The sequence below is a fragment of the Halichoeres trimaculatus genome, unplaced genomic scaffold (assembly GCF_033239565.1).
Source record: "Halichoeres trimaculatus isolate MK-OKI-2021-1 unplaced genomic scaffold, fHalTri1.1 fHalTri1_scaffold_22, whole genome shotgun sequence".
NCBI lineage: Eukaryota > Metazoa > Chordata > Actinopteri > Labriformes > Labridae > Halichoeres > Halichoeres trimaculatus.
Genome location: NW_027437200.1, coordinates 4,578,124 through 4,635,000, shown reverse-complemented (window position 1 = coordinate 4,635,000; position 56,877 = coordinate 4,578,124). Strand labels below are relative to the sequence as shown.

The window sequence follows — 56,877 nt, the reverse complement described above, 5'->3', positions numbered from 1 at the left end:
AGCCCAGAGTCTCTGCACACATTACTTTTAGCAAGGTGTATGAGGTTTTTTTTTTGGAATTAAATGAAGATTGGATCAAAACAAATTTTATTGTTCAAGACAACTTTTTACTGGATACAACGCTGAGGTAAGGTATTTATCAGTACAGTTACATAGAGCTACGGTTTGAAACGTGACAAGTTGTTCCATGTTGTAGAAGCTGGCAATATGTAGTGCTATCGGTGCTCTGCCTTATCTGTAGGCTAATGTGACAACAAGTAAAGTTATGTTTAGCGCAGCTGGCAGCCCGGTGCTGACATGTCTGTAATGTGTAACGTTAGTGAATCCTGGTTATGTCCTGCCAGTCATCTACCAATCAGAGCTAACAAAACCTCACTCTTCATTTTATTGATAGACTCTCAAGTTTGAACAGACCACTGCAGAATAACTGCTGACTGTTTTAACCTTTAGCTCAGGCTGTATCACTCTCCTGTTTATCTTTCTTCTGCTCTTCTGTCATTTTTCTGTCTGACAGTTAGGCTCCAGTGTCCACCACCACTACAAAATTAATCACAGAAATTGTTTTCAGCAGAGAAAAACACAGATCTCTCTTCTCTCTACTAAACTTTATCGGATGGCGTGGTGTTTTATAGAGACTTAGACGTGCAGTAAATCAATCCAGTCCTGCTGGACCCGATCGGGAAGCCACAAAGTGGCATTCTGAAATAATCTGTAACTTTTAAGGATAATCTCATTTTAAAGTGTGGATTATAAACAGGCATATGTAGAGGGAGACTTTTTTCTTGGAAACTCTTCACAGTACCTTTAAAACTAACTAATTAAACAACTAAAAATCTAAATAATAATACCTTGTGTGGTCTGTGACCTGTTCTTCTGGATGTCCTGCAGAGTGGCTGAACTCAGAGCCAACAGGACCAACAGCAACCATACGGAGAGCTTCATCTCAGACTCTGAGCCTCTGTTTCTCACAGCCCGTAGACATCAGAGGACACACAGCTGTCACTGGTACAGTGCTTGAGGATGATCCTGGAAATCTGGACACAAAGTAAGAACAATAATGGTCCAAATATTAAAACTGTCAAACAGTTTATCAAGCATGTTAGTTTTATTTGGAAGGTCTAACACCTCAAACATTTCTAATATATAAGTATTTACATTCATAATAAGTTATATCAAAGCAGCACTGGCAGTGCACAGCAGCAGCTTCACAGTGATCTCTAAACAGCTCACAGCATAGCAGAGGTTAAAACAACGTGGATCAAACACTCACCTTTGCAGTCTTAATGCTTTGCTTCAGCTGTCTTCTCCTCCAGCTTCTTTAAATACTGCTCCTACTTTATGGCTGAGCCATATCAAACAGATCTGACCTGAATTAATTTAACCACCTGTTAGATTATAAAGCATGAGACAGGGTGTTCTTCTAATTGTTGCTGTGAGTTTCCTCAAACTTTTCCCAGCAATGAAATGCTGTAGTGTTTGGTCATAAACCTGCAGCACCAAACCACCAACAACATCAGCCTGTATGTTTGTACAGGCAGCTGCTGTTCTTCTGGTAGCCCAGCTATAGACTAAAATAACAAGTTTATCTTCGGAAATGTACAACTTTGTTTTAGTAAATTTACTTTTTTGTAGTTTTCCTACTTCCTTCAACACAGCCCTATTCCTCAGTTTTAAACACCAACAGGAGACACATTAAAAATAAAATGAGGTAAAAACCAAAGAAGCTCTGCTGGAGGTTACTTCAGTTCATGTCATTACTTTAAAGTGTATAGGTGAAGACAGACGGACAGAAATACAGACAGACAGACAGACAGACGGAAAGAAGGGCAGACAGGAAGACAGTGTGTCTGTCACTGTCTTTCTGTCACTCTGTCTTTTTGTCTTTGTGTCTGCCTGTCTGTCTCATTGTTCCCTGCCTGTATGTCTGTCTGCCTGTTTGTCTGTGGCTCTGTCTGGCTGCAATTCTCTCTGTCTATGTGCCTGTCTGTGTGGCCTTCTATTATATAGCATATCTGTCTATGTGTCTGTCAGTCTCCCCGTATGTCTTTCTGTCAGTTAGCCTGTCTTTTTCTCTGCCTGTCTGTCTGTCTTCACCTGTACACCTTGAAGTCATACACTAAAAAAATAAAAAATCTGTAAAAAAAAAAAACAGTAAAAGCACTGGCAGCAAAGTTTCCAGACAAAAACTGTAAAATTACAGTCAAATCAATCTACAGTAATTTCCTGTGAAAAAACCATTTTTCCCATGAACAATAAAAAATTGCAATGTATAAAAACAAACTCCGTACGTTATACTTAAGATAAATGCCTGCAGATTCGCAGTATTAATATGTAATTTTACAGAAAAATACCTATTTAACAGATTTTTCCTAAATCATTACGGTCAAACACCTTCAACATAGTGACAATGCAAAGAGCTCTGCAGAAAAATACTGTTACTTTACAGGAAAATACTATTTGTTGTGATGGTGTTTTGTAACCGTGAGTGAGGAGGGCACACAGAGGATATAAGACTACTGAACATTAAAGTTTTGCATTGTGGGAACATGCTGCCTGTGCAACACTGCATGGACCAGCTGTGTAATTCAAATAACATTGTTAATAAAAATTGACCAACATAGCATTGACCATCAACACGACATAAAAATGACTGGGTACAAGGTCTGCAAATAGAGCACAGACAGCCAGTCCACTCCATGGGGCACAGACAGCCGATATGCCCAGTGGAGCGCAGACAGCTGGTCCTCTAACCCGATAGCCAGTTCACGCCGTGGACCACAAACATGCTGTGCCCCCTGTATGGCAGGGTCTCATATCCATAGTGTGTCCTCCCTCACTCATGGTTACAAGCACTGTCACACTAAAAATGGCTTTGTTGTGAAATAAAAGGAAAATAGTAAAATTTTGGAAACAAACTGATGGAGGATAAAATGACCAGTGATGTATGAGAGGACAGTGTTTTTAGGAGAGGGGCAGTGGGTTCTGTTTGGAGGTTTTTTTTTATTTTTTATTTTTATTTTTTTAATTTGTCTCTGATCAAAAAACAACTCGTTCCTGTATTTTAGCAGTTTTTTTTTATTAATTTTTTCTACGTTGTTCTATGTTACAGCATTTGACTGTAATTTTACGGTATTTGTTTGGAAACTTTGCTGCCAGTGCTTTAACCGTCTTTTTTTTCTTTTTTTTTTTTTTAGAGATTTTTTTTCTACAGTGTAGATCTGTATTTAACAGTAATTTTACGTTGTTTTGCATTTTTTTTTTACAGTGTTTGAATGTAATTTACGGTATCTGTCTGGAAGCTTTGCTGCCAGTGCTTTTACTGTTTTTTTTTTTTTTTACTGTTTATTTATTTATTTATTTATTTATTTTTATCAGTGAATTGCAACCACGGGTGAGGAGGGTACAGGGTTCAGTTGGCATAATATCCCCCCCTAAAAAAACATCCAGGATGTCATTTTACAGATAATTACTGTAATTTTTACAATTTTGTAAAATGTTTTGGAAGAACAGGAAAAATATTCTAAAAATTAAGGATTGATAACCGTAAAATTCTGTTTTCTTTTTTTTTGACTGTAAAATTACTGAAAATAACTATAAATCTACAAGCATTTTGTTGTTTTATAAGAAAACAGAACAAAACTGTTAAAAATTACAGACCATTTCCTGTAAAATTACTTTTTTTTTTTAACAGTGTAGCCCAATCTGGAGTAGCCTCCATCAGAGGTTTTATTGTTCTTATCCTGTTTTATTTTTTCAATGTGCCTCATATTAATATTTAAAACTGAGGAATATGGCCACATTAAAGAAAATAGTAAAAGAGAAACAAAAAGTTATTTTGATCTCACATTGTTCCTCTGGGATTATTAGTGCCAACATATTTTTTGGTTTGCAGGTGTCTGACCTCAGATTGATATCTTTGAATTTAATCAGTCTCTGTTATCAGAAGCTGTCATGTTTCCTCCTTATTTCAAAGAAGGCTGTTAACCTTACTCTGACCTAAATACAAAAAAAGCCCCGCTAGTGTCATAAACGGCAGTGTTTCATATTAAAGTGAAAGTATCTAGTGTTTTAAATGATCATACATCTGGTTCACCCACATCTTCAGGAAAAGCAGCTCACCCTCTCTGAGTCCTTGAATCTTTCTTTTTGAATCCTTCTTTTGAATTTCTCATTTTTTAATCCTTTTTGTGAATCCTGTTATTTTTATATACCTGTTTTTGAACCCCTTTTTTTGTTTTCTGCTCTGTTCAGAATTTCCACCTTTGATTCAATGGTCAAAGTCAAACTTACTGGGGACAATCTAACAATGGCTCCTGACCAAACACAGTCAGGCTTAACATCAGAGCAGGTGTCATTGTGTTTGAAATCAAAAGAGGAATTTCTGAAAACCTTTGAAGTGAATACAGAAGTTACAGAGAGCTGGGTTTCAGAGACATGGAGAGTAGCACAAAAACTCATAAAAGAACAAACACAAACAAACTGAATGCACAGCTTTTTAAGCCTATTCTGTGGATAGCTTTTTAACTTTGTGAAGTTCTTAACAAAGCCACAGCTTCTTGCATGACTTTCCAGGGCCCAATACTTGATAAAAAAGTTATACTGATGGGCCAAAAGATAAAATAATTCCTTTTTGTGAAATTGTTGGTGAATCAGATTTAGAAACTTTTATGTAACACTAGATACTTTCACTTTTAAATGAAACACTGCCAGTTATGACACTAATAGACTTTTCTGTATTTAGGTCAGAGTAAGTTTAACAGCCTTGATTGCTTCTGATAACAGTGACTGATTCAATTCAAAGATATCAAACTGAGTTCAGATGGCTGCAGACCTAAGAGTGATGGCTCTAATAATCCCAGAGGAATAATGTGAGAACATAACACATCCACACATAAACATCAGCTCAGTTCAATCCATCACTATCAGCTTATTCATTCATTTTAATACAATAACAACATCAACATGAGGCACATTAAAATATGGAACCAGAGGAAAAGAACCAAACCAAGCTCTGCTGGTCGGCACTGACCCGATCGGAGACGTGCAGCTGGAGATCAGAAAGGAAGCAGGGGAGATCAGCTGGAAGGTAAAGGTGGGAGGAAGAAACTTATCTAGTTTTATTAATGGATGAAGATGTAAATATGGAGAGAATCTGAATTGAATTGAATTGAATTGTTTTTTTGTTTTTTTTTCGGTCATGTCAGCACACTTATACAACATCACACATTGTCAATAGATGATCACAATCTAATAATAATCTGACCGTTAAAAGTTCCTGGTTCTGTTTCTGCAGGTTAACACTACACTGCAAATCTGAGAGGGTAAATTCAATTCCCTTATTGTAAAATTTAACACTGCTCTGGTGTTTATATGGTAACCTCTGAAAAAGTGTAACTTTTAACACTTTTCAAAGTGTTAAAAGTTTAACACTATGACGATTCCCTGCATAATATTAACAATTAGAAAATTAGAGTGCACCAGTGTTCAGTCAACACTTGTTGGTGTCTTTTAAGTTTAGCCGAAATTTTGTTAAAGAGTTAACAAAAGTTTTAGTGTGCAATCTCTGAGTGTTAACACATTCATGTGTGATAAACACCCCAAAACAGACTGAAGTTATAACGAGAACATTTTTTTTTCTCTCTTAAACAATTCCATAAGATGAAATGACAAGAAACAGATCTCTTCATCAAGACACTCCCGAAACACAAGGAAGGCCATTGATGCTGCCCTGCCTGGTGCATGCTGAGGCACAGCAGAAACCCATCTCGTGTTAAGCACAGGCACTACATGGCATAAAGCACACAAACAGCCTATCCATGCCATGCAGCACATAGACAGCCGGTCCATGCCATACACACAGACAGTGCGCGCCATGTGGCACACAGACAGCCCGTCTGCGCCATGTGGCACACAGACAGCCAGTTCACAATGCAAAGACAGCCTGTGCCATGGAGCGCAGACAAGCAGGATGATGCATTGGGCACAAGTAGTCTGTGCTCTCATGTTTAGCAGGGACTCATATCCACTGTGTTCCCTCCTCACTCACGGTTACAAAACAACAAAAATGACTCAACTGAAACTGTTGTATTAAAATGTAAAGGAGCAGTTTTTTAAGTTTGGTTACAGAGAATATTTAATTGAAATGTCTGAAAATTAAGCTTAGCTTTTTTTGAGTTGGATTTTTGAGTTGGACAAGGTGATGATTTGAAACAAATCAAATTACTAAGCACATGAGACTTAAAGCAATGATGTTAGCCCAACATAAAACTGTTATTTCAAAAAAACCCATAAAACTGTTACCTTTTGAGACAGTTTTATTAAGTTGGACCAACAGTTTGTTTTTACAGTGCAGTGTACTTTAAGTAAATTATTTCAGCATTGAAGTTGAACCTACTTAAACATTTTATTTAGCTCATCATGACTCAGATCATTTGAGTGAAATCACTTCCTTAAATTTTAAAACAGTGCAGTTCTTGCTAAAAACTTCACTTTCATTTTGATTGAATCAAAAGTTATAAATGGCCCACTCATAATTTTCAATGATACTCTACTGAGAAGTTTTGCTTTCAAACAACATCTGGGTCAACAGTGCAGATCAGTGCAGACAAGTTATTGTCAAACACATGATTATTGCCACCATGAGTGAGGAGTTTTTAAAGTAACGCTGTGTGGTGTTATTTTTCATCAACACTGCAAAGTAACTCCCACAGTAGTATGGTTCAACACCAGCATAGAGTTAGATATCTCAAAACAACACCAAGAATTTAATACTTTACTCTTAACTGGATTAACACTGGAAGTTTAACACTAGGGGATTTGCTGTGTAACCTCACAGAAACTCTGCAGTCATGTGGTTTAGGTTTTGTAAGTTTTATTGTGATGTTTTACCGTCAGGTTAATTCACCTTGGAAAAACACAAAGAGTTAAACTCAGAGACGTAAAAATGAGATTAGGTTTCTGTTAGTCCAACAAAAGAATGATCAGGAGGGAAATGCTCACCACGATAAATCAGGAAATATGTAAACACATCTGAGTTTGTTCATGATAAAAATCAGAAACTTGTGCCAAGACTAAAAAAATATAAAACAATCAGAGAATATCTTCCCTTTACATCCACGGACAGTATCAGACAGAGAGCTCTGGACCAGAGGAATAAAACTCAGACGTTTTGTCCTGTAAACAAACTATAGGCATAAGAACATACTGCAGTCTGCAGGTGGCGCTGATCCCTTTTTTAGAGAAGCTTTAAAACAGACTCAGTTTTTTATATAAACAGTTTGACTTAAAAAAAAAAAAACTAAACAAAGTTTCAGCAGAACAATCCCTCCATCAGCTCAGACTATGATCTGCCTGATCTGAATCAGTGCAGCGAATAAAACATCACGTGACAGGAAGTCCCCTCCAAAATAAGACCCTGACTAATGGTCCCTGTCAGCCTCGGCGTGTCTCATAAGGAGCAGCTGGAGCCCGTCAGCTGATCAGATTATCATCCTGCGTGCAGAGAGGATGGTGTTTCCAACTCATCATCTATCCTGATCATCTGTCAGACGCCGTCTTTAATGTGAGAGTTCAGATAATCCAGAGTTTAATGAGCCTCGGGCTGGGGCTGGGGTTGGGGTTTCGTGCACACAGTATGAGCGCCCCCTGCTGGGAGGGCTGAGGATGCTGAGTTTGAGCTACAGATACAAGAGCTCATTCATCTGGTTTCTCTGTTCGATCTAATACAGTCAGACTCTGATGAATCAGATTAATGTGGTGGAGGAGGAATGTTTTCATCTCAGTTAGATCATAATCTCATCTCTAATCTCCACAGTTCTCTGGGTTATTTCATCCCTCTATTGGAGGCATCTTTACAGACTTTATTTTACCTTTGTTAGATTTAAAGTGACAGAGCGCTCTGTCAGAGTCTCTCCTCCAGAACAGACCCCCAGATTAGATTATTCCAGAGTTAACTGAACGTCTCCTGAACGACACAGAGAGCGGACACGGATTATATAATCTGATATGGATGTTCAAACTGCTTCAGGTCAGAGACAAACCAAAGCTCAGTAATCCAGTCTGAAGGTCCTGGTCCTCTCTCATGTAGCGTCGGCATGTTTTCCTTTTGGTCCGTGAGCTCAGGACTCACAGTGAAGAGAGAGGAGTCCTGCTTAGGGGGGCAGCTTAAAGTCCACTTTAACTTTCAGCTGCTGTGGACTCTAATCTGAGTCCAACAAAAACCACTCATCACGTATCCCACAGAGTCCAGTTTGTCCCTTTTTGAAGTGGGCAAATAAACCCCCTTTGTGGTGAACTCTCCTCCTGATGACAGCAGGAGTCTCTCTGAAGTTCACTTTGACAGCGCCAGAGTCAGGATTCTGGTCTCAGTCTGTGTCTCAATGTTTGTGTGTCACAGACGGACTCCTCCTCACAGTGAGGTCAGGTCCTGGACCTCCAGCAGCATGGCGTCCTGCTCTGTCCTCAGCTGGTCTCGGACCTGCAGGAGACCCACCAGCTCTGAGCTGAGCTCTGACAAACACAAAGAGGAAACTGAGGTCAGACAAGGAACAGGATTCTGATGATAGACTAGAACCAGGACGCTGAGGTAAGATTAGGGACCAGGACTCTGAGGTTGGACTAGGGACCAGCACTCTGAGGTTAGACTTAGGACCAGGACTCTGAGGTAAGACAAGGGACCAGGACACTGAGGTTAGACTAAGAACCAGAACTCTGAGGTTAGACTAGGGACAAGGGCTCTGAGGTTAGACTAAGGACCAGGACTCTAAAGTTAGACTAAGGACCAGGACACTGAGGTTAGACTAAGGACCAGGACTCTAAAGTTAGACTAAGGACCAGGACACTGAGGTTAGACTAAGAACTAGAATTCTGAGGTTAGACAAAGGACAAGGGCTCTGAGATTAGACTAAGGACCAGGACTCTGAGGTTAGACTAAGGACAAGGACTCTGAGGTTAGACTAAGGACAAGGGCTCTGAGGTTAGACTAAGGACAAGGACTCTGAGGTTAGACTAAGGACAAGGGCTCTGAGGTTGGTCTTAGGACCAGGACTCTTTAGTTAGACTAAGAACCAGAACTCTGAGGCTAGATAAAGAACCAGAACTCTGAGGTTAGACTAAGGGCAAAGGCTCTGAGGTTTGACTAAGGACCAGGTGAGGTTAGTCCAAGGGTAGGATTAGTTAGTTCTCCGAGTCTGGATATTTCTGGGCATAATTATACAGAAACAGGTAAAAATAGCACACAATGTGACGTTGATGTAATGTGTTGTTATATATTAATAATTCAAGTAGGCCATCTAGTGTCTCAAAGTGGTTATAGCAATAGTTTAAGTTGTTTGGAAGCTTCCTGTAGTAATGAAGTCAGCCATGAGCCTTTCATTAGCTTGTTAGCTTTGACATTTGAAATTCTCACTATTTTTTACAAAGAGTTGATGTGATATGTTTCTGTGATGAAAGTTGAAATTCTATTGTGAAGCTGAAGTTATACTGATGTATGCTAACTGCTAGCATATTAATGCTGTTTCCCATATACGTAAGCATCAAGCTTGCGGTGTTTTGTTATTTTGGTAAATAAGGTGATTTATACCATTTAAAATGTACTGAATATGAATCTCCTGAGAGAGTAATGTACATTTCTTTGTGAAGTCAGTTCTTCAGTAAAACTTCAAGCTGAAATCCTGATTCAGAGTTTTCTTGGGAAACGTTATCTAACTGCTAAGCTAAGATAGCTGCAGCAGACTAGTCGACGTAAGGCCCGGCGGCTCCGGCACAACGTAAAGAATTGATAAGGGAATCATTAAGCACAAAGGATAACAAAATAGATGGATTGAAACATTTCTTATTGATTCTCAACAGGAACCGGTTTTCGATTCCCATCCCTACTTATGGATGAGAGGAGAAACATCTTCACAAACTCTGAACAGCCCAGTTGCCTGGTTTTGAGCATTCACAATAACTCTGACCTGGATGATGAGAATTTAAACATTTTTATTGAAATGCAACTTTGACTGACAGCCATTTTTTATTTTAAGTATATTTGAATTTACCATATTATTATATCCAATTACCAAAGTAAAAAATAGTCACAAGAAATAAAATTGTATTGTATTTAAAAGGTTGTATTGCATTTTTCTGACATTTTATCATTTTATTTGTGGTTCATTTGGTCTCAAAATAATATTTTCAATAATATTATCCAATAATTGTGGCACAATGTATTGTCCAGCAAAACTTTTTATCGGCCCAGGTCAAGTTAGAACAGGAGCATAACTCTAAGATTAGACTGGTTTTAGGACTGTGAGATTAGATTAGGAGCAGGACTCTGGGGTGTGGATCAGCGCGTGTCCTGTGTTTGGTACCTTGGATGTTCTTGCTGAGCGACTTGTTGTGGGCGTTCAGCTCCTTCATGCTGAGCTTCTTTAAGTCACTGCGCTCTAGATGTTTCCTCTGAGCGGCAGCTTCAGAGCGAGCTGCAGACTGAACACAGGAGAAGGAGAAACCACGTCACTGTCACATCAGCACCTCAGGGGGTAGACACAGTCCTGATCAGGTCTGTTTCTCTGTGTGGTCTGATTGGTTCGTTATCAATACCTAACAGACACATGTTACAGAACTGAGATCAAGAAACTTCTAAGTGCCAACTTGAAGGATAAGTTTGGTTTATACAGCTTTTACGTTGTTTATAGAATGAAGTAGAACAAAATACTCACCCAGAAGGCTTTCCTGATCCAAGCAGTGCTTTGGGAGATATTTAGATCCAAAATCGTGCAGCGGACGTCCGTATGATGGGATCCATCGGGGCAAAGACAGCGCCGCTCCTAAAACTGCATTAATCGTCCAAAAACTCGTGTTTTTCCCCAATATTCCATCATGGTCTGCTCCAGGTTAGTCCTCTGCTGCAGTCTGTGTCACTCCAGACAGCGCTGTGTGGCTGTACTGACCTCTGAACTGACGAAGACTTTGTTTACGTTTGCCCCTCTAAGAAAGGAAGAAGTGGAGTCAGCTCTCCAGAGAGTACTGCGCATTCACGGAGGGGCAAATGTAAACAAAGTCTTCGTCAGTTCAGAGGTCAGTACAGCCGCACAGCGCTGTCTGGAGTGACGCAGACTGCAGCAGAGGACTATCTTGGAGCGGACCATGATGGAATATTGGTGAAAAACACCAGTTTTTGGACGATTAATGCAGTTTTAGGAGCGGCGCTGTGTCTGCCCCGATGGATCCCATCATGCGGACGTCCGCTGCACGATTTTGGATCTAAATATCTCCCAAAGCACTGCTTGGATCAGGAAAGCCTTCTGGGTGAGTATTTTGTTTTACTTCATTCTGTAAACAATGTAAAAGCTGTATAAACCGAACTTATCCTTTATTTATTACTGAGGGAAAATAACTCTGAATTAAATCGTGGACCACCCAGCCAACAGCCAGTTCACAGTTTTTCCAACAGATTCGAACAGAAATCCTCCAGAGCTCCAACATTCAAACATCTCTTACCGTGGCCTTGTGGTCCGTCCTGAGCCGGTCTCTCAGGCTCTTCAGGGTGCTCCTGAAGCCTCTGGACTTTGGTTTCTCTGGTTTGGCAGCAGGTTGAGGACTCTTCTGGACCTGAGGCGCCCCCCTCTGCATCAAGAAGACAGAGAAACGTCAGACTGGCTCATCCGTACACATGTGTGTGTGTGTGTGTGTGTGTGTGTGTGTGTGTGTGTGTGTGTGTGTGTGATGTGAGCTGAACTGTGGTTACCCTCATGTTGCTGCTCTCCCCCTCCACCTTCTCCTCCTCCTCTTCCTCACTCTCACTGTTGTTGATGAAGCAGAGCTGGAGGTTCATCTGGGTCTGCAGGCTGCAGGACAGAGCACAGAAAACACACCACACGAACTTTAACACATGTTAGAGCAAGATATGATCCATTTCAGAGAGCGGCTGCAGGACACTGACACCTGCTGGCCTTTTAGAGTCACTACAGTTTCAACACTTATAATGTCCTGCTGTGTCACAGGGGTGTCACATACATCACATACGTGTGTGTGTTTGGGTGTGGGAGTGTGTAAGGTCACCGTGATGTCAGAGCCAGCACGTGGCTGTTACAGGCATCGTCTCTGTCCTCCCAGCTCTCCCCTCTCCTCCCTGTCTCCTCCATCCAGCCGACAGGAACCCTGCTCCGGTCTGGAGACAGGCCCTGGAAACACACACACACACACTCAGAGGTCACACAGAGGTCACACAACCACACACAGAAGTCACTCAGAGGCGCAGTGAGTCAGACCTTCGCCTTCTTCTCCTCCTCCTGCTTCTCCAGCTCGGCAATACGCAGGCTCAGAGCCTCCCAGTGCATGATGGGAAGGCCCAGGTTGTCCTCGCCATAGCCTTCCTGCCACACCATGGCTGCTCCCTCCGAGCCTTCGTCGTCCTCCTCTTCTTCCTCATTATCAGCAGCTTCATCGTCGTCAGAGATCCTGTCGTCCTCGGCCTCGTTGCTCTCCTTCTCCTCCCTCTGTCGCTCCTTCTCCCCCTCCATCCTGCAGACAGGAAACGGTTAAAGAAGCTTCAGATCAGCCTCAGCACCATGAGCACACACCTCTGCAGCATTAAGTAAGGTACAGTTAGAGGGAAAACTTCATTATTTTTGGGGTGCTGATTTGATTTAAAGGTCCCATATTCTGCTCCTTTTCTGCAGTTTAATGTGGATCATTGATGTCTTCATGAAATGGTAGTAACATGTTTTGGTCCTAAAAAGCCAATAAATCAAGCACAGCAGCATTGTTTCCAGGCTCTCATAGCCCCTCTGTTCAGAACGCTCTGATTTAGTGGGCGTGACCTTCATATGTAAATGAGCCACCGCTGATACCGCCCCACTCTTCCACGTCACTGAGAGCGGCGCCACGAGCTCAGAGTGCACAGTGTTAAAAAAACAGCGAAGCTCATTTACCATAACATTACAGGCTAAAACAACAGGCTAACCGCAGCTAAAGTTAGCATCCTGAAGCTAACACAGAGACAGGGGGACACTGAGGAAAAGCTCTTACATCTGCTCCACAGCACACAGCATTTAAAATACTCACATTTCCAGGGTCCCAGGTTTGTTGGTGGATGGTTGGTAATGTGCCTGGATTCAGTACCAGTCTATTCTCTAGTCCTCTGTTTTACTGTCCAAAGTTGGAAAAGCAGTCGGCCGTGAAGTGACTAGCACACACATGCACAGTTTTACTGAGGGTAGCTGGTACATTTCCTTGATAAATGAACTCTAGCCACTTAGTCTGTCTTCTTCTGAGATGGGAAGCTTGTGCATGGAACTATGTGGCTGTTTACAGCCAAAAACAGAGCAGTGATGGCTCTCCAACTTTGGCATTCTCCTCCCCACTGCTGGAGAGATTTGTCTTTAGCAGCAGGGAGGGGAGTGGGCGGGGAGGAGGTTCGAGGGTATCTGCTCCAGTGGACCAATCAGGTCAGACTTGCTCCTGATTGATCAAAAAAGGGAATCACTGACGTCGACAAATGATTTTACATTCACAGGCACTACTAAGTACAGGTTTTCACTAAAAGATTAAATATAGTGGTTTTTGCATAATATGGGACCTTTAAACTGTGATTCTTTGATATTTATGATTTTTGAAATTCTTAGTTTGCTTATTTTTAACACCAGACCATGTGAAAAGTTAAATGATGATGATAATGTTTACAGACTATATCAGGAGCCATATTTTCCCATAGATCATGCGAGTCAGAGCGAAACATTTCACCCTCTGCTGGAGAAAAGTGGTCACTTTTTTACAATCCAGTTTATAAACAAAGACAGAAAAGAAGAATTTGAAATGTCTCTGACTGAGACATCGTCTGTGTTTGTTTTTCTTCTAAAGTCAATTTTTTTTTAGTTTATTATCTTCATATACAGCTCAAAAAATCCTTCTCTTTCTCTCCCTGGTGTTTTAGAAACCCTTTATTTCAGCCTCTGTCTTAGGCTCTTTGTTTTAGGTGTTCTTAGGGCTCCGAGCTCCACACACCCCCTTCCCTCTGATTGGATCTGGTGAAGATTTGGTAAAGCAGAGTGTTTTGGGAAGTTTACAGACAGATTCAGGGATTTCTCTAACAAATGAATATGAAGAAGTTTGAAAATCTGCACACGCTCAGTCTGAATATCCAGTATCGGCAGTATTACTTATATGCATGATTAAGGCACAAGAAAGCAGAACACCCTCTCTTTAACCTCCTCCAGGGACAGCAAGCAGTAGGTTATTGAGCGTCTGCGTCAGATCTCTCAGTGACCTGAGCTCCATCAGGGCTCTGTTATCAGGACACATATCATTTAGAGAAGTTAACGTTAATCTCCACCCAACACCAAATCACTGGTTTGATTCCCTCAGCTCTTCAGCTGTGTGTCAGAGGCACAGTGTTAAACGCTCTGACTGACCTCAGTCTTTGATCATCAGACTCACGCAGCGTCTGCAGGTGGTCACATGACTCAGAGCGACCAGGATCCAAACTGAGGTCAGATTCTTACAGCAGGGTTCACAAAGGATCCTGACTGTTCTCGCTAGGGTTTAGGCCATACTGGAAATCCTGAACCCATCCTAGCTTTGTTAAAGTCAGGATGAGATAAATAGGCCTCCTTTGGCCTCCTTACTAACAACCATGGGGTGCCCATCATAGACTGTATATAGAGTGGACAGCGTGGCTCTGCCATTTATCATTGTACGGTTTTGAAGCCAAAATTCCCCCGTCCCCGTGCAGCCATTGGCAGGAGTTGCAGCCAGAGTCTGAGCAGAAGAGACTGTGAGGGATTCTGGGAGAATCTGAGTGGAGCTGGGTGACAAAAAATAATAATTATTTTTTCTTTCAAGAGTCTTATCACTTCTTGACTTTACCTCCTGACATATCTTACAATCCCAGGGAAAAATACAGGAGGAAAGCAGCTGTCAATCATCGTTAAACGTGACGTAAATCCTAACTAATAAAACTAATAAAAATGAAACTTTTCAGAAGAAAGAGGACTTGAATACAAGACAGCCAAATAATATCTTCCTATCACCACAACAATCAGACGTGAGAAACATTTCTATGAGGTGTATTAATTTTTTACAGTTTGACCACAGCCCATCTGGAATGACTGGAGAGTTGGATTTTTTTTTTTTTACCTATACTGCAGCCAGCCACCAGGGGGAGCAGTTTTTGTGGCGACCTCACTTTGAGCCGAGCAAGATGACGTCCATATATTTTTTTTTTTTTACAGTCTACAGTACCCACCTGTCAATCAATCAGACATGCCCTTATATGGTCAAAACTGGTCAGTTTGATAACTTCACTTGTTACAATAGCTCCTCCACCGTTTGGTGTGCTCACAGAAAAAAGATCCATTCAGACTGAAATCACATTTTGACTCAGGCTGCAGAAATGTTCATTTCTACAGTAAAGATCAGCTCTTTGAATGAGCGTGTATGTGGTTTCTGCTGTTTCTGCACACAGCCTCTAGTGGAAACTCAGGGAACTGCAATTTATGACACAGCTCCGGAGCTTAGTATTTAAGTCTGGGTCTTGAAGCTGTTTTTTGTGATTTGTCTGGGTCTTGAAGCTGGTTTTGGTGTTTGAGTCTAGGTGTAGTAGCACGTTTATATGTCTAAGTCTTGGTCTTACAGTTGGTTTTGGTGTTGTTATCTAGGTCTTATGCTGGTTTGGCTGTGAAGCTGGTTTTGGTGTTCTGGTCAGGGGCTCAAGCTGGTTTTGGGGGTTGAGTCTGGGTCAAGAAGCTTTTTTTTTTTTTTTTAAGTTTGGGTCTCATAGCTGGTTTTGGTGTTTTAATCTAGATCCCAAAGCTGGTTTTGGTGCTTTAATCTAGATCTTAAAGCTAGTTTGGCTTTGAAGCTGGTTTTGGTGCTCTGGTCTGGGACTCGAAGCTGGTTTTGGTGGTTGAGGTCTAGAAGCTAGTCTTGGTGTTTTAGTCTTGGCCTTGGAGCTGGTTTTGGTGTTTTTATCTAGGTCTTAGAGCTTGTTTGGGTGTGAATCTGGTTTTGGTGTTTCAGTCTGGGGCTCAAAGCTGGTTCTAGTGTTTTTAGTTGAGGTCTAGAAGCTAGTCTTGGTGTTTTAGTCTTGGCCTTGGAGCTGGTTTTGGTGTTTTTAACCAGGTCCTAGAGCTTGTTTGAGTGTGAAGCTGCTTTTGGTGTTTCAGTCTGGGGTTTGGAGCTGGTTCTAGTGTTTAAAGTCGGGGTCTGAAAGCTGGTCTTGGTGTTTTGGTCTTGAAGCTGGTCTGGGCGTGGAGCCGGTTTTGGTGTTTACTCTGGGTATCCGAGCTGCGTTTTGTGTTTTAGGTAGATCTGGTCCCTGAAGACCTTTTGGGCCCTGCCCTGAACTCAAACTCACATCGTGTTTAGGTCTCTGACGGAATCTCAATCCTTTCAGTAATCCTCATACTGTCACAAAGTCACTCACCTCCGGATCCGAGCAGATGTGTAGGTGTCCAGGTGTGTGTGTTTTCTCCTGGTGCAAGTATGATCCAGTTGTGTGCGTGTGTTTTCGGCTCGTTTTCAGGGGAGCAGGAGAAAGTTTTGCCACATAGCTGTCCTCCTTCAGCTCCTCCTCCCCTCTCCTCTTCCTCCTCCTCAGTCCATCAGGATTTCTCCCTCAAACGCTTCAGCCCGCTGAAAGGAGCTAAAACCCGGATTTTGTGGGCCCGTTCAGTCCCGTTCTGTGCTACACCGGTTCGGTCTTAGTCCTCTTCTGACTAGCTCCTCTACCTCTTCACTAACGGATCTCCAACTTCAGACAAAAGAGCCAAACTTCAGGAATTTCGACAAAACAAGTTAAGGAGAGGAAACTCTCAATGCAAAATTTCCGGTATCTACCTTCAAAATAAAAGCAGACATGAGGGCCGTGAATGGAGTCAAGACTTTCTGGAACTTTCTCATTTATTTAAGACCATAGGCTGTAAAGTTTCAGGTGTAGCATGTGAACAGAGACATACATGCCAAGGAGGCCATGTGACATGATTTTAACGTTTAATTCAATAAACTGTCACCCATCGAATACTTTGTCCAGTTTAAGGTTTTACCCATTGTTTTACCATGTCAGTGCGTTTCCGGTTGGTCACATGATACTTCCGTACACTTGATTCAGAGGAGTGAAAGGTGTCTAATTTCACCCATTATTTTTTTTCCTTAATTTAAATTCGTTTTACCTCAACTTTAACCAAACGCGTGACCTCAATGAAATATAGATACTTATTATTATTATTATTATATATTTTTTTTTACGACCGTTTTTTTCTGCTCTTAGCTGAGATTTACGTCACGTGACCAAACGAGTTTACACATGCAGATGCAGATGAAAAATTGCGTTCACCGCCCAGACCCACCTGATCCCCGCCCTCTTACGGTTAAAATTGAGGATGGAGAGGCTAATTTTACCTGACAGCTCCTACATCTGACAACTTCAGATCACATTCACTGAGATAATCGACTGAAGAGAAGGTTTATCTCCACAGCGACTCAAACTTAGAGTAAGCTTCCGGTTTGTCTGATCCAAAATAAAGAACAAACACATTATGTTTGGTCGCTTATAGTTAATTCAAAAACATATAAGTGGATGTACATGGTTTCAATCAAGTGTCTTCCGTTTAGGAACAGTTAGTGGTTGTCGGACGCAGAAAAGCCACCAGGTGGCGTTATACACCTCAACATGAGGGTGCAACTGTGGTCAGAAGGGAATTTGGACTCAGATTCCCCTGAAAGGATCAACAAGGGTATCTTTATGAATTCTGATCAGTTTTAAAGGGGTGTGGATGCATGTACAGGACACACCCTCAATCCATTAACCCTGTAAAGCCCAAACCATTAAATAATTGACTGAAAATTCCAGTTTTTTGAACTTGGAGCCTTGATTGGTTCCTCTGAACACCCCCCCCCCCCCCCCCCCCCCCCAAAAAAAATAAATAAAATAAAATAAAATTAAATAAATAAATAAATAAATAAATAAATAAATAAATAAATAATGATAATAATAATAATAATAATAATAAAAAATTTCAAATATCACTTTCCATATTTGAGTTTCAATTTGTATCAAATTTTATACATCAGGTCACAATGCTCAACGATTGTTTTTTCCTGAACAAGCAAAAACAGAATAAATCACAAACAAATCTAACAAATTTGTACTTCTAAACATAAACAGTGCTACCATCATGCAGTAGTGAGAAAGCCACCAATGGAACTGGCTGGGTGGAAGCCTGGTAAGAACTAACATTTTAGTATTTTACTCATTGTGCGGTTCACAACCTTTTATTTTGCATGGTGGAAGGCCTGAAAACAGTTTCTCTCCTTGTTTAAGCAAAGATGCTCTCTGCATTTCTGACAGTACACATGGGCAAAGTGGCCTGTACACTGCTTGCATATCTGTCGGGTTTCCCATGTTAAGAAACGATCCAGGCCATCCTTTCATACAGCAGTACAGCAAATTTCTTTCCTAGTTTTTAACTTTAAATGTACCAAATTATGTAATTTAAAACTAAAAAGACTGTAAGTTGCTTGAATTTAGATATAATGCATGAAATACATTAAATGGCGATTGACTGTTTTAGAGTTACATGACCATATATACCCGCTGTATCAAATTTGATACGCTATCTTCAACACGGTTTACTCAAACATATATTGTGAATTTTGTAGTATTTTTACTTTGCATGATCCCAGTAACTGTTCCTATTGATGTGCCAGTAAAAATTGTAATGTTTTTCTTACCTTAACCTTTTTAAACTTGGCAAAGTTCTACTTGAAAAACCACCTGTGTCCAATTCCTGAGTCATGGCAGTCTTAGAGTGTCACTGGAAGGGTGGCTAATGAGTGACTTACTACCCGGTGTGAGTTTATCTGTGCACTGCATGTATCTGATTGTACACATCAGGTTTCTCAGGATTAGAAATACCACACTGTTTATGTGAAGGGCTGAAAAAAAATTCATGTATCAAATATGATACGTTTGGCATTATAGGGTTAATCTGTTTCCTTTTTCTCGTTTTGGTGAATTTTTACAGTGTCATCCTGACAGGTATGTAACAATTAATTTTTTTCTTTATTGAAGTTTAAAAAAAACGTGTAAGTCTTTTAGAAACACTTGCGAATGATCTGTTACAAGCAATTCATGTCCAAACTAGTGGATATTATCTCTTATTCTTTGCTGTGTGAAATCAAACAGCCCTAAGTCTGCTTAATTTAGTTATAGACGTGATAAAATAATCACAGTTAAAATTAATTGTTTAATATCATGCAGCAGAGGAGGACAAGTGATCTGCAACATTCTTAACTATTTGGATCAGGAGTGAAGGGACCAGAAACTCAAAGCATGAACAGGAACTAAAATCTGAGCTGCTGCCAAAAGACAAAAACATCATTAGGTGTCTTCATCACTTCAGTTGTTTACTGGTTTTGTGTGTTTCTGTTTTGGAAGCGTATAGAAGTGGGCGATAGTGGGAATTTTGGTATCGATTCGATACCAAATAAATACAGGGTCAGTATCACCGATACCAGTACTAACCCTAACCCTAACCAATACTTTTTAATATTAAAGGCTGATGTATCATCACACTGCTGACCTTCAGGTGTTTTGTGATTTTTTTTTTTTTGATTGACAGAATTTGGGCAAAAATTAAAGGTGACAACAAAATACTTGAGTGTCATGATAAACATTTATGTTTAGAAACAATAAAAGAGTAAAACCAATTTTTTCCCAAAACATTGTTGTGTGTGGAATTCTGTTCTTAAGAAAATAAAATTCAACCAATTATCCATTTAAGGTAAAATTATTATTATATTATTATTATTATTATTATTATTATTATTATTATTATTATTATTTTATATTTTTTGAGGTACAGAGTTGAAGACTACAGTACAAAAAATAAAGTTCTCCCATTATTGAGCTGTTTTTTAAAAAAAGATAATAATAAAGCATAAAGAATTTTTAAACTAACACAAATTTTATTAAAAAAAAAAATTAATTATATCCAATCAAGTATGACTTGTACGATATTCAGTACATCCGTTTCAGATTCAGAAAGTTTTTTTTCATTTTCTGTAGGTTTTTTTTTTTTTGTAGCTTTATGTTATTAGTTTGTACATATTTTATACATGTATGGTTATGTGTTCTAAATATATCTTTATGTTTCCTTATTTCCATATATTCCACGGGTCATATTATATTTCATATTATTTGCACAATGTTTGCTTGTCTCCCCAGTGCCACAGCAATCAGCGCAAACAGGAGCAAAAATCATCATGATATCATATCATTCGATATCAATACCAACGCTGGTATCGATATTATCGATATTTGGCTCAATCCGCCCACCCCTAGAAGCGTATTCTCTGTCAAAGCACATCACTTGCACTGGTTCCTCTCGCTGTCATTAGCATTAGCATTAGCGTCAGGTTTTCCTGGCAGAGTTTATTGAGGTCTTCCCAGTTGAGCTTTCATGAGACCTTCACGTCACAAAACTTCATCCTGAGGAGACAATAAAGGCTCAGGGTGGACAAACAGAAGCAGCAGGTGTCTTTATTTCTGTTGCTAGAGCTTAACCAAGTCAGCATTCATGATACACAGAGACGCAGTGAAGCTACAGAAGCTGGAACACGAACAGGACGAGTGAGTGAAGAGACAACGATGAGGAAGAGGACAAACTCATCGGACCAACAGAAGAGGAAGAAGAAGGTCTATGGCACTCAGAATAATATATTGCTTTGAAAACACAGCCTCTATCCGTCATCATTGTTTTATCACCACAGCATTTAAATATCAAATATATTCTTTACGCACGTTATTGCTAACAGGACACTAACATCACTCACTTCGATAATATTTGTTCCAAAGTACAAACTTTACAGAGAGTAACAGTCCAAGTTTGGCAGGAAACACTTCAGGACATGCAGGGGGGCCGATAGGAGGGCCGGGGGCAGGGGGGCTTACGCAAGGGGGCGGGGCCTCCCATTGGATGAGAGGAGCTGTCACTCACACAGACAGTCACACAGGTGTTTGAGACGTCAGGTACAATCCTTTATTCATGTTTCATCTGTTTAAAGCTCCATGACTGGAGCTGCACATGCACACAGACACACTTCAGCCAATCACAGCACTGGATTCAGCTCTGCCCCGAGGTTGCACACAGATACACACACACACGCCTGGAGCAATGATGTGAAGGTGATAAAAACATATAGCAACAGAAACAGAGGACAGGTGAGGTGAGTGTCCTGGATTGGACATTAGTTCAGTTCCGTCATGTCTTTCTCCCCCGTGTTGATTTTCTGATAGTCTCTGATCTCTGATCTGATCCTGTGTGGGGTTCAAACACTTTGAATTTCACGTTTCAGCCTGTCCCTGACACCTGAAAACCTGGTCGCCTGAGCGTCTTTATCTAAACTGTGAGAGCAGCGTGGGGTCGCTGATCAGCTGATCAGATTTAACTTCCTGATTGTAATCAGCTGATTGACGAAATGATTCCTTTTGCTTCCATTAGACTGGGAGAGAAACTCAACATCCATCATCTCTGCCACTGCAGCCAATCACAGCTGTCTCCAGGTAAGGGGCGGGGCTCCATATGGACAGGTGATCAGCCAATCATCAGGCTGACAAACAGAGAATCTGGCTGTTTTCCAAAACCCACAAAATCTGCAGTATGCCAAAAATTCTCGATGATCCGAGGAAATTTACAGTCTACCTGGTGTGCTGTTTCCCACAATGCACGGTGCTAACGTTGTTTGTCTATAGGTGTGGCAGGTTTTGATGAATTACTGCCATCTACTGGAATGAGTCGGCATTACAACTACAACACAACAACAATAATGATAGAGGGCTTGTGAGATAGAAGTGAAGTGAATGCGAAAGAAACACAAGTAAATTTTGTCACTCCTAGTCCTAAAAGAGGCGTTTACTTCTACAAATTCACTAAAGCCCATATAAACCAATAATTCACTGTTTTTTAAACCATACATGGATTGTATAGAAGTGTTTTTTCCATCAGCTGTAAAAATAAAAGGTCAATCCCTTCTAGATTTATGCTTAATAAACGATATAACTTTAGGAGTAAGACTAAAAATCCAATAATTCTTCTGTGATATGATTAACAAAATGGCTTAAATGTCAAGATCTGCCCAAAGTTTGTTTTGTACATTAAAGGCATAAAGGCAAATAAATAAATAAATAAAAACCCATCAGCTGTAGCTCTGCCATACAAACCTGAAAACTATATAACAGGCCCAACAGAACAGTCATACTACTGGTGGTTTGGAAAACAGCCTCTGTTAGGGCTACAGGTGACTCTCAGGGTGTGTCTGTGGAGGACACCTGCAATGCACCTGCAGCCAGCCGGGAATCAAACCAGAAACCTGCACTACTTTCACATTAAACATGATAAAGCATGTTGTTTGTGTTTTTCTTTCATTCTAACATCTCATGTTTATCATTTCTCTAGCTTTAGCATGAGACTGTGACTGAGGTCAAAAAATGGGCCTCAGAGATTCAAAGATGTGCAGGTGTTTCTGAGTCCGACCTTTTGATTCTCTGAGTTATGTAACCGTGGATTTCTCAGCCCGTCTTTTCTTCTCTCCATCAGCCCCCTCCTCTCCCCTCCCTCCATTTTCCACCCCTCCATCCTTCACGTCCTGTCGGCTGAGCCAGCGCTCTGTCACTTTGTCCCGCACTGAGTGAATTACTCCCCCTCCATTAGACTAACGAGAGCGCAGGAGGACGAAGAGGAGGAGGATGAAGGATGGAGAGGAGGAGGGAGGAAGGACGAGAGGAAGAAAAGTTAGATAAGGTGGAAGGAGACGAGGATGCGAGGATGAAGGAGAGGGGAGGGTGGGTGGAGGCTGATTAGAGATGAAGATGACAGGCTGAAAAGAGAGGGAGATTAAAGGAGAGAGGACGGAGAGGTGGAAAGACAAGAGGGAGGAGAGGAGGGGGAGGAGGACACAGAGGAGAGGGAGGAGGAGTCAAGGATGAAAAGGGGAAAGGAGGAGGGGGAAGGAAAAAAAGGACAGTTGTGCATGACACTGAGTGGATCCCTCTCTCACACACACACACATACACACAGGGATGTCAGGGACGCTTTAGAGGACGGGTCAGTTTATAAAGATACACACTCTGTCCACAGGGGGTGCCAAATCAACCTAAATTGAACTCACTCCCAGGAATTCACCTGAACCATCAGACCACCTGGACCCTCTCCTCCTGCATCCTCCCTGCACCACCTGACTCCAACAGCCAATCAGAGACTTCACAGAGAAAGATGATGAAGGTGATGAGGGAGAGAGAAAGATCGGCCTGATCCTGACTCCTCACACAGGTCTGCCTCTGGTCCCCCTTTCCTCTCCTCTCTGAGCAGGATTACTGATCATGACTCAGAGCTTCTGACGGGAAGATCTCAGCAGATCATCTGATCAGACGGGAGAGCGTCCGTCCTCAGCCTTAGGAGAGAGCAGACACTCTGAATCTGAAGCAGCTTTTCACAGAGAAACATGGAGCTTATTAATGAGACACACACCATACACACACACTCAGGGCAGAGTGAAGCAGCACACGCACACACACACACACACACACACACACACACACACACACACACACACACACACACACACACACACACACACACACACACACACACACACACACACACACACACACACACACACACACACACACAGCTGAGTGGAATAGTGGTGGAATAATGAAGCTGACAGGACGGTGAGGCAGAAACAGAAACCCTGATATGTCGAAAAGAAGGAATCGTCTGAAAACAGGAGATGAGTTTATGAGATCCACAGGAGACCAGCAGGACACACACTCCGTCACACACACACACACACACACTGTCACGCACACACATGCTCGAGGTAATGACAGATCTTTGACAGGTCTGGTGTCAGTTCCCTCCACAGCCCACAGACACAGAGGTCAGAATAAATAAATAAATAAATAAATATGTCAGCAGGCCCGAAACACAAACTACAGGAAGTCAGACTTCACAGGAAGGGGGCGGGGCTGTGGAGGGAAGTCACCCCCTCTATCTCTGTCGCTCTCTCGGCCCCCTCCCTCGGCGCTCTCTTTCTCTCTGCAGGGTGGGTGTGCGTGCGGGCGGCTCAGAGGTCGGTGCAGCGCTCCTGCTTGCTGTAGTGATCGAACTGACTCTTCCAGTGCATCATGTAGGAGGACCAGCGGTGGAACTCCACCTTCCACTGACGCTCCGCCTCGTCGATGTTATCTGATGGGAGACACAAGAACAACGGGGGTGGGGATGGTCAGACACTGAGGAGGTTGTCCTTATTCCACTCTGCTTCATGACACACGGTCCATTGTGGCGCTGTTGTTACCTGTGATGTTGAGGAGACGGGGCAGGAAGCGGTTCCAGAAAGCACACATCTGGTTCCTCAGTCCCCTGTGGATCTTCAGAGGCTCAGTGTTCAGACCCACGTGTTTCTGCTCGCTCAGAGTGAACACAGGCCAGCGCTTCTTACTCTCCACCATGCCGTCATGGTTCACGTTGGGGTTCCTACAGGTGAGGAGGAGAGAGGTCAGAGCAGGGAGCCAGGATTTCAGTTTATTTAGTTTATTTATTTTATTTAATCTTTTATTAAACCAGGTAAAACCCATTGAGATCTCTTTTGCAAGGGTAACCTGGCCAAGAGGTCTGCAGCCCACGTCGTAATGAATAAATAGGTACAATGCGGTTATTTCACAGAACAGTTCAAACAATTAGCAAATTAGCTGAAGGTAGACGTCTTATATATGTTCACATTTTCCCATTGTGGCAATGTGGTATGTATCTTCCCTGTCAATAAACACATAAAATAAAATGAAAATAAAATACTTTAAAAATAAATTAAAAAATAAATTGCAGATTAAGTGCTGGAAGTGAGTCAAACAACCGGTTCATAAACACAGTCACTGGTCCATAGTTCCTCGTTGTCATTTAGGATGAAACAGGAGGCTCTAAGAGAAATGAGTTCAGACAGGTTAAGCTCAGTCTGTAGAGCAGTCCAAGCATGAGGAGCAGCAGAGCTGAACATTTTTTTTCCCCGTTTCAGTCCTGACATGAAGAACAATCAGTTGAATGTTGTCCTGGGAGCACACGGCATAAAAGCTTTCAGATCTTTGGAGGAGTGTACAGAGGTATAGAGGGACTCAGCTGAGAAGAGCTTTGTAAATTAGAGACAGACAGTGAGTGTACCTGTGAGCTTTTAGAGAAGTAAAGCCAGAAATGGCAGTGAGCTCACAGTGATGAGTGAGGCGACTGCAACCAGTAACAAACCCCAAAGCACAATCGTCAAAACATTCAGAGACTGTAAACATTTGGCTGAGGCCGACATGAACAGGACACCACAGTAATCAAGCAGTGGTAAAAATGTTGCAGATACAAGACACTTTAGAGCTCTAAACAGTATGACAGTATGATCTATGAGGGGGCCCACAGAAAGTTTAGACTATGGGCCCATGCAATCCAAAAAGAGCAATAAGGGGGTCAGGGTTCACAGTCCAGCAGAGGACTTTCCCTGATGTATCAATGATAGCACAGATAGCATAGAGAGTTCACACCTGTTACAAGAGTCTGTCTGGATAATTTTTGGGGTTATCACACATTAGTGAAGTGGCTCCTGTGTAAGATTTCACAGTGTAGGTCCAGTCACTTTGATGGACATTACTGTTGTGGCTGAAGTTGTCAACAGACAGAGGCAGAGAGCGTAAAAACATTGTAACGTCCATCTGGACGCTGCAACAACATCGATGCTGATTTGTGAACACCAAGGGGCAGCATCCAGTTAGTAAAAATGAAGCCTATGCGGAAGTGCTAAAAGTCGCTGTTCGTCGAGAATCCACTTGAGGCTGGCTGCAGAAAGACCAGAAGTCAGGTGCACACCCAGCCATTAAAACAGACTTTTACAGCATTAAAAAACATATCTACAGCCTGGTTCAAAAAAAACAGCTTAGATCTAAAATGCTGATTTCACTATCAGCACACACTGTACACTGAGTGAATTATTTTCTATCTCTGCGGTTCAGAAGTTATTAGGATTGTTTGATTTTCAAATTAGAAGTACGGCTCAGGTCATGTGACCGCCGTGACTGCCGGGCGCCCTGTAGCTGCTAGAAGAAAAACTAACAGCTGGCGTCATAGCAAATGTGGCTGCGTCTGTGGGTTGGCTTCATTTCATGGTTTCGGGAACAGACAGGTGACGTTGATGCTTCGTCCATGTTTTATACAATTTATGGTGAACACTTGAGTGACATCAACATTTTTTAAATGCGATATTTAGGTTTTGTGCAATTCTGGGTGTCATGGAAACGCGACTACTATGGATGCTTCATCTATCAGAAACCTTCATCTTGCATGGACTACCCAAAAACTAAATGTAAACCTTGGTTTCCACTGCACAAATGCACCGAGTTCCTCAAGAAGTTCCTGAAAACTAAAAAAGTCCCTTTTTGTTCAGCTGTTTGCGAAGCCTTTTTATGAATTATGTTGTGCTGTTTTATCTGCTTTATAAAGTTTCCTCTGAAAAGAGTCAGATCCACGTCTGCAGCTAGGAACCATCGGCTCTCGCTGACACTCTTCACATCATTCAGCCTCCGTTATCTCCAGACAAGAAACATGGAAACACCAGAAAACATACTCTGATCTTTGCAGAACCTCATCAGATTATAATTCAGGCACTTCAGCTGTTTAAGGAGGATAAAAATGATTCCTCGTTTTAACAGTAACATGTGTTCCAGATGTTAGACTGTGCATCCTCAAGTTGGAGTCTTTATTCCTCCATCTAAAGATAAAAACATGTTTCTAACAGGTGTGTGCTCCTCTCCTCATGCCTCTGGTCTGCATGTTTCAGTCTGATGAGCAGCGTTATCAAACTCCTCTAAAGTGTCTGAGCTGCTGCAGAATGAAATCAGGTCAGAGCTGGTTTCACAGTCTGCGCTCAGCTCCGAGTCTGCAGCAGAGAGTCTCTGCTCTCAGATAATGAGATTAAAAGCTTTAATTATTCCCTCTGAGCTGCAGAAACAGAGCTCATAAATCACAGACGGGCTGCAGTCCACAGAGAGGATGAGATGTCAGCAAACATCTGCAAACGTCAACAAACGTCAACAAATGTTTTCAGACATCTGCAGACATGGGCGGCGTCTGCTATCGTCCAGTAGACGCTACAGATTTTGGTTCTGACTCTCACCCAGTGCGAGCAAAGTTGGCCCAGTATCTCATCATGCGGCGGCTCAGCTTCTCCTCCTCCAGTGTGTAGTTCAGCCTCTTTTCTAGCGGCAGGCCGAACACAAACTCGATCTCGTAGCCGTGAATCACTCCCATCCACTCAGGCCAGGCCAGGTTAGATGCCCGATGGTCGAACAGGTAGAGGTAGACTCCCCCTGCAGGAAGAGGAGGAGAGGAGGTTTATTACTGCCTGCAGAGAGAAGATCATAGAGAAATCAGTCTGTTTGTTTCTAAAGAGCCTCAGGGAAGTTTAGACTTAAAGATTCAGCATCCAAACGAAGAGCATCATCAGCTCTTAGATTTTATTTAACAAGTCTTTGGGCCAATCCCAATTCTACCCCTTGGCCTGTGTGTAAAGCAAGATCTACCTATTAAAGGCTTGAGGAAAAAAGAGAAGCCACAGTGTATTTCCATTTTTAGCACGCCTGGTTGTATGAATTATATTTAAGTGCTGTCAGGTGATTAACAAAACAAATCTACTTAATTACAGGATTTGTAGTGAATCACATTTTAATCTCATATCTGCTTAAGGTCCTAAAATAAAGAATCTGAATTCTAGGATATTACAAAATTGTAGTTTATGACTAATCAAATGAATATTAGAATAAGAGAAGATTTGTAAGACCACATTATTTTTCAACTGGCCAATATTAAAATGTCTGCGTTCGCTGCCATTAGGGATGGGTACCGAATTAGGTACTATTATAGGTACCGACCGAATTCTGTCAAAAGTACCGGGTGCCTATTCAGGTAAAAGCAAAAGGTACCATGTTTAGGTACCTAGGTGCATCCTTGTGATTGTGAGGGAGTGGAAGAGTAGATGATATTTCCATACTGGACATGAACACGGCATCACAGGGTTATATATTGAAGAATAAATATGTTAAATTAAAAAGAATTTACATTTTATTTTTAAACAAATTGATTTGTTTTTTCCACATACACACACAAAAGTACCGAAAATTGGTACCGTTGAGTATCGATACCGACTGCCAGGTACTGGGAATCGATACCGTATCGTTTCAAATGTGAAAGGTACCCATCCCTAGCTGCCACTGACGTCAATTCGGTCACTAATATGCTGTGTCTATAAAGGTAAATTGTGTTTTTCAGCAGGAGGAGGTAGGGTCTGGTGGAGCTTGTCAATCAGAATCCTGCTCGTCAACCACTGTGGGTGAGAGCGGTGTGCTCTTTGGACGAGAGATCAGCATGGATATGAGGAGAAGATGTGAGATGACAGAGGCACAGAGAAACGCTGCAAGTCAACTGAGGATGTGTCAGGGTAGTTCAGAGAGAAAGAGCGGAGCGATCGAGAGAAAAGACGACAGAGATCATGGAGAGGATCAAAGGATGGAGCGCCCAAGATGAGCACGATTTAAAAAGTACATTTGTCTGTTTTTTTTTATCAAAAACAGGAAAAGAAACATAAAAGAAGAGAGTTCACTCTTCTTAGGTAGTTTTGGTGTTTACACAGTCAGAGAAAACAATGCTATTTGGGTCTTGAAAGATCGTTTAGGATGCTCAGAAAATGGCTGGCAGTGAATGAGTTAATAAACAGTTCCAGCGGTGATGATGTAGTGGGCATCCCGTTTCAGAGACGCCACTCAATCCCCGTCCTCTTGGCCCTGAAAACAGAGGGCTGAGGGCTGAGGGGGAAGATAAAGGGGAACGGACAAGAAGGACAACTAAGATTGGCCCTTTGTGTTTCTGACTTTGATGAGATATCTTCCAGCTCTCAGCGTTCAGGATGTTTCTGCTCAGTGAAACACGGAGCAGGAAGCGCGACCCTCCGCCTTCCTTAGGTCAACATCACATCGTCTCAGAGAAACTCGATCAGTCAGACGTGTTCCTCCCTGTCACCCACTCAGACCCCATTAAATCAAACTCTGCTGGGCTCACCCTGAGAGTTTCCTCCGCTGTTCATGGCTCCGCTCACTCCCCCCGCGTTGGCCTTCAGGGCGTTGTGCTGGGCGTAGGAGCGAGCAAAGTGAGCCAGCGGGCAGATGACGTTATGGTCTCCAACAACGTCGTCCATGGCGTCCCGGTTCTTCTGCCCGTTGTTCTCATCCATCCAGTCAGTGTACTGCAGCACCACAGCCTCCAGACCGATGTCGTTGGCATGAGGGACGCTCAGCCTCACGCCTGCAGGAGGACAAGGAGGAGGAGGAGGAGGAGGAGGAGGAGGAGGAGGAGGAGGAGGAGGGGGAGGAGGAGGAGGAGGAGGAGGAGTTAACGTCTAATCCCTTTAAAGAAGATTTGACAATAAAAAGACACTCAAACACGCTAGTTTCTGCATAAGGTCTGTGAGGCTGCAGGTAAACATCCCTCCTAAGCTCCAGGCGGAGGAACATGGATGTGCTTTGTCAGAAGCTAACAGGCTGTCTGACACTAAGTAACAATCTGACAAATCCTCAAACTGACAGAGAACAGAGTGTTTGGATGATCTAAGTGATGCTGATCGAGCTGAGCTGTCTGGTCAAGTCCCTGTGAGGAGTTTCTAAGTGATCTTGAAAAAGTCTGTTCTAGATATCTGCCTGGTGGTAATCCACACTTTAAAATGACTTTAACGGCACCAATAAAGGTTATTCCAAAATGCTGCTTCTTAGATTGCTGATTATGTTGAGCAGGACTGGACTGATTTATGGCACATCTAGGTCTCTATGACAACACCACACCGGCTGATGAAGTTTAGTAGAGAGAAGAGAGATCTGTGTTTTGCCCTGTTGAAAATGATTTCTGTGATTAATTTTGTATTGATGGTAGACACAGGAGCCTAACTGTTAGACAGAAAAAGGACAGAAGAGCAGAAGAAAGAGAAACAGGAGAGAGATAGAGCACGAGCCAAAGACTATCACAGGGGCTAAACTGTTTGTGCTAATGCTGATTCCAACCCACAGTCAGCAGTTATTCTGCAGTGGTCTGTTCAAACTTGAGAATCTATCAATAAAATGAAGAGTGAGGTTACGTTAGCTCTGCTTGTTAGATGACTAGCAGGACATAACCAGGATTCACTAATGTTACACATTTCAGACATGTCTCAGAGCACCAGGCTGTCAGTAGCGGTACGTATGGACGGCTACTAATCTACTGTACCAATGGACATTTTGCTTGTTGTTACATCAGCCTACAAATATGTCATAGCACCAGGCTGCTGTTAGCGCTACAATTAGCTGGCTACTGACATATGGTAAGAACTTACAGCGTTTGCTTGATGTCAAGTTTCAAACCATAGTGCTACGTAACTGTACTGATAAATACCTTACCTCGTTGTGTTGTATCCAGTAAAAATTTGTCTTGAACAAAAAAAAAAATTGTTCCAAAACAAACACACACCTGGCTGAAAGTCACATCTTTACAGCAGTGTGAGTGAGACTCCGGGCCAGAAGGTGGCGACACAGTCCGATTTAAACAGATTCTCCTCATAGCAGCTTTAAGCTCTGTTAGCACCTGATCCATCTGCACGCTAATAGAAACATCTAACTGTCCCTTTAATGCTCTCTTTGAGTTCTGGGACAGTTTCTGGTTACCCTCTTGTTCCTATTTCCTCCTCTGACTTCAGTACACCCTCAAAGGACGTTTCTGTCACCGCCTGTCCCTCACCTTCCAGGAAGTCCTCTCTGGAGATCAGGCTCTCGTTGTCCTTGCTAAAGCCGGGCGCTCCGTACAGCAGGAAGTAGGATCCCTCGTCCTGGTTGACCCCGAGCATCACCTGAGTGTCTTTGAAGTTCCCTGAGTTCAGCATGGCCTCCGGGGTGTCAGGAAGAACCTCGCCATCAACCACGGGGACAAACGAGAACCTGAAGAGGGCCGACCACGGCAGGACCTGATCAGAAAAGAGAACAGGGAGCCAATCAGAGACTGGCTCAGGTGAGACCTGGACCTACCGGAACAAGTGTTGGACTTGGTGTTACCTGCCACTCCTGGTCAATGAGCTCCTGGGGGTTTTTGCTCCTCAGACAGTCCACCAGCTCTGTGTCGTTGCCTCCGTTACAGCCCACCAGTTTCCCCAGCAGCGTGGCCCGACGGCGGGCCTCAGCCGGGCTCACAGAGGCCCAGGGACAGTTGGGGACCCCGCTCTGCAGGATGGCCCGGGTGAAAGTGGGTCGGCTCTCTGGAGACAGGAGGTGGTACCCGACGGAGGCGCCACCTGCACTCTCACCGAAGATGGTCACCTGATGGAGGAGAGGTCAAAGATGATCTCACACACTCTAACACACACACACACACACTCCAACACAGAGACGGACCTGTTTGGGGTTTCCTCCAAAGAAGTGGATGTTGTCTTGGACCCACTGCAGTGCCATCCTCTGGTCCAGCAGACCCACGTTTCCAGGAGCCTCTGAGGAGCCGTGCAGGGCCAGGAAGCCGAACGCTCCGATGCGATAATTCATAGAAACCACGATGACGGTCTCGCTGTGAGCCAGGTACCGACCGTCGTAGACGTCCAGGGACGATGAGCCGCTGTAGAAACCTGTTAGAGATCACATGTTGACTTTAATCAGCAGACTGAGGAGGAGAGGGGTCTGCAGTCCAGATTCAGAGCTGACAGATGTCTGAGGAAATGGGAGTAACAATCTAAAGCTGGGTGAGAAACTCTAGTTTTCAAAATAAAAGCCCTTTATTCCTCTGTTTAAACCTGTGTTAACACTCTTAGTCAGACTTCCTGTTTGGTATCTGAGCAGACTCTCATCATGAACATCAGTCTGATTCAGACTTTAGACCCACCTCCCTGTCTTTAGACCGTCTATACAAACCTCACTGATCTCAGTCTGAGCTGCACAGATTTTGGTTTATGAAGGTAGAGGACTTTCTCCTGGTCTGTTTTTCATTTCCTCTTGTTTCTGTTAAATACTGACAAATATTCAAGTTACAAAGTTTCTAACTGTTGTCAGGACTGTCAGGTTTTTGTGTTCAGCAAAGTGTGTGGTGTCGTCTGCATAATCGAAACAGCACTAATGAGGCAAAACATGACATTAATGCAAGTATAACTAACCTTTTTTGATTGAACAGCACGGGGTCAAGATCAGGAGTTAAATCGCAAAGACCATAAACTGTGTACATGGGGCACACCCTGAAACCTCAGAGACCGACCAGCACCCAGTCAAGGTCTGCAGTTCACCCAGCGTCTGCTCTCCTCAGAGGGACGTTAGACCCTCAGGTTGAACCCTTTCAGGGCGAGCAGCAGCAGAAACATTGACTCAAACAGACTCTTAACACCACAGAGGGCTTTGTGCTCCATCCTGCAGCTTCAAGCCTCAGTTAAAGGCTCATTCTGCTGTTTTTAAAGCCGTTCCCTCACTGTGTGGACGTCTCTGTCAGCAGCAGGGCACAGTTACATGATCACAGAGTTTAAAAAGGAGTAAAGGATCAGGTAACTCAGCTGGGGGTGTGGGTCACTTTCTGAACTGACATATTAATGAAGAATGAATGTGACCAAACTGAAACCTGACCAATATGCTATGGGGAGCAACCTCCTGTGCTCTAAAACTGAAGGTTTTGGGTCCTGGTTTGGCTCAGCAGGTGGAGCAGGCACCCTGTGTACAGACCCTATAGTCCTCAGTGGTCCTGGATCTGGTACCTGATAGGATTTAGGGACCTGTTAGCTTATCTGTGAGGTCTAGTTGAAGATCTATTTGGTTGCTAGGTGCCATCTTGTTGGCAAAGGCTGCCTTTTGCAGTTTTGCAGCAGCTCTCTCTTCTTTGTCCGTTTCTTGTAATTTTTTTTGTCTCTTTTTCGTAATCTTTGTATTTGGAGTGGATCATTACTTTGTATGGCTTATTTGTTGGACACCAAACTTTTTGTGGCTTCAGTGATATTTTTACTACTTTTCTCCTGTGTTTGTCTGGAGATCCTACATGTAACCATGGCTTCATTGTTTACATGTGAACTCAGCTGTTTGCAGCCTGTAGCATGTCAATGCTAACTGGTGTAAGGCCTGATGTCTTCCCACAAGGTGAGGAGAAGGAGGTGAGGAAGACGTGCTGGTTCTCAGGTGTGAACTAAGAAGTGACGATATGGACCGTTAAATCTATCTCCAATAAGATGGACGAGCTAGCTGTGCTAACCCAGCAACAGAGGGAATACCAGAGGGCAGAGTAGCATCAAGCTATTCACAGACAAGGCTAACAGAGCTAACATCGGACACCAGTGTCACATTGGAAGAGCTTCACCTGCTGTGAGCAGACAGGATCCAGGAGACAGAGACTGAACAGACTGCTGAAGAAGCTCAGTCCTGGACCCTGTGGAGGTGGAGACTGGCTGAACTGGACAATGATGGACAAGCTGTCATCATCTATTTTCTTATGGACCTTTTTTTACTTTCTATTCACTTTCTTACTTTTGTTGACTTGATTGCTGCTGTGACTTCAATTTCGTTGTACTTGTTACAATGACAATAAAGTTCTATTCTATTCTATTCTAGTACTGGTCTGTGGTTCTCTCGGCTGACCTGTCGGGGGACTGTGTCTGACATAGAGAGCCTACACTCAGAGAGCGTGGTCAGCCCGTACCTCCTCCATAGATCCAGACCATGACAGTGAGGTTGTGAGGCCTGGCAGAGGATGGGACCCACACGTTCAGGTACAGGCAGTCCTCGCTCATCTGTCTGTTGGGGTTCCACATCTCACTGCCCTGGAAACCAGGAAACGATGTGTCCACAAACTGGTAGCAGGCGTTGGGGTACTCCATGGCCTCGTACACGCCCGTCCATGGACGTTTGGGCTCAGCGCGGCGGAAACGGCGTTTCCCCACCGGAGGCTCTGCGAAGGGGATTCCCAGGAAGGCTGTGACGTAGCTGTGGTCCAGAACCGGCTGACGGAAACCACGAACCCGACCGCTACGGGTTGTAACGGTGAGGTCGGACTCTCCCTGAGAGGAGCAGGAGGGAAGGAGGAGAGAAAGGAGGAGGAACGAGGACAGGAGGAGGAGCACTGAGGTCTGCATGATGGAGGCAGAGACAGTCTGTGGAGACGAGGCTCTCACTCCAATCAGTCAGTGAGGAGACGGTGGAGTCTGAAAGAAAGAAAGAAAGAGCAATGTAATCAGAGTGATGGAGGGCAGACTGAGAGGAAACAGAGGGGGGCTCAGAGGGAGGAGGACTTCTGGATGTGTCCTCAGGGAGCACACAGATGTTTGATCAGAACAGCAGCATCCTCTGCCCTAAAATAATGGATCCAATGCTGAAGTGTTACAAACTGCAGTTCCTGGAGTGTCCACTAGAGGCTGTGTGCAGAAACAGCAGAAACCACATACACACCTTTTCAAAAGCTGATCTTGTTTACATCCTTACAGCCTAGTTCAAAACATGATTCAGTCTGAATAGATCGTTTCTCTTTCAGCACACACACACACACACACACACACACACACACACACACACACACACACACACACACACACACACACACACACACACACACACACACACACACACACACACACACACACACACACTAACTCTATAACTCTATAACTCTCTCCCTCACTGGCTCTCTGGTTGCTTTGGGTTGTGTCTGCACACAAAGCACTCAGCTGGAAAAATATCGGTAGGCTCAGATTAATTTAATCTCTATCTCCGTTTACAGATCTCAGATCACATTACCATTACGGAGTTTAAATCTTCAGAGCTCATACTGTATGTGACCCAGCTGCAAACATTTCTTTTCCTACTGCTGCAGAAAGACTCTCCACCTTACTTTCTGGGAGAAACTCAGACTCCAGACTGAACGATCTGTTCACAAACTGCCTGAACAAACACACACGATGCTTTTATACAGTACCAGCAAATGTGTTTGTCCAGTTTCTTAAAATCAGAATATTGTCTTGTTATAAGAAACTCAACAGGTTCATGTTTCTTTCCCAACTAGCAATATTTTTTCACTCCGTCATTTTATATTCTATTATCTTGAAATAAGACATTTAAACATATGTGGCAAGTAGGCATGGGCAGCAGATAAACAACACTTTCTCCATCTGTGTGTGAGATAAACTTGTATGTTTTTGTGGAATACAAACTAAATGTTTGAAATAAAATGTTTTACCCATTATGGGTTATTCATGTGGGATTTTGGGTGATAGCTCATCGACCAGGGGTTTTTGTAAAAACTCATGTGCTGTGTTCAAATCCATCAACCCAACATACTCCAGTTGACTCAGCACCTGGGTTGTTTATGCTTGAACATTATCAAAGTTAGTTTGAGTCACATATGCTTGGTAATTTGGTTCATTTGACATTGTGTATAAAGCCCACTCAAAATTTAGAAACGCTAACCTTAACTTTTCATAGTTTTTAATAGGATATTCTTTATAACCAAACTTTAAAAAACTGCTCCTTTACGTTCTAAGACAATGGTTTTAAAAAAGTAATTTTTGTTGTGATGCCATTTAGTGACTATGGGCGAAGAGGGAACACAGTGGATTTAAGACTTTTCTGTACATTGGATGGACTGGCTGTCTGTGCTTCACATGGCACAGACCGGGGGTCTGTTGCTTGTATTAGGTCTTTGTCTCTGAGGTCTGGTTTTAAAACTCTTCATAGCACAGAGTCAGCTTTATTAAGAGTTTTCAATGACATTCTTCTGGCAAATTACTCTGGTCACGATGTCATTCTTGTTCTCTTGGACCTAACCGCAGCCTTTGACACTGTGGACCACAATACCCGAGTGGCTCGGCTAAGCCATATAGTGGGTATTGGTGGTACGGCATTGCTGTGGTTCAAATCATATCTGGCTGATAGGAGCATGAGTGTGAAACTTGGTAACTCAGAGTCCAGCCCTGCCCCTTTGCCGTATGGGGTTCCACAGGGGTTGATTTTAGGGCCCCTGCTTTTCACTTTGTTTTTACTGCCCCTGGGCTCTATTCTCAGGAAGCATGGCATCTCTTTTCACTGCTACGCTAATGATAGTCAGATATATGTGCCGTTCAAAAAGAATGACACTTTCTCTGTAACACCTCTTCTGGCATGTCTTGAAGACATCAAGGCCTGGATGTCTTTAACCTTTTTAAATCTTAATGAGAAAAAAACAGAAGTAATGGTGTTTGGTCCCAGTGGCCCTTGTGACCCCCCCTCCTATTGACTTGGGCCCTTTGGCAGACTGTTTAAAGCCAACAGTATCAAACTTGGGTTTTAAGATGGACGGTGGTTTTAAATTGGATCGTCAGATTAGCTCAGTGGTGAAGTCCAGCTTCTTTCACATCAGGCAGCTGGCAAAAGTGAAGCCTTTTCTTGCACAGCAGCACTTTAATACAGTAATCCACGCTTTTATTACATCTCGGCTGGATTACTGTAACGCACTTTACCTGGGAGTCAGTCAGGTTTCTCTCGCACGTCTCCAGTTAGTGAAGAACACAGCCGCTAACTGGAGCAAGAGGGAGCACATTACTCCCATCCTGGCCTCCCTCCACTGGTTGCCTGTGCATTTTGGAGTCCACTTTAAGATTCTTTTATTTGTTTTTAAATCTTTAAATGGTCTGGCCCCCATGTACCTCTCTGAGCTCCTCCATCCCCACGCTCCTTCTCGGTGCCTCAGGTCAGCTGATCTGCTGCTCCTGGAGGTACCGAGGTCAAAGCGTAAGCTCAGAGGGGACAGGGCTTTCTCAGTTGCTGCACCCAAGTTGAGGAACGAGCTCCCCCTCCACATAAGACGAGCCCCCTCACTGTCCGCTTTTACAACAAGTCTTGAAACCCATTTTTATTCTTTGGCTTTTAATCCAGCTTGAGACTCTGCTCATGTTTTCGTGTTTTTATGGTTTGTTTCAGTTTTTATTAATTGTTTCATTGTTTTACATTATTTTTAGAACAATGTCACAATTTACTTTACTATGTGCACCTTTGTTTTAATGATTCATTTGTTTTATTTACTTATTTATTCCTGCACTACTTTTATGTACAGTACTCTGTTTCAGCTGAGGTTGTTTTAAAGTGCTTTATAAATAAAGTTGAGTTGAGCTAAATTGAGTCTCTGCAGCCCCGTTTCCTCTAAGAGGTTTAGTTCAGTTCAGTTCGTCTTGGTACGACACGCACTTTGTGGCGTTTCCACCGATTGGTCCCAGGACAGATCCGTCCCACTTTTTGGGACCCTTCTGTTGGGGTGCCAGACTAAACTGATCCAATACCAAAAGGTGGAGCTACAACACTGCAGTCTGTTGATTGTTCATAAGAATCGTTACTTGACGTGCCACAGCAGCTGCTGTATTTCACCTCGGGACACACATACTCTTCTCTGGAACAAAACTTAATTGATCTTTGTAACAAAGCCACATGCCAATCACAAAGAGGACATTTTTCTGGATGCCTTTTTTAATTACTGATTTGCGTTTTTCTTCTTTGTTAGATTTATTAGTGAGGTACACTGCTTTGCGCTGCTATGACACCATGTTATTATATAACATGCCGCCTACCACAAGGGGACACAAACAAAAACAGGACCAGGCTTTACTGATCCAACCTGTAGCAAATTGTACTGATCTAAAGCGGACTGCTTGGTGGAAACAGGGCTTTAGTTTGAGGTCTCTATCGCTCAGGTCTCTGTCTCTGAGTTTTCTCTGCTATGGAGGAAACATTTCCGTCTTTCAGCAGTCAGACGTGTTTAAAGCCCCGGAGCTCAGCACAAAGGCTGGGACAGGTGTGCGGTCATGAGGGGAACTATAAAAAGGCTTCAGAGTAAAAGCCTAGTAAATACCATGCAGCGTGATAGATTAATGTGGCCCTGTGTGCACCTCGTGTTTCTCCTCGTAGAAGACGTCAGACGGCATGGAAACTTTGGGATGACCGTAAACAAGACCCTGTGATTTCTGTCTCTGAAATAGAGTCTGTATTGGAAAGTGTTTGAATATAGAGAAACAGCTGACTGAGGGATTGATAAAGTAGAGGAAACTCAGCACTTCAGATTTAGAATTAGAGTCAGAATTTGGTCTTTGATAAAAAAAAAAAAAAGCTTAATTTTCATTAAATCAAGTACAGTCAAGTACAGTTTGTGATTTTTTATCGGTCTGCTGATTGGTGGATTAGTTCTTCATGTCTCTGCAGAGAAGCTCCAGAGTAACTGTAGGAGAAGCTTCCTGTTTTTTTTTTAATTTCATTATTATTTATGTATTTATTTATTTATTTATTCATTCATTCAAATATTTATTTTTCATTATTTATGTTCAAACTGAGGCTACCACATGGCTAGGCCCAGAAGAAGCTTTCTTAAAGTGATACTCCAGAATGAAACAAGTTGGGTCCTATCACAAGGTTTATGGCAGAAATTACCCCTACAGCAGTGTTTTTGTGCAGCAGAAGCCCAGAGTGCTCGCACCAAACACCCCCTCCCTGCTCCTCTGCCGGTTTCCTCTGCACTCAGACGGGGCCATATTTTACTTGACCAAAAACACAAATGAACGGACTCCCACCGAAAAACTTTGATATCAGTCTGCATTCACGCTTAATTTAGAGAATTTTCAGCGCGTAACTTTCACACAAAAACACCGCTAAATAAGGCTCTAGTTCTCATCGTGTCTCTTCGTCCTGGCAGACTACCTGCGTTTGTTTATATCTGGCACTCCGCGCATGCGGACTGAAACACTAAGCGGCGAGCGCCTCATAGCCAGCTGTGGCTCTGCAGCAGAGGTAGCGCCGTTTTACGACACGATGAAAACTAGAGCCTTATTTAGCGGTGTTTTTTTGTGGAAGTAACGCGCTGAAAACTCTCTAATTAACTCGTGAATGCAGACCGATATCAGATTTTTGCGGTGGGAGTCCGTTTATTTGTGTTTTTGGCCAAGTAAGGAAACCGGCTTGTCTGCCGGTTTCCTCTGCGTTTCTGTGCGCTCTGGGCTTCTGCTGCACAAAAACACTGCTGTAGGGGTAATTTCTGCCCTAAACCTTGTGATAGGTTCCATCCCAGAATATCACTTTAAAGAGAGTCAGACAAGAAGCAGCTCCAGATGACCTCCCCTTTCTCTGCCACCTAACCTGCACTTTCTGTCGACCTGAACCCAAAGTCTCTGACACCCTCTCAGTCTGAGCTAAGCATACAGGTGCAGGTGCATCACAAAAGCTGAAAGCCCTCCACTATAGTTTCCCCAGCCATGTGTTTGTGGTGATTCTGAGTTTCATCAGCTGTCAGGTCTGTCCTCAAGAGGAGAAGAAAATGACTTGAAAGATGTTTGTTTGCTTGTTAAATGAAGGGGGATTCATCATCTCTGGTGCATTCAGGGAAGTCGGGATATCTTAATGCTGTTTGTTTTTAGTGACAGAGCATGAACAGATTTTCTTTACATTACGTTTTAGGGTTTCACAAAAAATTCTCAGATTGTTCTGGGAAATATGGCACTTTTTCCTCATGTAAAGATAGTCTCCTCCCTGGAGCGGCTCAGGCTGCTGTCCAAAGTCATGAGCACACATCCAAACTCCACACTCTCTCAGGTCTCAGTCAGAGCTCCAGGTGTAGGTTTCATCATCTATGAGTCAGGTTATCCCTGATGACACCATCACAGAAACTCTGCCTGGCAACACAAACCTCCTCAAGAGCTGCAAAGACATTAACAACAACCCGAGCTCTGATCATCACTTCCTCTCCAGGAACTTCACAATAAAAGCCCAGTGTATACACAACCAATCCAACAATCAAACAGGTCGATGTTAGTGGGTTTAAAACACTCACAGCTAACACACAGACACACCAACAACGTGGACTCACAGCAGACAACATGAACACAGAGGTGTGTGTGTGTGTGTGTGTGTGTGTGTGTGTGTGTGTGTGTGTGTGTGTGTGTGTGTGGGACAGAGGAAGGTGAAATCACCAAAATAGATACTCCATACGTCCATATGGAAGACAGTTCAAAATAAACACTACACACACACACACACACACACACACACACACACACACACACACACACACACACACACACACACACACACACACACACACACAGCTGCCCCGTATCCCTTACAGCACCCCCAAACTAATTCTGTCCCCATGACAACCATACATCTCATAACATAAACAGCAGCCACTGAGCAGACAGGTGTGAGAGCAGCGTCTGCAGCTGAAGCCCACATCAGAGAGACAGATTACAATCAGATTAAAGATCACTATAACAATCAGTTAATGCTTGGTTCAAAGCTCAAAAACAATTAGATAAAAGCTGATGTAGCCGCTTCAAGTAAAGCTCAGATGAAAGACAGATAATCCTTAAAAAACCTAACAGACTCAGATTAAAGCTCTGATAAAATGAGTTAGTTAAACACTTAAAGTAAAACTCAGATTAACTCTCAGATTAAAGATCAAATTAATGCTAAGAGTAACACTAATATTAAAGGTCAGATAAACATTTAGATAATACATACTAAGCTGATGATGAATTCTTTAATATAACTAGGATTAAGCTCAGAGTATTGCTCAGTTTAAAGATCAGATTAAAGCTCAGATTAAAGATAAAATTATTACTGAGGTTACCATTTATATAAGAGGTTAGATGAACACTTAGATAATAAATGCTATAATGCTGATAAACGCTAAAATTTAACTAGGATTAAGCTCAGAGCATAGCACAGATTAAAGATCAGATCAAAGCTCAGGAAAAAAAAATTAGATTATAGCTCAAATGAACACTAGAATTAAAGAACAGATTAAAACTCAGATCAAAATTTGGAGTATCTTTGAGATGAATGCTTAAACTAAACCCTGTTTTAAAGATCAGATTAAAACTCATTAATACTCAAATCAAAGCTCAGATCAGGCTTAGATTGAAAACTGTTATAAAACTCACATCAATGCTCAGTTTAAACCCATTATAAAGCTCAGTTTAGCACTCAGAGTATTGCTCATTTTAAAGTTTAGATTAAAGCGCAGATTAAAAAATCATATGATAAATTTGATGAAAACCAAAACTAAGATAAGGCTCAGATTAAACACTCAGATTAACACTTAGATTATCATTAAGATAAATTCCAAAACTAAAACTCATATCAAAAATCAGATTAAAATCCAGATAAATATTCATATTGAAAATCTAATTAAAGCTCAGATGAAGCTCAGATTAATGCTCAGGTTAAAGGTCATAATAAGGCTCAGATTAGCTCTTATATTGACGCTCAGATTTGGACACAGGCTCAGACACAAAAGAAAAGGAGCTTCAGTTATGCTACAGAAATATTGAATTCTCTTTTCTTACTCTTTCTTTTTTTTCTTTTTCTTTTTCCTTTTCTTTTTTGGGGTGGGGTGGGGGGTATGATGTCGGTTAAAAAGGAAAATGTACAATTCATCTTATCACTGATATTGTATCATGATAGACATTTCTGTTGTCCTGTATTCCGTTTTATTGGAAATAAAAATGTTTGACCACAAATCTCCCCCCCCCCAAAAAAAAAAAAAAACACACACACACACATATATATATATATATATATATATATATATATATATATATATATATATATATATATATATATATATATATATATATATATATATATACATATATATATATATATATACATATATATATATATATATATATATATATATATATATATATATATATATATATATATATATATTTATATATACATCATGTTTATTTATCCACAGGTCTGAAATCATGTTCACACATCTCTACACTCTGTAAGCTCTATCTGTCCTCTGCTCAGAAATAACATGGAGAGTTGTAAAGCCGCGTTTCCACCAAGCAGTCTGGTTCAGATCAGTACGGTTTAGAACGGGTTAGCATGGTTAAGCTTGGTCCTGTTTGTGCTTCCACAGCAGACCGTGCCCCCTGGTGGTAGACGGCAACATATAAGCTGGATGCCGACAGCTGGATGTTGTGTGACGCCATAGCAGCTCGACACATTTTACCCCACTAATAAATCCAAAGAAGAAGAAGAACGCCATGCAGTAAACAAAGAGCAACAATGGGAGACATCTAGAATTTCATTCTGTGTGATTGGCATGTAGCTCTTTGATACAAAGTGCAGGAGAAATGCAGCCGCTGTTGCACGGTAAGTGACAATTCTTTTGACCAATCAGCAGTCAGCAGTGAGTTGCTCCACCTTCTGAGAGCGGATCGGTTCAGTCTAGCACCCATACGAAAGGGTCTCAAAAAGTGGGGCAGCTCGTCTTGCTTATTTAGGGATCTGTCCCAGAATAAGTCAGTGGAAACGCCACAAAATGTGTGCCGTACCAAGACAAACCGAACTGGACTGCTTGGTGGAATTGCGGCTTAAGAGATGCGAGTCCCAGACAGACACACCTTTACTGATGAATAATGAAGTCCATCTGCTGCTCTGAGCCCCTCCGAACTAGATCCTACAGAGCTCAGACTGGAGCTGGACTCTTACTGATATCAAAAGAAGCCTTGGATAATGAATAATCATTGAAATGACAAACTCACTCATTTAGAGGCTGAACTAAAAGACACACACTGGATACAGAGCAGCTTTAAACAGGCAAACATATCACTCAGGTGTTAAATCCTAAAACTGACTCCTCCTGCAGGTGATCCCTGAACACAGAGCAGACAGAGAGGAGGAGCAGGGAAGACTCTGAGGGGGGTAGGGGAGGCCGAGGGGAGGAGAAAGTGTGTCACTCCTTAAATTAGAACCAAGAATCCATGTGTGAAGTTCACAGGAGGATCGCTTTCACAGGGGGCGGGCTCAGTCACATGTCTGACAGGAGAAAACCTGGACAGAGACGTCAGGACGAGTGTGTGAGGAGGGAACGCTACGACGGACCAGACTGTCTGGAGATGCAACACACACACACACCCCAAGTAAAATCACGGGGACAGGACGCAAAAACATGAACACACAGCCGGCTGTTTGGTCCATACTGATGATCATTAATGCAGAGACCAGATGGATTTTCACACACACACACACACACACACACACACACACACACACACACACACACACACACACACACACACACACACACACACACACACACACACACACACACACACACACACACACAGAGCAGCTGGTGAAAAATTTGACTATTAATAATTCAGACAGCACACAGGAGGGAGCACTATAAACAAGAACAGCTCAGAACCAGAGAGAACAAAATTCAGAAACTCATCACAAACACTTCAATAAACTGAAGAGCTCGGTCTGATCCCAGGTCTGGGAGGGGGATCCGTATGAGGATCTGCAGGAGCATATGAAAAAATGCTTAAAGACATCTTAGGAGGCTCTGATGGGGCTCCAGAAAAAAAATCACAGTCTGAGTTGCAGGTCAGCCTCCCTCCACCGGCTGAAGCTGGAGCTCAGCTGCTGTAAAGCTCTGAAGCTCTAGGAACAGAATGTACACAGTCTCAGGTATCATGTCTTAGCATGGAATAGACATTGGAAAACAGCTCAGACACAAGGAACCAGAACAGAATGAAGAAAATAATAAAGAGAGAAGGGACCAGCACATACAGGATGAACAGGCACATACAGGATAACCAAAAGAGACAGAAGGAACCGGCTCTGACAGGAGGAACCAGCTCAGAAAGGAGGAAACAGCTCATACAGAACAACCCAAAAAAGACAGAAGGAACCAGCTCGGACAGGAGGAACCAGCTCTGAAAGAAGGAACTATCACATACAGGTTGAACCAGCTTGGACAGGAGGAACCAGATCAGACAGGAGGAACCAGCTCTGACAGGAGGAACCAGCTCAGGCAGAAGGTACCAGCACATACAGGACAACCCCCTCAAAAAAAGGAACCAGCTCAGACAGAAGGAACCAGCTCACACAGAAGAAACCAGCTCAGACAAGAGGAACCAGCTTAGACAATAGGAACCAGCTTAGACAGGAGGAACCAGCACAGACAGGAGGAACCAGCTCAGGCAAAAGGAACCGGCTCAGGCAGAAGGAACTAGCTCAGACAGGAGGAACCAGCTCAGGCAGAAGGAACCAGCTCAGGCAGAAGGAACCAGCTCAGACATGGGGAACCAGCTCAGACAGGAGGAACCAGCTCAGACAGGAGGAACCAGCACAGACAGGAGGAACCAGCACAGACAGAAGGTTCCAGCTCAGACAGGAGGAACCAGCTCAGACAGGAGGAACCAGCTCAGACAGGAGAAACCAGCTCAGACAGGAGAAACCAGCTCAGACATGAGGAACCAGCACAGACAGGAGGAACCAGCTCAGACAGGAGGAACCAGCACAGACAGAAGGTTCCAGCTCAGACAGGAGGAACCAGCTCAGACATGAGGAACCAGCACAGACATGAGGAACCAGCTCAGACAGAAGGTACCAGCTCAGACAGAAGGAACCAACAGACATAAGGAACTAGGGATGCACCGATCTGATTCTGGTACTGGGTATTGGTGCTGATCCAGTCCCTTAAAGCTGGATCAGGTATTAGTTGGAAAGGTCCAACTTTGACACTCATGGTTAACTAAGATTTATTCATGTCTTTAACATCTTAAGCATTTCTTTTAACCAAACTGCTATTAAACATTTAAACACGTCTAGTTTTAATTAATATTTATTTCAGTTTTTCCATATGTACACATTTTTGTCTTTTACTCAAAGCATTACCAGTCTTATCCCACAGTCCATACTCAAAACCCAGGTATCGGTGTCAGTATCGGGACAAAAAAAGCTGGATTGGTGCATCCCTATGAGAAACCAATGCAGACAGAAGGGACCAGCTCCTCTCACCATCTTCATCTCCTGATGAAGAAGAAGATGATGATGATGATGATGAAGGTGATCATTAAACTGATGATGATGACAATGATGCTTTATTGTGAACACAGTGAAGGAGAGTCTGCAGGTTGACCAAGACGTGCATAGTGAGGTTACTGTTAGTCTGCAGGAGGACATGAGTCTACACACAGTGTGTGTGTGCATGTGTGTGTGTGTGTGTGAGTGTGTGTATTACAGTACACAGAGATGTCGAGGGGGGTCTCTGCCCGGGAATCACTGGAATTTTCCATTTTGCAGTTCAGCCATCTAATGTTTCACACAGCACCACGATTACAGGACATAAACACACACACACACACACACACACACACACACACACACACACACACACACACACACACACACACACACACACACACACACACACACACACACACACACACACACGCAGTGAGGGGAAGCGTACAGTGTAGGACGGGGATGACTAGAATAGATCAGAAAGCTGTGAACGTCTGACAGCACACAGCTCGGTTTGACTCTGAGCGGGAACACACTCACACACACTCTTACACACCCAGTGTGGGTCTCTGACAGCATGGACACACACACATGGAGCTGTCCCCTCAGCCTGGACTTTCTCTCCATACATGGTGGTGTTGTGAGTTTCTGAGCAGATTTTCCGTCCTGAGGGTTTTTATATCTGTAGCACAGGAGGATCTGGTCTTTAGAGTCCTAGTTCTGGGTCTGTGTCTGCAGCCAGAGTAAATACTGAGCTGAAAATAAAGCTCTCAGACATTAGACTGCTGCCAAAGACTCTTCATGATTCTGCATCACTTTAAACACAGACAGGGACAGACAACATAAAGAAGCAGCAGAGAGGCTGGAAATGTGTGTGTGTGTGTGTGTGTGTGTGTGTGTGTGTGTGTGTGTGTGTGTGTGTGTGTGTGTGTGTGTGTGTGTGAGTAAAGCCTTAAAGACAGGATCCACTCTCAGGTGACACAGCTTCAGTGCCATGATGTAAGCATGTAGGCTGAGCTCTTCTCCAGACGTCTGCTCATCCTGCAGTCAGACTTTAGATTCAAAGAGTTTATCTTTCAGTCAGCACACTGACACCACCTCCAAACTGAGTTTAGCTCCAGCGTCCTGAAGCCCACAGGTTCACACCTTACAGACAGGTAGAGGTAGCAGTAGCACACTGCAATAAAATCACCTGATTCTCCAATATTACAGCACGCTGCCAGTCTCTTCCAGAGCAAGCACCTCAAATCTGACTCAAAGTCACACTTCTGACCCTCTGAGGCATGAAATATGAAAGCCTGTGTCTGGATTTTCTCCTGTGTTATTATTCTTCTAAGGGCACCAAAAATGATTCTTTTTTATATGCATAAATATTTTTTTCATTTTTTTTCCTTTAAGTTACCAACAATGGACTTCATGTGCTTGAACATCTAACATCAAACAGCAAAACGTTATGCTAAAAATAAATAAATAAATAAATAAAATATTTGAACACATTTTCACACAATTCAACATCTGATAATTGTAATCATCTGATGTACATCTGTAACTTAATGAACAAAACAAATATTTGTAAAAAATGAAAACACTTTTTTCATATCCTAAGAAGAAGAAAAAAACACACATCAGGAGTGAATCTTGGCACAGGCTGATCTGCAGAGAAGATTGCAGAGACCACTATGATCCAGAGGGTTAGAGATCTTTTAACAGAAAAGCTGAAATAAATATTTTTTTTCAAAGAAAAAAGAAGAAGAAATTAATCACAGCAAATATTCCTCTGATTTATCATCGTGGCCCAGAGGAGTTCCTTGAGGAGCTCCCTGTGGACAGTATACAGATCAGGACTCACAGACAGACATAGGTGTAACATGTGTCTTTAAAGGTAGCTGCAGAATTGTTTTGAAAAATAAAATGTCAACTTTTACAAGAATAATCCTGCTCAATCCTCACTTCTGAGCCTCTGTACATGGGTGTCAGTGTCTGTCTGCCTGAAACCCCCTCCTCTGCCTGTATGTTGATATTTTAGTTGTATTGGGACGTTTCTGGGCTGAGAGAGAGCGTGGTGACATCAGCCAATCACAGCGCGCCCAGAGCACAAGCACTGACTGTTGATTAGCGAGTGGAAGAAGCTATTCTGAGTGGCTAGGACAGTGGACGCAGCATGAGGAAAGAAGAACAGAACCAAAGCGAAACAAAACGCTTTTTCCTTGACAAGGGTGAAGCTTGACAAATACCTGTGATTAGCTTGTGCTAACATGCCAAGTCAGGTGTATGGCTCTCCAGTCTCTCCTACGTAGGTGAGTATGTTCATGTAGTCATGTTCGATTTTCAGAGGCTGTGGGTTGCCACTGCCACTGAGCCAAGGGGCAGGAGCCCAGATTGAATGTTGTGTTTACAAACAAGTAACAGAATTTCCTGCAGACCCTACCTTTAATTGAAGGCTTAAAGTGATACTCCGGGATGGAACAAGTTGAATTGAATTGAATTGAATTGAATTGAATTGAATTGAATTGATTTTTATTTCGGTCATGTCGACACACATATACAACATCACACATTGTCAATAGATGATCACATTGTACATGTCTGAAAGGGAAGACGGGAGAAGCAGAGCTTATCTAGTCCCGTCCCCGTTTACTCAATATTTAGTCTCCTCTTTTTCACATTTCATCAGAGTAATATAAATTTTGATTCCATTTACAGAACTTTGCGTAATTATTTATTGTCTTTTAGTGTCCATAGTTGATTTGATGTCCCATTCTATTTTTCTTTTTTTTTTTTCTTTTTTTTTTTTTGCGTGAGGCATTGTCTTTTAGTGTCCATAGTTGATCTTTAATGTCCAATTTTGTTGTCATGTAAGGCATTGTCTTTTTGTGTCCATAGTTGATTTTAAATGTCCAATCCTGTTCTTCACGTACGGCCTGGTTGGGTCCTATCACAAGGTTTAGGGCAGAAATGACCCCTACAGCAGTGTTTTTGTGCAGCAGAAGCCCAGGGCGCTCACACCAAACATCCCCTCCCTGCTCCTCTGCTGGTTTCCTCTGCACTGAGACGGGGCCATATTTTACTTGACCAAAAACAAAAATAAACGGACTCCCACCGAAAAACTTTGATATCAGTCTGCATTCACGCTTTATTTAGAGAATTTTCAGCGTGTTACTTTCACAAAAAAACACAGCTAAATAAGGCTCTAGTTCTCATCATGGCGTAAAACGGCACTACCTTCGCTGCAGAGCCACAGCTGGCTACGAGGCGCTCGCTGCTTAGTGTATCAGTCTGTGCACGAGGCATGCCAGATATAAACAAATGCAGGTAGTCTGCCAGGACGAAGAGACAGGATAAGAACTAGAGCCTTATTTAGCGGTGTTTTGTGTGAAAGTAACGCGCTGAAAATTCTCTAGATAAAGCGTGAATGCAGACAGATATCAAATATTTTGGTGGGAGTCCGTTTATTTGTGTTTTTGGTCAAGTAAAATATGGCCCCGTCAGAGTGCAGAGGAAACCAGCAGAGGAGCAGGGAGGGGGTGTGTGGTGCGAGTGCCCTGGGCTTCTGCTGCACAAAAACACTGCTGTAGGGGTAATTTCTGCCCTAAACCTTGTGATAGGAGCCAACTTGTTCCATCCCGGAGTATCACTTTAAGGACCAAACAAACAGCAGTGCTTGCCGACCTATAAATGTGGAGAGTCAGTGACACAGCGACTGTGACAGAGAGAGGAGCAGAGACACACAGCAGGCAGGAAGAAGCTCAACTTCAACATTGAAAAAAACAAATCCTGCACCATCCTTCACGTTTGTGGATATTTTATTATCTCTGGTGCTTTTTGATATCTCTGATAACAGAGTGTATTGTTAATAGCATGGGGTGCTGAAAAGTACTGAAGGATCAAGCTTAACCTGGACACAAACCTCATCTGGTCAGCCTGAGTTGGGAGGAGGCCTCCAACAGGAACACCTTAGGGATGGGTACCGCATTAGGTACTTTTAAAGGTACCGACCGAATTCTGTCAAAAGTACCGGGTACCGATTCATGAAAAATCAAAAGGTACCATGTTTAGGTACCTATATGCATCCTTGTGACTGCGAGGGAGTGGAAGAGTAGGTGATTTTCCATGTTGGACATGAACACAGCATTATAAGGCTATGTATTGAAGAATAAATATGTTAAATAAAAAATACACATTTTATTATTACACAAATTAATATTTTTTACCACATAAACACAAAAAAGTACTAAAAATTGGTACCGTTGAGTGCCGATACCGATTGCCAGGTACCGGGCATCGGTATCACATTGTTTCAAATGGGAAAGGTACCCATCCCTAGAACACCTACAAGAAAATTTAAACCATCCCACCTGGTGGGATAGGTTTTCATGACCCTGCATTTTGACACATGAGAATCTGTGCACAACTGAGTCCAGGATGTTTGTAGACTCTCCTCTTTAGGAACAGGTTCAGTAACTCCAGAGAACATTTCCACAACCAGAAACTCCAGAGACAGTTTCCAGCTGTGGACTGATGTGGACTGATAAGGACTGAGCTGTTTCTGTCAGAGTCTGGTCCAAAGGTTTGTCTGGATGACAAACAGCAGCGCTACAGAACAGCATCAGATAAAGGCTGAATGTTCATGTATCTGAATAAACGGAGTGTTTTTCTGCCCACTCCCACATCAAACTGTTCTCTGCGCTCTGTCCTGACACTTAACCCGCCCACAGGCTGAGCAGGTTAAACACAGCTCACACTGTGTAGACACTCACACAAACACATGCACACAAATGTACATCCACCTCCTCTGGTTGATCCTGAGAGCTGAAAACTTTCAGACCTGAGTGAGAACAGCAGGAGGGTGAAAGAGATAAATAAAGAGCAGAGCTGATGTTAACATGAAGTCTTTCTCTAACAGGATGAGTTTAAATCACAGCTCAGGTTCTGGGTGTCAGGATGACTCTGTGGACAGTTTTCTTTAGGGATGTCCCGATACAGATGTTTTGACTTCTGATTCAATTTTTTCATGATATGTTTTGCCGATCAGATATCGATACAATACCCATACCTTTCTCTGATAAATCCTGTACTCTGTTGGGTGATTCCATTGCAAATGACAAACCAAATCTGTTGTGTTAAAGTGAGCCCTGTTGGTTCCTCCTCGAGAAACACTCACTGTACAAATGTTGCAAGACGCTGTTTTACTATCATTACTCTCCAAAGAGAAGTAGTCCCACACAACGGACATGTTACCAACCTGGTTTGATTTACAGCAGCTGTAAAGTGTGATGGTGCTGAAAACATGTGAAAACTGCATCGGTCACAAAACAAACTCTGATGCTACCTAATCCTCCAAAAATAGCCATATCGAGCGCGGATACTGATCAGTGTATCAGATTGGGACACCCCTTGTTTTCTTTACCACCCTGAATCAAATCAAACAACAAAAACTACAACCTCGAGCTGCACAGACAAAAACTAAATATCAGCAGCCAGATCATCACATGACATGCAAAGTAATTATCCTCAAAACCAAGAGACAACATCTGCAATAAAACAGAGAGGAACGAACATAGGAAGCAGCATTAAAACCGTCATCGTCATATGAACTTCTATACTTCTATGAGGTCAGGAGATCCCGGGCTAAAGGCTAAAAATTGTGAGGAACTATGTACAAAACACTTAATTCAAGTCTTGGATCAAAGAAAAGTGAAGTATTTTCAGTTTTACATGCTCTGAACACACAAACTGTTGCTCATTGGTGCAGAGCAGCCCCAAGCTGAAACATGACACCAGGAAGATGGAAGCAAATTTTCAAAGAATTCTTAAGATTTAAATACAGGACATATATCGATCATTCAGGGCTTGTTTAGGCTACACTCTTGCAGTAAAGAGTGTAGAATTATCTGTTTTTTACAGAATTGAGCTAGAGCAAACGGTTGATTTTCTGTAGATTTTCAAAAAGGACGTGTGAATAAACGAGACGTGGACTGTATCACTCTCGCTTCCCCCCCGGTTTAAAACATGTTGCTGACCTCACGTGTGATACATTCAGGGACCGTCGGAAATTTGAAATTCTGACGAGAACACCACTTTTTCCAAGTAGGACAAACGGTTTGTAAATACCAGACATTTGAAAATAAGTGCGTCTTTGAACGCCCCGCGGGTTTGGGATCCAGATTAATCTGCGTTAATTTCTATAATGCATTAATCGAATTCTGATTTTTTTGGAACCAATATTGCGATTGCAATTAAGCAAACGATTTTTCTTTTTCTTTTTTTTTTTTTGGGGGGGGTAATTTATTGGAGTAATCTGATAAAGCAGCTCCTCCTCTGTGATGTCAGTTAGTCACACAACCGCCACCGAGGGATACACCCACCAAGAGCCGTCTGACTGAGTGCTGGATGCAGGGACTCTGCTCTGCTGAGCAGCTCAGCTTTACATGGTGAATTAGCAGTTGAAACACTGTAGTCAGTCGGCTCTTGGTGGGTGTATCCCTCGGTGGCGGTTGTGTGACTAACTGACATCACAGAGGAGGAGCTGCTTTATCAGATTACTCTAATAAAAAGAAAGGATCCTCGTGTCGTCACGAAGGTCGAAATCTCGCGGCCAAATGGCAATGACCTATTTTCAGAGGCATCAAATCTCGTTCTAGGATATCAGAAAAAATACAATATCTCATTCTCTGAAAATTCAGGGGGGGAAAGGTCTTGTTTTCAAATTTACTATATTAAATGTAAGTATTAAATCACGGATCAGCATGATATGTCCCCTTTCAGAATGGCCTAAAATGAGGATATTGAGAACGCTATTGTGGGGCAATAAAGGAACTAAATGACTTGTACTGAGGGCAGAAATGCTTTACAGGCATCCTAGTCTGGCATAGTGAAAAGGAGAAACAAGCATATGTCCACTTTAATGTCAAGCCTTGTAGGCGTAAAATATTTTTGCCAGAAGAAACAGCATATTAATATTTGCTGGTTTTAAGGAAGGACGAGTACAAGTTATGCATGTATACGTGATTTTTTTTTTTTTTTTCTTGGTGTAGTCAAACAAACATAACTAGGGATGGAATAGCTCACAAAAACCACGGGTAGGTTCTTATCATTGTTTTGTGGTCATGGTTTTGTGTAGCTACCAGTGGCGTTGCGTGGAGATTTTTTTTGAGGAAGCCAAGTGAGACAAAGCCTCTTATCTATATTTTTTTTTTAGGGAGTGGGGTACATAAAAGGCTATGTTGCAGTTTGTATCGCTATTTCATGTAACGGACCTGTTAGAGTGCCCAGAGAGCGCTCGTTTTACTTTCTTTGAACACTGACACACGCCCTTTAGCTCTCCCACCCTCACTCACGCATTCACACACGTACATTGTCCTCTTGACTTAGCTTAAACATCTTATTAATTCATTCAACCGCCCACTTAAACACACAACCGGCCGCTACTTGCACACTGCTACTGTGCTAACTTCACTGATTTCATTCAGTGGCTCGAGGATGACGATACTGTGATTTGATTGGTTTGAGGCCAAAGACGGGGTGGCTTCCCTTGGCACAGTCTTGGTCAATCACAGATGAGCAGTGTCATGACCACGGCCTCATCTGATTGGTTAATCATTCTTGTTTTTTTTCACCAAGGGATGCCAACTCTGCTTGGCTTCCTTGCGGACAACAGCGTGCAGTATCGTATTTTCACCACGCATTCGCCACAGAACATTTACGAGGGCGCTGTTTTACACATTGTAAAATGCTCAATAACTAGAGGAGAGGAATAAGGAAGAGATGACGGTGACAAAACACAGAAGAAGTATCGAAACTGTTAAAAAGGAATATTTTCATTAAATCACAGCTACAGTCTAAAAAAAGAGAGGAAGCATGGCTTCCCTTGGCCTCCGGGAGAAAACGCCACTGGTAGCTACATTGTTGTTGTTTTTAACACGTTTATTTTTACCATATACCCTGATAATCCACTATAAACAGATTATTTTTTAAAATTTCTGTCATGTATAGTCATGAAAAACCTGAAAGAATGAGGCCGTTTCCTCGTTTCAAACACCATCAAAGCTGAGTAAAATACTGCTAGTTTCAACATGCCAACTCCTCAGTAAGGGAAGTCACCATTGGCTGTCCCAGAAGTCACTAAAAGCCACTAAATGACGCTGCTGTCTAATCTGCATATTAATCCATTTGTATGTATTTGTTATGAACTGTAGGAGAGAGAAATAAGGTGGGAGAGACAGAAAGCAGGTATAACACAACATCATTAATATGTTTACAACTATAAATTAACTTTCTTCTGTCCATTCTTATTTTTTTAAGGTCTAAATATTAACCCTCTTCCTTAATCTGGGCTGGATACCAGCAAAAGTGATTTTATCTGCTGTGAGTGAGGAGGACTGTCTGTCTGTGTTTTGGATAGGGGAGGTACTCATACATGCTGAACATTGAGGAAAAATTCTCCAGAAAAATCTCAAGAAATGTCTTCTTTAAAAAAACCCACCAGAGGGGTCTGAAAAGTCATTAAATATAGCGACAAAGTCTCTAAGGTGGCAACACTCAGTCGTTGTTTTTATCCTCCACTTTCTTACTGCCGTCATCAGAGCTCACACTGAATCTGAAGAACTCCCAGACAGCAGAACGACACAACGCTACACGTACACCCTCTAACTATGTCTTCTTCACTCAGTCATGTAAACAACAAAAAAGCTCCAAACTGAGTAGTAGAATGATGAAAAAAGAAAATCATAAATGTAACCACGCATTCGTGCCCCCAAACCGAGTGAGGGAAGCCAAATGGTTCCGTTTTTTCCCATTTCTGTTCCATCCCCAAATGAAGGCTTTCCTTTGTTTGAGAGTTTTCTTTCATGGAGCTTGAGAGATGCTATGAGACATGTCCCTCAGCATCAACACCATCAACATGATGATCAGAATAAATGAGGCCATCATCAGAATCCTGTTGATCTGCAAAGGCTGAGAGTCACTGAGGGGCTCATTCTTTCTTAGGTTACGTCCTAACCAGTGTTCACAGGTGGGTCACATGAAGTTAAACTAAATGTTTGATTGAATGTTTACATCAAATCCTGTATGCGCGTAGATGTTTTTAAGACCTGTGCAAAGACTTGGTTTCTGCAAACCCTGGTCCTGTGTCTGAAGAAGGGTCAGATAGTTTCCAGATCTATCTGTATCTCAAAGGCTCTGCAGCAGCAGTGACCTGAAGTCATTATCTGCACGCTGCAGCAGCCTCAGAGCTGGATCCTGGATCTTGGATGTGTTTGTGCTGCAGAGCTCCTCCTGAACAATGAATCTTAAAAAGAGACCTGGTGAGGGTGAGAGGCAGCTCAGCTCACAGCCTGATGACTGACCGGATTAACTGTCTCACTTTCCTGGAACTGAACATCTCCTGATGAATCCACCAGCCTCTTCCTCACCACGAGGATAACCTTTGACTTTAGCTCCATATTGTTTTATTTGTGTTGAATATTAATCTTCATGGTATCATGAGCATATTTTGGCCTGAGCTCTAGTAAAGGATTACAGCAGCTTTCCTCCTCATCCTTTAAGCTACTCAAACAGCTTTAAACACGGAGCGGGTGGACTGCTCCCTCGAGGATCAGAAAGTGCAGAGTCAGGATCACTTACACATATTATCCCCTGAGCAGAAACACAACTTTAACAAGAACCTGGACCTGCAGCGCTCATTAACGTCTGGCACAGAGAGCCAGCAGCACAGCCAGCAGCACAGCCAGCAGCACAGCCTGCTGCCAGAGCTGCATTAACTGATCTGAGTTATAGAGGGAGGTAAATCACAGCACAGAACAGCCACAGCAACAGCAGCAGAGGGAGGAGAGAAAGAGGGAGAGCAGTTTAACCACTATAAACACACATACATCATCCACCAGCTCAGCTCAGCCAACACACACTGTTATCTAACTACACTTGACACACACACACACAGACACACACTCGGTGCTGTCACGATGTATAGTAAGCTTCATCTATCAGGGAACATGATGAGGAACAAAATGAAAAACATCCAACAAGAAACATTGTGGAATAAAACCTGCATTAGACAAAGCTTCAACACACACACACACACACACACACACACACACACACACACACACACACACACACACACACACACACACACACACACTGTGAACTTGTGTAACGAAAGAGGATACCATCATCACACAGCAGCCACATGCGTCTCGCCATTGAGGCGCATCACACACATCGATTTCCCAGAACTGTCTTCTCCAGCTGCAATCACACACACACACACACACACAAACATACACACACACACACACACACACACACAGCACAGATCCTGCACCCACCTATTAATTATGATGATTTATGTCCCTCTATGATAAAACCCCTCTCTCTGCCTGCCTGCCTATGTGTGTGTGTGTGAGTGTGTGTGAGTGTGTGTGTGCGTGCGTGTGTGATGCTCTGGAGGCGTTGACTTGCTCTCCTGCAGCCTTGTTTTCAGTTTTCTCTTCCCCCTCTTCACCTGATGATGTTTAGATGTTCTTTTGGGGGCCGAATGGTCTCCCTGCTGATGTGGATCCAGATCTGGTACCCCTTCGTGTTCAGGGGGATGCGGATCCTCAGAGAAGCGGGGAAACAGTAAACATGGGTAAATCAAACGGGGTTTGGTGAATTTTTGCTCTGCGCCTCACGTACCGCCTGACCCGGTCTCGGTTCTGTGGACCCGGCTAACTGGCAGTTACCATGGCTACCGTGGATGTAGCACGGACTAAAGGGCATCACATCAGTCAGGAGAGGGAAGCATCAAACCCGCAGGAGCTGCGGAAAGTCTGCAGCTCTGGCAGTGAATTAGCGCTAATACAGAGTCCCGTCTGAAACACAGTTATTTTTGTGACGGCTTCCTTTCGGAGCCTCTCAGGCTGCCAGTCGTGCCACCGAGCAGCGTTAGCAGCAGCTCTGGGTTGGATCCGGTGTTCCGGTCTTACCTGTTTAACCCGGCGGACAGAACCGACGAGCTGCAGAGGAGTCTGCCTCTCCTTGCTGAAAACACCGGAGCGCGGTTTGTGGAACAGGAGCCTTGTCCCGCAGGAGAGGAGCCTCCGGCCGGCTGTCAGCCACCAAACGTCGGTAAAGCCTCCTCCCAGCAGCGGCAGTGGCAGCAGAGAGCCTCACGATCACACGGCCGGACCGAGGAGCAGTGACGAGCGGCAGGGGGAGACTGCTGCTGATAAATACTGCCTGCTGCTGTAAACATAGTACAGACGTGTCCTCTCGCGAGATCTCACTGTGTATGTTTATCATTGCACTGTATGGACACCACGAGAGTTAAACATTGTCAATTAGATATTAATTAGAAAACAAACAAAATATAACATTTAAATAAATAAATGATTGTGGAAATGAAAAAAATAATGCAGACATTTTTTTTTATGTATTTATTATACATTACAAATGTCACATAACACTGCAAAAACCTGAAATCTAATCAAGTGTTAATGTCTTCCTTTGATAAAAAGAATAATAAAATAATAATAATGCATTTAATTTAAAAGCGTCAGGACACTCAAGGACGCTGAATGTCTTATTAGACATCACCTGGCTCACATTCACCTGAAAGCTGAAATTGCCTAGTTTCTGGTTACTAAATGATAAAAATGTACTTTCTTAGTTTTCTGAATGATATGACTGATATGTTTAAGAAACTAAAAAAAACTTTCTCTAACCACTTGCAGTTTTCATTTTCTAAAACTTTTTACTCAGGGGCATTTCTGTCTTCAATATCTTGAAATAGGACATTTTTGGACCTGTCTGGTGAATGTAGCTCGTATTGAATCTAAAAAATACATAAAAAAGTAAGATAAACATCTGCTCATATTTTACTTTTTGCACTTTATCCATCATTTATTTTAAAAACGTGTCGCATGAGAATATGATGAGATATGGTTCTATACTAAAGAAGTGTCTTTGCTCAGTGTTTTCTTAAACACTTCCCCCTTTTATGGTAATAAACATATGAAGTTGAAACT

At 42.6% G+C, this 56,877-nt stretch overlaps 3 protein-coding genes across 3 annotated transcripts in view; all 3 read right to left on the bottom strand.

The window, feature by feature from the left end:
• Nucleotides 1–942, bottom strand: part of LOC141784463 (natterin-3-like) — a 2,170-nt gene extending 1,228 nt beyond the window's left edge. The window contains exon 1 of the mRNA XM_074662302.1: nucleotides 849–942. Coding sequence (XP_074518403.1) covers nucleotides 849–942 — 94 coding nt within the window. The remainder of the gene's footprint in view (nucleotides 1–848) is intronic.
• A 5,590-nt stretch (nucleotides 943–6,532) lies between these two features.
• On the bottom strand, nucleotides 6,533–16,788 carry LOC141784113 (schwannomin-interacting protein 1). Its single transcript, XM_074661835.1, has 7 exons — nucleotides 16,409–16,788; nucleotides 12,255–12,507; nucleotides 12,046–12,167; nucleotides 11,732–11,831; nucleotides 11,485–11,610; nucleotides 10,353–10,470; nucleotides 6,533–8,508 (listed from the first exon to the last, which is right to left on the bottom strand). The coding sequence occupies exons 2-7, from the start codon at nucleotides 12,504–12,506 to the stop codon at nucleotides 8,408–8,410; spliced, it is 819 nt and encodes a 272-aa protein (XP_074517936.1). The 5' UTR covers nucleotide 12,507; nucleotides 16,409–16,788; the 3' UTR covers nucleotides 6,533–8,407.
• Nucleotides 16,789–21,959: 5,171 nt separating this feature from the next.
• On the bottom strand, nucleotides 21,960–56,084 carry ache (acetylcholinesterase (Yt blood group)). The gene is made up of 9 exons (XM_074662131.1): nucleotides 55,837–56,084; nucleotides 33,735–34,236; nucleotides 31,472–31,695; nucleotides 31,136–31,396; nucleotides 30,825–31,047; nucleotides 29,124–29,366; nucleotides 27,187–27,379; nucleotides 24,340–24,518; nucleotides 21,960–24,230 (listed from the first exon to the last, which is right to left on the bottom strand). The coding sequence occupies exons 2-9, from the start codon at nucleotides 34,165–34,167 to the stop codon at nucleotides 24,109–24,111; spliced, it is 1,878 nt and encodes a 625-aa protein (XP_074518232.1). The 5' UTR covers nucleotides 34,168–34,236; nucleotides 55,837–56,084; the 3' UTR covers nucleotides 21,960–24,108.
• Nucleotides 56,085–56,877: the final 793 nt, after the last annotated feature.

Bases quoted from the DNA above. Each gene is read 5' to 3' on its own strand.
- LOC141784113 (XM_074661835.1), bottom strand. From the start codon at position 12,506: ATGGAGGGGGAGAAGGAGCGACAGAGGGAGGAGAAGGAGAGCAACGAG. The intron at 11,611-11,731 runs GTAACCACAGTT...TTCTTGATGCAG, and splicing joins GGGAGAGCAGCAACATGAGG to AGGGGGGCGCCTCAGGTCCA. The intron at 10,471-11,484 runs GTAAGAGATGTT...TCCTGTGTTCAG, and splicing joins GGACGGACCACAAGGCCACG to TCTGCAGCTCGCTCTGAAGC.
- ache (XM_074662131.1), bottom strand. From the start codon at position 34,167: ATGCAGACCTCAGTGCTCCTCCTCCTGTCCTCGTTCCTCCTCCTTTCT. The intron at 29,367-30,824 runs GTGAGGGACAGG...GTCCTCCTGCAG, and splicing joins CAGAGAGGACTTCCTGGAAG to GCGTGAGGCTGAGCGTCCCT. The intron at 24,231-24,339 runs GTAACAACAGCG...GTCTCCCATCAG, and splicing joins CCGTCTCCTCAACATCACAG to ATAACATCGACGAGGCGGAG.